Source organism: Trichosurus vulpecula, chromosome 1 (genome assembly GCF_011100635.1).
Source record: "Trichosurus vulpecula isolate mTriVul1 chromosome 1, mTriVul1.pri, whole genome shotgun sequence".
NCBI classification, from domain to species: domain Eukaryota; kingdom Metazoa; phylum Chordata; class Mammalia; order Diprotodontia; family Phalangeridae; genus Trichosurus; species Trichosurus vulpecula.
The window spans coordinates 500,709,320-500,781,408 of record NC_050573.1 but is presented as its reverse complement, the minus strand read 5'-3'; the positions used below and the strand labels follow the sequence as shown (position 1 = coordinate 500,781,408).

The 72,089-nt window shown below is 39.4% G+C and overlaps 2 protein-coding genes across 2 annotated transcripts; both read left to right on the top strand.

The window, feature by feature from the left end:
- The first annotated feature begins 20,731 nt into the window (after positions 1-20,731).
- On the top strand, positions 20,732-42,579 carry TMED7 (transmembrane p24 trafficking protein 7). Its single transcript, XM_036740175.1, has 3 exons — positions 20,732-21,385; positions 36,358-36,603; positions 39,718-42,579. Exons 1-3 carry the CDS (start codon positions 21,221-21,223, stop codon positions 39,952-39,954), a joined length of 648 nt encoding a protein of 215 aa, XP_036596070.1. The 5' UTR covers positions 20,732-21,220; the 3' UTR covers positions 39,955-42,579.
- A 13,663-nt stretch (positions 42,580-56,242) lies between these two features.
- TICAM2 (toll like receptor adaptor molecule 2) lies at positions 56,243-67,754 on the top strand. The gene is made up of 2 exons (XM_036740164.1): positions 56,243-56,286; positions 66,448-67,754. Exon 2 carries the CDS (start codon positions 66,502-66,504, stop codon positions 67,168-67,170), a length of 669 nt encoding a protein of 222 aa, XP_036596059.1. The 5' UTR covers positions 56,243-56,286; positions 66,448-66,501; the 3' UTR covers positions 67,171-67,754.
- Positions 67,755-72,089: the final 4,335 nt, after the last annotated feature.

The window sequence follows — 72,089 nt, the reverse complement described above, 5'->3', positions numbered from 1 at the left end:
AGAGAAAATATGCTTATAGTTCACAGTAATGTATAAATTGTAGAAAGCTAATAAAAGGATCACATTCTCAGGCAAAATGTTCAGAGAACTTAAATCAGGAAAACATGGATAAATTATTAAGCTAATCAATAATGAATAAAAATATTAAATAATTAAGCTAACAATTATTCTACTTCACAATATAAACAGTGAAGAACCCAAATAATGAATAACTAACAGTTCTTTTTTGCCCACATTTGCCTTGCACATTTGGGGAGAACTAATTTCAAAGGGTCCCCAGCAAAAAAGGATAAGTCAGATGCAGTAAGCTTAAAATGCCACAGTGAACATCAACCCAGGAAGAAGACAAGCTCTCAAGTATGATATTCTGAAGATGCAAGTAAATTCCAATGAAAAGGAAAAGAGGGAGTCACTAAAAGAGACTAATGTGGCCATACAGAGAACTAAACTCATTTTTAAAAAAGGAAATGTGTAGGTAATGATGGACTGGCCAATCATAACAGAAAACTGGCCAATGCAGGGCCAGGCCTGGGAGCATGCTGCCTAACAACCCATGGTGCAAATGTTCCCACGGACTTCATTGACCAGTCCCCAGTTACATACAGGAAATGGCAACAGAAGAGGAAACTTGGGATCAATATAAAAGAATACTACAATGGTTCAGTGAGAATTGGATCATGAGACCCATAAACACAAAGGGCAACAAAGGGGCAAGAGAAAGCTCAAAGGAGTTATAGGACTCCTTTTTCTTGAGATGTATAGGATATCAATTTAATATCTCAAGTGAAAAGGTGGAGAAAATTTTATTTATTTTGCTTTGATTCTCTTTTCCAAGATGAATGATTTTCAGAAGGTAAATAAAAATACTTAAAATTGAGTTGAAGCCAAGATAAGTATGGAAGATGTTTCATAGGACTGGAGAAAGGTTAATGTCCTAATTTTCAAAAAAGAAAATAAAATAGGTCCTCGACTATTGGTTTGAGTTCAATTTTCCAGTTTAGTCATATATCAGTCATATATGACTCTTTGATACCCCATTTGGGGTTTTCTTGGCAAAGATATTGGAGTAGTTTACCATTTCCTTCTCCAGCTCACTTTATAGAAGAAGAAACTGAAGCAAACAGGGTTAAGTGACTTGCCCAGAGCCACACAGCCAGTAAGTGTTAGAAGCCAGATTAGAACTCATGAAAATGAGTCTTCTTGACTCCAGGTCTGGCACTCTATCCTACCTGCCCTTTCTTCAATTTTCAGTAAAAGTCTAAAACATATTATTAAAGGGAGGTTTTGTGAGCATCTATAAAGGAAAATGGTAGTCAGTAAAAGTCAGCATTACTTCATCAAAAGCAGATTAACCTCATTTCCTTTTTTGACTGGATAATGAGACTAATACATCAAAGGAATATTGTAGACAAAATTGTTGTTCAGCGTGTCTTACTCTTCCTAATCCATTTGGAGTTTTCTTGGCAAAGATACTGGAGAGGTTTGCCATTTCCTTCTCCAGCTTCACTTTAGAGATGAGGAACTAAGGTGAACAGGTCTAAGTGACTTGGCCAGGGTCACACAGCAAGTAAGTATTTGAGGCTGACTTTGAACTCACAAAGAGGATTCTTCCTGACTGCAAACCCAGTGCCCTGTCCACTGTGCCATCTAATTGTCTACTAACACAAAATACCTAGATTTTAATGACGTATTTGAAAAATCTTTCATGCTATCCCTATGTGTGAGACAAAGGGATATGAGCTATATACAGTTAGGAGGACTCAAAATGGATGGACCCAGTCATTAATGTATTCATGTCAATTTTGAGGCTTCCAGTAGAATATCTCAGAAATCTATGCCTTAGTCATGTTCTATTCAATATTTTTATCACTGTCTTGAAGACACAGAGAGCATTCTTGTCAAAATTGCATATGACACAAAGTTGGGGGAGAGAACTAAGGCATTAAATGATATTGAGGATCCAAAAAGATCTAGAACAATAAACTGAATCTGATACAATTAAATTTATTCTTAAAAAATAAATGTAAAGTTCTACACAGAGATCCCCCCCCAAAAAAAAACCAACTAGGACAACAGTCATTATAAGAAAAGTAAAGGGGTTAGAGTGGACTTGAAGCTTACTTAATATGAGTTAACAATGTCATGTGGCAGCCAGAAAATCTAAAGTAATTCTAGGCTCCACTAAGGCACAGTGTCCAGAATGATCAAGGTATTAATCAATCTGTACTCTCCCCTAACTATATCTGAAGAGCTGTGTTAAGTTCTGAGTGCCATATTTTAAGAACATTGATATGCTAGAAGGTATCCAGGAAAACACAAAAATGATTAGTATATACCTACCATATTGTTTCTTCCCTATCCTAGTGATTCTGAAACTCCAGCTATCACTGACAAACATGTTCCTCATCCCCTCACTAGTCCCTCATTCCCGTCACCCTCAATCCAACCCCAGCCCTCAATATCCCACTCAGCATCTACCTTCCTATTCCTCTGTGTTTCTGGAATACTTGCTCTATAAGTAACAAACTTACTTTCCTCTTAAACTTTTTTCCTTTCTCACTCTTTCCATCTTCTTGTACTCACTGAGACCTGGCCCCCTAATGACACAGCTTCCCAACAACCTTACCAGCACTGACAGACTTTTATTTATATCCCATGACTCACTAGTCAAGGTGGGGGAACTGTAATACTCTTTGCTTCCCACCACCACTTCTAAACTCTCCCTCCACCAGAATCATTCAGTAACTTCTTGGAGATTCAATCAATCCATATTTACCACACAATCAAGTTTTTTGTGGCTATTTTCTGGCAGCTTCCAGGATAGTCTTCTTCCTTCCTCAATAAGCTCAGTGCCTGCCTCGTGATCTTTCTCTCCTCTTCAATTCCTGCCCTCATTCTATGGGACTTCAATATGCGTAATGATCTTTTTCTTCCCTCCTCCTCATCTCATACCACTCAGATGCCGTCTTCCATTATCTCTTCCTTCACCCTTGTCTCACACAAGGAGGTGGCTCTCAAACACCTAGTTTACAGTTCCTTAACTTACTCATCTCCCAAGACCTATTCCTCTACCTCATCTCAGTAACACATAGATAGATAGTCATACTCTTGATCTTGCTATCATCCACAAGTGTTTCACTTCTATGTTCATATACTCTGAAATTCTCTTGTCCGATCATATTTTATCACTCCATCTTTTCCTTTGCCTTATGACCCCTAACTGTGTTCTTTGTCCTCACCATGATATCCAATCCCTTCACTCCTCAGTTCTTTCTCAAGCCATCACCACTGCACTGACTACTTCCCCAACTTGATCATTTCTTATAACACAATAGTACTCCATTACATTCACATACCACAACTTTTTCAGCCATTCCCTAATTGTTGGGTATTCCCTCAATTTCCAATTCTTTGCTGCCAAAAAAGCTGCTATAAATATTTTGGTACATGTGGGTCTTTTCCCTTTTGTATGACCTCCTTGGGATACAGACCTAGTACTGGTATTGCAGGATCAAAGGGTATGCACAATTTGATTGCCCTTTAGACATCGTTACAAATTGCTCTCCAGAATGGTTCTATCACTTGATCAATTCTTCACTATTCTCTTGTCCTATTATCCTAATGCCAGTTTTTCCCTAACAGGCCCCAGCAGTGGATTATTGCCATCATCCACTGCCTTCACTCCTATTCATATACTGTTGAACAAAGCTGGAAAAACTTATGAAACTGCTAACTACAAATTTATGGGACATAATCTCAAATGGACCCTCACTACAGTAAGGCAATCCTTTTGCAATTTGATAATTGATTCACTATCTGACTCACCACAATGGCTCTTCTAACCTTTTCATCCCTCCTCAAACTTCCCATAGTGCCACCTCCCCCAAACCTCTCAGCTGAGAACTTTGCCTTGTATTTTACTGAAGAAAAAAAAATGAGGCATTTCACTGAGAGGTCCTTCTTCTCTCCTCCTTCTCATCATTCAGGCGCCTTCCACCACTATCTCCTTCTTCACTCCTGTCTCACATTAAGAGATGGCCCTTCTTCTTGCCAAAGCAAACTATCTACATGCACAAATGATCTCATTCCATTCCATCTTCTCCCAAAAATTGACCAGTCTATCATTCCTACTCTCTCACTAATTTTCAATTGCTTCCTGTCTACTGGCTACTTCCCTACTGCCTACAAACATTGGCAGCTGTCCATCCCTACTAGCTATCTTCCCATATCTCTCCTCCCTCCCTTTTTTCAGTTAAATAGTATTTTAATTTTTCCAAGTACATGTAAAGATTGTTTTCAACATTCATTTTAATAATATTTTGAGTTTTAAATTTTTTCTCTCTCCCTCTGTCCCATCCCCCCTCCCCAAGATGGCAAACGATCAGATATATTTTATATATGTGCAATAATGTAAAACATGTTTCCACATTAGTCATTTTGTAAAAGAAGAAACAGAAAAAAGGGAAAAGCCACAAAAGTGAAAATAGTATGCTTCAACCTGCATTCAAACTTCATAGTTCTTTCTCTGGATGTGGATAGCATTTTCTATCACGAGTCTTTTGGAACTGTTTTAGATCATTACATTACTTAGAAGAGCTAAGTCACTCATAATTGATCATCCCACAATGTAGCTGTTACTGTGTACAATGTTCTCCTGGTTCTGCTCACTTCACTCAGCATCAGTTCATGTGAGTCTTTCCAGGTTTTTCTGAAATCTGCCTGCTCATCATTTCATATAGCACAATAGTACTCCATTACATTCATATACCACAACTTGTTCAGCCATTCCCTAATTGTTGGGTATTCCCTCAATTTCCAATTCTTTACTGCCAAAAAAAAGCTGCTATACATATTTTGGTACATGTGGGTCCTTTTCCCTTTTGTATGACCTCTTTGGGATATAGACCTAGTAGTGGTATTGCTGGATCAAAAGGTATGCACAATTTGATTGCGCTTTAGGCATAGTTCCAAATTGCTCTCCAGAATGGTTCTATCACTTCTCAACTCCACCAATAACGCATTTAGTGTCCCAATTTCTCCTCCCTTTTGTGGCTAACCTTCTTGAGAAGGCCACCTCTTTCAGTCCCTCTACTTTCTTTCCTCAGGAGCCATTCTTAATTCTCTCCAGTCTGGCTTCCAACCTCATCATTCAACTGAAACTGCTCTTCTCCGAAATCAGCAGTGATCTCTTAGTTGCCAAATCCAATGGACTTTGCTCAGTCCTCAGCTCTGCAACTTTAGACACTGTCAATCACCCTCTTCTCTTTAATATTCTATTCTCTCTAGGTTTTTCTGTCACTACTTTCTCCCAGTTCTTCTCCTACCCATCTGACTACTCCTCAGTCTCCTTTTCTGGATTTTCAACCAGGTCATGCCTATAAGGAATAAAGTAGCCTCCCTAACCAGCTACCCAAAGAAGTCCTAAGGAAGCTCAAAATTACTAAGTCAACCAGACAAAGCCTCCTTTTTCCACTAACAAGGTACTTGAATATTAACTAGCCACCAGTTCCCCACATGGGCTCCTCACTCCTAGCTATCCCAGCATTCATCAGAGGCACCAATCACAAACTTTGACCTATATCCTTGGTCCAAGATCCCCCAGTGCCTAGTCCTGTTTGACTCAGATGAGAATCCTATAAAAATCCACCCTGCTTCAGCCATATTGGGTGCCTAACTCCATCCAGAATCCCAGAGAACTGCCCTGTGTCCATTCTCAATAAAGCTGGCTTGCTTCCCTTTCTCTCTGCCTACTCCTGTCCTATGGTTTATTTTATCTGATGATGCTCCTCCTCCCAGAAATTCTCCTTTTAGAAGTATCAGCCATCATCCATTGCTATGATTAATGAGCTCAGCAATTGTACTTTCATCTCAAGTCTTGACTTATGGAATGGAGAACTCCAGGGCTGTGTCAGGAATAGCACACTCCAATAGCCGGGCCCTTCTTCTTCCCTTTGACACCAGAGCTGTGACTAGGGGCACTGCCCCAAACCACATGCGCCTCAGGCTTTTTCTCTGGTAACACAAGTAGCAGATAAGGGGGACTGCCCCCTTTCCCTATACTGGACCTAGGTATCACAAACCTTCCTAAGTCTACAGCAAGACAGTCCCCCAAGGCTTTGTCCTAGAATCTCTTCTCTCTCCCTTTATACTATTTCACTAAGTGACCTCATCAGCTTCCATAGATTCAATGATCATCTTTAAGAAGATGATCCTAAGCACAATTTATTAAGCCCTAATCTGTCTCCTGACCTCCAGTCTTCCAACTGCCTATTGGTCATCTCACACTGGATGTTCTGTAGACATCTTAAACTCATCTAAAACTGAACTCATTTCTCTCCCTAAACTCTTCCCTCTTTCTAATTTTTCTTATTAGTGTTAAGGGTGCCAACATCTTCCCACTCCTCCAGGCTCACAGCGTAGGTGTTGTTCTGAACTCCTCATTCTCTCTAACCACCCCACTCACTCCCATATCTAATCTGATGCCAAGTCCTATCAATCCTACCTTCATAACGTCTCTCACACATGCCCCACTCTCTTCCCTGATACTGCCACCACCCTGGTACAAACTCTTATCACCTCATGCCTGGTTTGATCTCCCTGCTTCAAGTCTCTTCTTTGGTCTTCTCCACTCTGCTCCAACTTCCACTCATCTTATCAAACCGCTCTTCCTAAAATGCAGATCTGACCATAATAGCCCTTATTCAGTAAGCTCCATGGCTCTCTATTGTCTCCAGGATCAAACAAAACATTTTCTGTTTGGCTTTTAAAGACCTTCATAACCTGCCTTTTCCTATCCAGAGATAGCTATTTCTCCAATGAATAGAACATTGTAGTCAGGAGGACCTGAGTTCAAATCTAGCTTCAGATACTTACTAGCTGTGTGATTCTAGGCAAGACACTTAACTACTATTTGCCTCAGTTTCTTCATCTGTAAAATGAAAATAATAATACCACTTGTCTCAAAGGGTTGCCGTGAGAATCAAATGAGACACTATTTATAAAAAGTGTCTGGCACATAGAGCTATATAAATGCTTCTTCCCTCCCTGCTCTTCCTTTCTACTATTCTTAAAGCTTAGTCCCCTCCACATACTCTTTGATCCAGTGATCCTGGTTTGATCAAGACCCTCCATCTTCCAATTCCAAGCACGGTCACTGGTTGCCTCTCTGCCTGGAACTCTCTCCTTCCTCATCTCCACTTCCTAGCTTCCCTGTCTTCCTCTAAGTCTCAGCTAAAGTCCCTCCTCGTACAAGAAATCTCTCCCAGTCCTCCTTAATCTTCATGCCTTCCCCCTGAGACCACCCCTAATTTATTCTGTATATATATATATATATATATATATATATATATATATATATATATATATATATGTATGTATATCTTGTTTGTACAGGGTTGTTTACGTTTTGTCTGTCTCCCCATTCTCAGCCCTTCAAATTGGATTGTGAGCTCTTGAGAACAGTGGCTGTTTTTGCCTTCCTTTTTATCCCCAGCACTTGGCACGGTGCCAAGCATATCCTAAGCACTTAATTAATGCTTACTGATTTGATTTGACTTGAGAGGACTGAAAACCATGCCATAGGAGGATTCGTTGAGAGCACTGGACATATTCAGTTTATTAAAAAAAAATACTATTTTGTGGAGATACAATAGCTGCCTTTAAGTATTTAATGAGTTGTGATGTTGAAAAGTGACTAGATTTCTACTGCTTAGGTTCAATACTAGTTGCTTTAGGGTTTTTTTTTTATTTCCTAATAATTTGAGCTACACAAAAGTGAAATGTGCTGACTGAGGATGTAGTGGGTTCCTCTTCTTGGAAATTTTCAGGTAGGCAGGATAGCTACTTGTCAGATTGGTTGTGGAGCAAACTTTTCTTCCCAAAAGGGGTGGGCTAGTTGGCCCCCAAAGATCCTTTCAAATTCTAAGATTCTGTGATTCTGGGTTCAGCAAAGTACCTGGAAATTATGCAAATCTGGAGAACGAAGGGGAAAACAAAACGAAAGAAGCTTTTAAAAATTTTTTTTGATCAATTGTGCCCTCTAGTGCTCGAAATTATGATAGCTAAAGAAATAGGTCACTTTCTTTTCTCCTTTTTTCTTTTTTCCTTTATTTTTTTTTAAACTAAAGATGAGTAGGACGTATAAACCTCTAAAAAGTACCTTTATTAATGACAAAAAGAAACAAAATATTTTCGGCAGCACTTTTTTGTGGTAGTAAAGAACCAGAAACAAAATAGATGCCCATTGCCTGGAAATAACTAAACAAATTGTGATATACATAAATGTAATGGAAAACCACAGTGGTAAAATAAATGATAACTATGATGAATACAGTGTAGAATAGGAAAACACATATGAATGGCTGCAAAGCAGAACCAGAAAAACAATATACAGGGACCCATAACAATGTAAATGGAAGGGGAAAAAATTGCAACTGAATGATCAAGCTTGGCCTTAATGAAGACACTTCTACTACTTCATAGAGGCAGGGGATGTCAGACTTTTTAATGTTAATTTTGCTGAAATTTTCTTCCTCTTTTTTTGTTCTTTATCCTAAGAGATGGCTCTCTGCAGGGGGAGGGGACAATGTAAAACAAAAAAAATCAATAAAATTATTTTTTAAAAAAAATTTCCTATCCTCTTCCACTCGTTTGTTACTGTTTAAAAAAATCAGCACCATTAATACAACTAATGGCCCTGATTTTTGTAAAATACTAATAAGATATTTTTTATAAGATGCTGATAAGGCAACTAGATGGTTCAGCAGATAGAACTGAACCTGGAGTCAAGAAAACCTGAGTTCAAATGCTGCCTTAAACACTATCTGTGTGACCCTGGGTAAGTCATTTAGCTTATATCTGCCTCAGTTTCCTCATCTGTAAATGGGGATAATAATATCACCTCCCTCTCAGGGTTGTCATGAGAATAAAATGAAACGATTCTTATAAAGTACTATGCAAATCTTTTTTTAAGCTTTATTTTTGTTGAGAGGTTTTTCGATCTGTTTTCTTTCATAACATGACTAATATGGAAAAATGTTTTGTATGATTCCACATGTATAACCTATATCAAATTGCTTGCCTTCTCAATGGGGGGGGCGGTAAGGAGGAGAGGGAGGGAGAGAATTTGGAACTCTAAATTTTTAAAAATGAATGTTAAAAACTGTTCTTACAAGTAAAAGGGGAGAAAATGAAATATTAAATAAATAAAGAGCAAAAAGTTAAGGATAGATTTTTTTTTTAGAAAAAGATATTTTTCCTTGCTGGTCTCATCCAAAGCATGATGAAAGAAAACCTGATAACTCCTCTTACACAGAGACATGTTTTACTAACAGTTAATAAACGCAGATAACTAGATTCCCTGCTAAGGACAGTATCATTTATTTCTTGTGTACCCTTGTCAGACATATATGCATTATTATTTGTCTGGTTAAGTTTAGCTAGAAAACCCTTGCATTGGAATAGGGAATGATGTGTGTGTGTCTTTATGGTCTAGTATCAGCTGTTGTTTTAAAAGATGCTACAACGATTACTTATTTTTCTAAGACTGATCAGTCTCTGATTCATCTAAAAAATGCCTTCCTCCAATTCTGGACTTGAAAGGCAGTAAGAGTATTTTTTCACTGATTTGGGCCTAAAAGATTGCTATAAAGTTAAATGTTAAGATTATACTCTGACTCCATAAGTGTCAGGGATAGAGTTCTTCGAAGTGGGAAAAAGAATTAGAAAGTCATAGGCCACATGAAGAAGCAAAACTTAGTTTTGTGTATTAGGAAGGAACAAAATCCAGGGCTCTTCACTTAATGTGGTCAGAGAAGGGCCTCATGGTAAGCACACTTTAAGGAGTAGAACGTATTGTACTCTTCTCAGACATTACAGATAAATAAATGTGAAGTTTCTTCTGGCCAGGCTCCAAATAGCCTTAGACTTTTGGTCTTCTCTTCTCCTATTGGTTGATTTCATCCTGAGCTTACTTGTCTCTCTGTTCTGGTTTAATCAAATGAGAGCAGGAGATGCTATGAAGGGAGGAACCTTCCAACATGTTCCACCTATCAGAATGGGAACGCCTTGAGAGCAGAGACTGTCTCACTTTTCATTGGTATCCCTGCACTCAGCACATTCATTTGCACGCAGTAAATGATTAACAACTGTTTTTCATTCATGTGTGCTATGAATCAGGATAGGGGACGCAGGCAGCCCTGGCCTGTAGTATAAGTTACAGTGTGACTGGATTGGTGGCACTATGATAATAAAGTATATTTCTCTTTCCTGAGGCAGCCCCACCTCTTTCATCTTTCCATCTTAAAGAACTAAAGGGGCATTTACAGGGTGATACCCCTAGGATGTTTCTTTCCCTTGGCCTACTCTTTAACCCTAGCACCTTGCTCTTCACCCTGGTCATCCTAAATGCTCAGGATGACCTTATCTTGCTGGTTTAGATTCTCACTTTCTCATTTTGGCCTCAATTATGATAGGTATTACTTTTTTCATTTGCCAGTTGCTTTGTCTTGTTTTTTTAATCGGAAATTAAAGCCCTCTTTTACCCCACGTTGAGCATGTTCTCTAAGGATCTCCAAAGCAAGAAAACACTGCAGAAGACCAAATACTAGTAGTCATTGTCTGTTATGATCATCCTAGAAGCAAATCATGGGTGCGGGATGATTTCCCTTGAGAAACTGGGCATTTGTAATTCTTCTGCTTCCTTAGAGCATTCTCTCAGGATGATCTCAGCAGCCAGTCAATGGTGGATACACTTTGGGGAAGACAATCTTCCCCTGTGGACCCCTAGTTCCACATTATAAATATGAGTCCTCTTCTGGATTGACTCCCATTTGGCATCAGTCTACCAAGGAATGATCACCACCTTCACAGTTTCCCCTAAGTAGCAGATGCTTCTGATTGGTTGGTTTTTAGTCTTGGATTACAAACAGACATAAGAACAGTAAGAAGCAGAGAATGAATCATAAACTGAAGGAGAGGAAGCCTTATTTTCCTATTGTTTCTCAGTAAAAGTCTCCTGATGGGTACCATGATGACCTAGAGATTCTTCTCCTTTGATGGCCCCTAAAACCTTGGCCTTTCTGACCTTCTATCTGTCGGGGGCCGGACGGGATGTGCCCCACTTTGGCACCCCGTACTCCCCGACTACCGCCTATCACTCACCCTGCCCTCGGGTCTTCGGACGTCTCCGGCTCCTCTCGGGGGATGCGAGAGGAGAATCACCAGGCAGAACGCCGGAGTCAACAAGCAGCTTTATTGCATGGCGTACCAGAAATCTCACACAAATCCCACTGACCCTCTCTGGGGAGCGCCTTATATTGGGTGTTTCGGGTTGGCTCCTCCCCAGTTCCTCCCCGAGGGTGGAGCTCCTCCAGTAAGAGCCGCCCCGGTACTGACGTGGTGGAAGCCACACGGGCACTGCCGCGTCAGCAGGTCCAGACTCTCTGGCGTCTCACTACCCTCTCGGGGGGCCCAGGCCCAGAGCGCCCCTAACATCTATCCTTTTGACATGAGGATGAACACATGAAAGTGGCCTTGAAGGTTCCCAGGCTGACATCCGTTTCCCTGCCCCCTCCTCCACCCCACCGTATCCCACCACCCACAGCCCTGTCGGGCCTGGGAGTCCCTGGAGCCTCCACCCAGGAAAGTCCAGCTCTCAAACTAGGGCAAAGGACAAGAAGCTCCTGGTGAAGTCCTGGCAAGAAGTGCCCAGAGGGGTCAGCACTTCCTGGGGGTCCCCTGAGCAGCTGCACCAACACGTGACTCCTGAAGTGACCTATGCAAATCTTAAAGCATTCTATAAATGTTACCTAACTCTTGATGCCTTCTTAGATGAAATATCACAAGCAAATTATGAAAGCAAGTGGCCCTTGAAATAAGAACCCTAGATTTACAAACATACCTTATATTTAAAACAACTTTTTGGTTTGACCTACCACCTTGGCAGGGAAAGGAAGCCTCTTTTTGACCAGATCTACAATAGGTAAGAGATGCTCTAGAAGACAATGCTTTAGAATTCTGGACATTTTCCTACAGAAACAATATCATAAATGAGGCTAAGTTTTCAATCCTTCTTTAAACCCTCATTGCATATTAAATACTGCACATTTACAAAGAAGAATACAGTAGTAAAAGACAATCATTTAGCGGATGTCAAATCCACAATGTGGATGAAATACAGTGCATCAGATAATGCGATTTGGTGGCGAAAGGGACAACATCCATGCCCAAATGTTGTGTAACACGGGCAAATTCCACCATTAGAAAGCTATACTCTTAAGTTAACACAATGACTTTCCTGATATCTTATTCTGAAATATAATTTCCCTCTCTTCTCATTCATATAAGAACGCTGCTCTCTCTCCTGAATGAAAATGTCTTATGATCATAGATTAGACCTAGAAGAAACCATAGGTATCAACTAAGTCCATCCTTTCTATAGGCAAAGAGTCTGTGACAGCCAGAGAAATTCAGTGGAAACGGCTGGGAGTCAGCAGCTCTGAGTCCCTAGCTCAAACATATACCAGCAAATAGCCTGACTTTTCATTATTTTTAGTAACAATTAAAAATATTATCATAATAATGCCTTTTATACAGAGCTTTAAGGTTTGCAAAGTACTTTACAAATATCTCATTTGATCCTCACAACAACCCTGGGAGATATTAGTATCCTCATTTTACAGATGAAGAAACTGAGGCAAATACAGGCTAAATGACTTGCCCAGGGTCACACAGCTAGTAAGTGTCTGAATCGAGATTTGAATCCAGGACTTCCTGACTCCAGGTCTAGCAGTTTATCCACTCCACCACCTTGCTACCTCGACTTCAGTTTCCTCATCTGTTAAACGTATATAATACTTGTACTACCTACGTCAGAGAGTTATTGCAAGAAAAACATTCTGCAGACCTCAAAAGCGGCAGCTGAGGTGGCTGCCTAGACATGAAGAAGTCATTTTTTCCAGCCCAGATTGGCATGGGGGGAAAGACACAGAGGTCTGCAGATATTGGGGGTGGAATCTAGCTAGGATTAGCTTGTGCAGAGCATCCACATACAGGGAGAGACTATGCCCCAGAACAAGAAGAGGTCCCCAATTTAGCAGAGAAGGGTCTGATCTTGTTCAGGGTGCAATAGATGCAAACTGGAAGTTCTGTCTTCATTACTCAGTTCCAGGTTACAGATTAAAAGCAAACTGAAAAGGATATCTGTGACTACAGGTGACCTTCCAAGGTGAGGAGCAGTCCCAGGCCTTAGACTATATACCAGCTGAAACGTGCAAGTTCAAAATCAAGCAGCATTTGTAGCTTGGACCCCAGGGCTGAGCAGGGTCTCAATACCAGCTTCCAGACCAATCTGAAGCCTACAATGGAATAATCAAGGAAAGAAATATTAAAACAAAAAGTCTACATGCTGTGTATACCCTTTTACCCAGTGATATCATTACTAGCTCTATACCCCCAAACAGCTCAAAGAACAACTAAAAGGCCCTTTATATACAAAAACATTTATAGCTAATTTTTTTAGTGACAAAGATCTGGAAACCAAGGGGGTATCCAGAAACTGGGGAATGGATGAACAAATTATGATATATAAATGTAATAAAATACTATTGTGATATAAGAAAAAACAATATTCTCCTAGAAATTTGGAAAGACTTATATGAACTGATGCAGAGTATAATGTGCAGAAGTAGGAGAGCAACTAATACAATAATAACATTTCAAAGACTTAAGAAATCTGGAAATGACCAACCGTAATCCTAGAGGACTGATAATGAAGAATACTACCCACTTCATGACAGAGAGGTGATGGACTTAATTGGCAGAACGAGACACTTTTTTTGTAAGATCAAAATGGGAATTTATTTTGCTTAACCATACTTATTTGGTATCTGGGTTTTGTTTTTCTTTTGGGGGGAATAAGGGGAGGCAGGAGAGAGAGAAAATAAATACCAGACAACAGAAAAAAATAATTTTTAAAAAGATATACAGTATAAATTGGAGGTAAACTCAGAGGAAAAGAACTGGGGGATGAGGGGGATAAGGAAAGGTCCACTAGAGTAGGTGAGATTTGAGGTATTAAAAGAAGGCAGAGAATCCATGAGAGAGAAATGAGGAGGGAGAACATTTTAGGTATGGGGACAGCCAATGAAAAGGCAGTAAGTAGAAAAATAGAGTGTGTGAAGAACAGCAAGATGGCAAGACGACCATTGTTACTAGATCATAGAGGGGAATAAAGTGCGTAAGACTGGAAAGATGAAAAGGGGAAAGGGTGTGAAGGGTTTTAAAAGCCACACTAGTGCACAATTAGTAAGAGTAGGAGACAGAATTCAAATTCATGTTTTGCCCTGTTTTGTTTGTTCTCATCAGGTCTAGGTATTGAGGGTAGAATCCCCACTGGACCCAGAATCAAGCCAGGGAGATTTTGGAGGCAGGATTCTAGAATGGATGTTGCAGCCAGCGGGGAAGCCAAGGTGGGCTTTGGACTTGGAATTTGGGTCTGTGCTATATAGGAAATGAGTTAAACTGTGAACCTAATCCCCTCCCTCTGCCCAGAGTATGAGTCAGAGGTGGTGGTGAATATGTCCCCAGGTGTTAGGGGAACATTTGTATGTTTATTCTTGCTACCGCTTTAAAATAAATATGCCTTTATAAAAACTAATCTGATTACTGACTGGTTAATGAACTGGGTTGAAGGGGACCCCCAATAGAGAGGGAACAACAATTACAGAGACTGGAGTCAATGACATAAACCCTAGACACCCAGACCCCCTTAAGGGTATCAGAGAATGATGGGGAGGGGCAAGAAGGGGGGACAAGATGAAATGTAACCTACTTGGCCTTTAGGCAGTGGAGGCCAAAGTAGTGGTGCACTATTATATACTATATAGCATTTTCTTGGCCATTACCTCTTTCTTTTTTGCCTTTAGATAACTAGGCAAATAAAATCTCAGAACCTATGTGCCACAAATATGTAATTTCTCCATAATCTCAGAATCCCACAAAAAAACCCAGAAAACTAAAGAGGTCTACAACATTGTCTGCATTTCAGTTGGTTCAACTTTTGGGTGCTGTCTAAAGGACTAACTCACAGAAAAACAGATTACTCGTCTAGTTCACCTAATTCTATTATTAAATTTGTTTGGATAGTCAATTTTTGGAGACTAGCTCCCTCTTCTCCTCCTCCTCCACCACATAACATGGATAAAAAGGAAACAGATAGGAATAACAATATATTAAAATATTTCTTTGCACCTGTTAACACATTTTCATTAAATTCATTTTGATTTACATATCCCTGGACTGATTTGTCTTAGGCCCTAGACCTACATCCCAAGACTCATTTCGTAGTTTTGACACAGAGAAGCAGTATGGTCTAGCATTACCACCACTGAGCTTTGAAGTCACAGGATTAAGAGCCGGAAGGGACCTCAGAGGTCACTTTCTTTTAGAGGTTTAACTCCCTCATTTTACAGATAAATTTGAAACCAAGAAAGGTTTCAGAAAGGGTCAGAAGACCTAGCTTCCTGTTCTGGCTCTAAAGTTGATTATAAAACCTGATCCATCCCACCCTCACCCCTACCATCCCTCTCCAGGTAAGACACATAGACTATCTTTGAGTCTGTTTCCTGCTTTATAAAAGGTGAATAATACTTGCACTATTTGCCTCAGAGTTCTGTTGTGAAGATCAAATTAATTATTCTTATATGTAAGAACTTTTGCTAACAAAATTTTAAGGCTAATATTGGTTTTAACAGCTCTAAATTGAGCCCAGCTGGTCATAATCTATAGGTGAAAACTGTGGCTGAAATAACACACTCTACAGAAATGGAGCTCCTTGTTTTAAAAACAGAACAAGGTTTATATAAGATAGACACATAAATACATAAAGAATTACACTCCAGTTTTTGGAAGCATTTTAAACTTGGAATATAAGAAACTAAACGTTTCCAACTCGTCAGTTCAGAATTATGGTCACTTAATCACAAACATCTCATGTTATCAAGTAAAAAAAAAAAAGAAACGTCTCAAAAAAAGGAAATGTTAACATCTAAACATAAAAGAACGAAGAGTATAGCTCCTGATGTCTCAGGGTGGTGAGAGGCTCTCTTGGAATGGCTTCAGGTAGTAAGACCTAACTTTCTGTTCTCATAGTTCAAGAACATTAGTCCTGAGTCTCAGCAGCAGCAGCCTTTACCTTATTTTATGGCTTTCTTCACATTCTGGTCCTACAACACACATTTTGAATGTGTGAAATGAAATTATCTTAAAGAATATATGATAATGCTGTAAATTATGTACAGATTGATTCAGTTACAAAACTTCTGAAATTTAGAAAATATAAATTAAATAACCTTGGTCACTTCTAATGGCAGTTAGCTGGAATAAAGTGTTAGATTTGGAGTCAGTAAGATCTGTATTCAAATCTTTCCTCACACACTTTCTAAAGGGCTCTGTTACGCAGGGAAAGTCACTGAACCTCTCTTTGCCTGTTTCCTTATCCACATTTGAGGGAGGAGGGAGTCATTGAGTCCATCAATCAGATCAGCCAATAAGATACTACACCTTAATACTCTCATCACATGAGAAGATTTCAACTGAGTCATTTAATCAACCACTGATACAAACTAGTGGTGACTGGAAGCCTCGTCATCTATGGTGAATCAACCAATCAAAAGCATTAGACTAGGTACAAGAAGTCCTTGAAAGCCACTAGAAGAAATGGAGTAATGTTGCACGGGAAGTATATATTGGATTGGTTGAGGAGACTTGATCATATTCTGTGGGTTTTACCAAACAAATCAGAGCCTGAGGATCTGAATGTCTGGTGGTAGAGAGACAGAGTCATTCCAGCCAAGGCAAGTGGGAGGGGAGAAGAAGGAGAAGGAAGAGGAGGAGAAGGCGGAGGGCCTCAGCCACCCCTTAGCCCAAGTGTCTTTGTTTGGTCTCTTCATTGGTGTCCCCAAAACAGCAGTAGCTGGGGGGTGGGCCTGGGGAGGAGATCTGAGGACAGACTAGACACCCAGAGGAAAAACTGCTTCAGGACCCTACAAGAAGCACAACAGAAAAGCTGTATCATGCCTGAGGGGATCTTCATTGGTGTCCCCACAAAAGGGAAAAAAGGACTTCTAACAGCCAAGAGCTGTGAATCATCTTTTTGCAGCATGTGCTTTCTAAGTATGAGCTTAACTTCCCCTGGATTCTGTGTGTACAGGTGGAAGGCTGTTACAGATGTTTTGTTTTGGTTTTTTTTATCAATTGTTCTTAACTTGATACATCTTTCTAAAAACTAATTTAGTCTAGCACCTGTGGATAGCCTTCGGGCAGGCTTGAGCAGGGCCTGGTAGGTTGAGACTTATGTGACTTCCAACATGAATGAAATAAATGAAAAGTAGTTATTAAGTACTTACTATGAGTTAAGCACTATGTTAACCCATTGAAAGTACAAATAGGAAAAAAAATAACAATCCCCTTGAAACAGATTTTAAGGAAATCACACTAAGTGGGAACAGATAATGCATATAGGAGGGTTCAGGGTGAATGTAGTGTTTGCCCGACAGAGTAGGGAGCCTGGAGGGAATGGGTCTAGGGCAGAAATTCCCTCCAGGATTCCTCTAGCAGAGATAGGGATGGGTGGTCAGTACTTGGCCAAGAAAGGAAAAGCAGATGGAGGAACTGGCAGGATAGAAGATGAGGTTGTGGCAGAATAGGGCAGCCCCATGTAGCAGCTCCCAGTCCTAGATGGTCCTGTCCCTGGTGTTGTCTGGATTCTACTATCAATGCCTTTCTAGAGTCCTGGATGGGATGGCTGGTTCTTGGTCCTCCTCCCTGGCAGCTTTCAAAGTCTTGACCTGGGACAGGGACTCTGCCCTCTGCTACAATCCCTGGCTTCTGCCTGAATTTCCTGGGTGGAGGGTGGGAGGGGACTGGAGAGCTGGTCTTGACCCTGTCTCCATTTCCTTTTCCCTATATAATCGCCAAGTGGGAGTTGAATTTGTCCCCTACTGAGGCTCCCGAAGGATGCTGAATATTGGCCACTGGTTAGTTTCAGGCATCCTGGAACTGGGTCCATTTCCCTGGGCGGTCCTTTTTACAGGCTTCTGGTGTCCTCTAGGAGTGTCCACCAGACTTCTGGCTTTCTTGTTCAATTCTGGACTGGATGGAGGAACTTACTGATGTTTCCTGCTGGTCTCTTTGATCATTGCTTCATCTGGCACCTTTTTAGATCTTTGATAAGGAGTCTGTTAGCCAAACTTCCCACATCACCATCTAAACTAGAAGCCCCTTCCTGATAACTTGTTGATGGAGTCCCATGTCTATATGACCAGGAGTCAATAAAAGTAGATGACTCTTGACTTCACCTATATAGGGGCTGGTCCGGCTTACATCAAGTTCTTTGTCAAAATGGTATTTATTTTTCTTTAAAGTTTTCAAATGTCTAATTCTACTTGCGTAAGTCAGTGTATATCTTAGATGCAGTAACATAAATTATCTCAAAACATAAAATCAAAGCGAAGAATTTAGTTAAAACAAGGACCAACCACAATTCCAGAGGAGTCATAATGAAACATGCTGCCCAACTCCAGATAGAGAAGTGGTGGACTCAGAAAGCATTCGGAGGCATATTGAGGTTTTTTGGAAATAGCTAATGTGGGGATTTGTTTTGCTTGACTATACATGTTTGTAAAAGATTTTATTTTTCTTGCTTTATTAATAAAGATGAGAAGCAAGAGTGAGAGAGAGAATCTGGAGCTGAAAATAAAGTTGATTTTTAAAAAAAGAATATATTTAGAAATAATAATAACAAATTCTGTTATATGCATGAATACAGGTAGGTCCCTATTTGCACAAATAATGAATCTTCTGAAGTAGTCAGATTATTCAAATTTGCACTGCTTTTTTCCATTAGGTTGAAGCCAATTACCATATTTTGCAAAATTATGACTTCAAATAGTACAGAATCAAATAGACGGGGACTATTTCATAGGATTCATTACCCATATTTATTAGGACATAGCTATATACTCACGGAGGATCAGGAAAACAAGGGTCATACTGTTTGTATGTTAAAAAAAATCATTAGACAAATATTTAGGGGCTCTGTTAAAATAAATAAGGGAACTTACAGACATGTCCTTGGCAATATTTGACATCCGCAATCACTCTCTCTTTGATACTCTCTTCTCTCTAGGTTTTCAATATTACTTTTTCTCTGTTTTCCTCCTACCTGCCTGCCCAGTCTCAGTCTCCTTTGAAGGATCTCTATCCACTAACCATGGCTGTGCCCCCAAGCTATATCCTGGGCCTTCTCTTCTCCCACTTTCAGTGGCTCTCATCAGGTCCCTAGGATTCAATTATCACAGCTCTACATATCCTAACTGACTTGACTTTACACATTTTATGTGCTTGATAAATGGTTTTTTTTCTTCCATCCATCCTCTATTATATTCGTCTCTCGTTTTTTTTTCTTATGCCCTGGAGAGGAAGTTTAACATAACAGGTAGAGACCCCCTGGAATTAATTGCAGTCTCTCCATTAGAATGCGAGATATATGCAGAAGAATGGAAGGTAATCTCAAAGAAAAGGCACTAGCGGGGAGAGGGGCTGAGAAAAGCCCCCAAGTACTTCCCCCTGCTAGAGCCTTCCCTTCGAGGTTACCTTCCCTTTGCATACATAAAGCACATAATTATGCACATGCGGCCTCCCCATAAGAATGCAAGGCGTAGAAAGTAAAAGGAAGGCTAGTAATCTCACCTAGGAGGCTCTACCTGTGGGAAGGGACGGGAAAGCTCTTTATCTTCAGTGGGAGGTTCCCTTTGAGATCCACCTTCCCTTTTCCCTCTCTGTATCTCGCATTCTGAGGGGGAAGACAGCATGCGAATGATGATGAACGTATAAGGAATATACAAAATAAAGGGAAGGTAATCTCAAAGGGAAGGTTCTTCTAGTGGAAGCACTTGGGGGCTTCTCTCCCCTGCCAACCCTCTGAGATTACCTCTACCCTATCTTGTATATAAGGAGCAGCTGGGTGGCTTAGTGGATAACACGCAGGGTCTGGAGTCGGGGACCGAGTTCAAATCCGGTCTTACACTTAACTAGCTGTGTGACGCTGAGCGTGTCACTCAACCCCGTTTGCCTCAGTTTCCTAAGTTGTAAAATGAGCATTAGAAATGTCAAATATTCCAGAATCTTGGCCGAGGAAACCCCAAAGGGGGTACTCACAAAGGGGAGGTCACGACTGACCCACAACAAAAGCCTCGTATACTGCGGCTTTTTGCTTCTAGTCTACGATGTTTGCGGCAGTCCTTCTATCGTCTGGCACAGTGCCTTCTGGTCCAAATGCGCTCAGTATTTTTTTTTTTGCACTTCTTATAAACGTTATTTTTTTGTCTCTTTTAAAAATCCAATCTCATTTTACGTCCAGACTGTGTATGCTTGACCCTACACTAGGCTTGGGGCGAGGTTGCTTTGCTTTCACGCCCCCTGCTGTTTGCCACACACACAAAGGTCCCGCGCCAGCGCGGCAGGTGCCCGCGCCCCGCCCCTCCTGTCAGCCCCGCCTCCCGGGAGGAGCGTGCGCTCAGCAACATCCCTCCGGCTCCCCACTCCCCGCCCCCGGCAGGTGCCCGCGCGCCTCTCCTCCCATCAGCCCCGCCTCCCGGGAGGCGCGTGCACCCAGCACTCCCTCCTCTCCCCCGCCCCAAGCAGCGTCACTTAGCTAGCCGGCCCTCCACGTAGGCATTCGGCCGGCTCGCCCAGAACGGGCTGGGTGAACTACATCCGGGTCGTTGGAGGCGCTCCCCCGCCCCTTTTCCTTCAGTAATCTCGCTCACTTCCTGCGGTTTCCGGTCTCTTTTGCACCCGTCGTCCCCGCCGCCGCGGTAGCCTCTCCCCCTCCCTGCCCCCTCCCTCACTTGTCCCCTCGCCTCCTCTCCGTGCGAGTCTCTCCCCCTCCCCCACCAGGCCCGCGCGCCGTTTCTCCCTCCCCCCACCCGCTCCCGGACTCGCGCCTCGCGGAGCCGTTTCCCGGGGAGACCGGCGCTGCCCTGCCCTCCTCCGCCGCCGCCGGCTCCCCGGCCGCCGGGGCTTGGCGAAGCCTCCGGGCCCCCTCCGCAGTGGTGAGGCGTCGGGGGAGCGGGGAGGCCGGGGCCGGGCTCACTCGGCTTTGTGTGTGTGTGTGCACAGCCCCGTCGCCGTGGTCCTCCGGCCGCCCCCAGCCCGGGACATGCCTCGGCCGGGGTCGGCGTGGGCGGCCGCCCTCCTGCTGCTGCTGGCGCTGGCGCTGGGGCCGGGCCGCTGCTCGGAGATCACCTTCGAGCTGCCAGACAACGCCAAGCAGTGCTTCTACGAGGACATCATCCAGGGCACCAAGTGTACCCTCGAGTTCCAGGTACCGAGCGCGGGCGGGCGGGGCGGGCGGGGAGCAGGCCGGAAGGGCGGACAGCCCCGAACCCCCGGGCCGCGAGCCTGCCCCTCATTCCCCAGGAAGCCCTGCCAAGTGGGGGGAGGGGGGGCTGAGTCGGGGTCAGGTGTAGGCGTCCGGAAATGCGCTTTGGAGGGAACGGAGCAAGGATGAAATGCCAAGCAACCCAACGAGCATTTATTAGGCACCAATTATATGAGAAGATGAAGGTTAGAGCGAGGCACCAGGGGGCAAGGGGTAGTGAATGATTCAGCCCTTGTAGTGCTTATCCTTAAAGCATACATGTAGTCGTGTATCCACATAGCTGATCTCAGTCGGTAACCCATTTATTAAGCGCCTACTATGTACCAGGCCCTGTGCTGAGCGCTGGGGATACAAAGAAAGGCAAAAGACAGTCCATGCCCTCCAGGAGCTCACAGTCTAATGGGGGGAGGGGCACTTACTTGCCCAAATCTATGTACCAACTAGGAAGTTGTTAAGTCGTCTCAATTGTGTCTGACAGTTCGTGACCCCATTTGGGGTTTTCTTGGCCTGATTTGCCATTTCTTTCTCGGGCTCGTTTTACAGATGAGGAAACTGAGGCAAACAGGGTTAAGTGACTCGCCCGGGTCACGAAGCTAGTTAAGTGTCTGAGGCTGGATTTGAACTTGGGAAGGGCTGGCGCACCATCTTCCGTTCCACCTTTGTTGTTATTCAGTCGTTTCACACCCCATTTGGGTCATCTAGCTGCCCCTCCCCCCACCACCACCACAAGGAAAAGCCGAGTTCAAATGTGGCCTCAGCTGTGTGACCCTGGGAAAGTGATCTAATTAGTGTGCCTCAGTTTCCTCGTTTGTAAAATGGGGCTAATAAGAGCACTTCCCCACCCCCCCCCTTGCTTTGAGGATAAAATAAAATAATAATTATGAAGCACTTAGTGCTTGGCACACATTTAATTATTATAAAAGTGGGGTAGGCCCGAGTTCAGATCTGCCCCCAGACAGGTCATTTCATCTCTGTTTCTCTCATTTTCCTCACATGTAAAATGAGGGTGATAGTAGCAGCCACCTCCCAGGGTTGTTGTGAGGATCAAATGAAATAGTTGTCAAGTGCTTCCTTAGCGCTGTGCCTAGCACATAGTAAACATTATATAAAGGCTTGTTATTACACAATAAATTGAAATAATCAACAGAGGGGAGGCACTAGAATTACAGGGGATCCAGGAAGTCAACAAGCATTATTAGGCACCTACTACATGCCACTGGGAAAAGCTCTTGGAATGCAAAGAAAACTAAAAAAGGGTCCCTGCCCTCAAGGAGTTTTCAGTCTCAAAGGGGGGCAACTTAAAAATAACTACTTAGAGATAGATAGGATACCTCAGAGATAATCTCAGTGGCAAGGCTCCAACATTAAGAGGGACTGGGAAAGTCTTCTTGCAGGAGGTAGGATTTTAGCTAATGCTTTAAACCCCTCTCCAATTTTGATAAAGCCTATGGTCCCCTTCTCAGAAACATATTTTTAAATGCATAAAAATACACAGGATGACAAAACAAACTAATTATACTGAAATACAATTATAAAAAATTTTGTTAAGACTCCACTGTAGCTTCTAGTTCTGGGTAGCTGATTGGCTGGGTGGCTTCCTTCCCATGGTTTTGTTACAACCTCAACTCTGATTTCCCAAGGCAGATTCATTCTTTAACTTCCCGATTTCCCAAATTTCCAATTTATTTCATTATTAATAGCAACTTCAGTGGTTTTCTGGAGGGAAAAAGGCAAGAAGTATTTTCATTTTGTAAACCTTGAGTGATGAAGACATTTGAATCCAGTGGAGTCAACTTTGGATGGTTTGGATTCTGGCTCTGCCTGTAACTAGAGATAGTTGAGTTAATTGAACAACCCTTCTAAAATTTTTCTACTTGAGAATTAGACATCAACGTTTTCCCTTCGTGTTGTTAATACCCATCTTTTCCTTCAAATAACTTAAAACGGTAATCAGCATCTTGGTTTTATAATTTTTCATTTCATTTTATTGCAGTGAGATGTAACCAAAATGAAATCTGTACGAACATTGTACGAAAGAGCTCTTCTTTATGTAATAAGTGCCTTTCTGAAAACGTGTTTATAAATGAATGATTTTAGGTTGATAGCCTTACTTTTAAAGACTTTCCATTTTAGATTTTTGTAAAACACATCAAAAATTGTGGCTTCATAACCTTATTAATAAAGAAGATTAAGCAGCAATGTGTAGAGTCATTTGATTTAAAAGGGGAAAGGTTGGAATGCTTTTGACATAGTGTATCTTGATTTCAAAGTATGTTATAGTGCTCCTGTAGAGACTAGAGAAATTCAGACTAGGTGGATTCATAAGAATGTTTTGATGGATTGTTGTTAACCTGTGGTAGCAAAGGGGGGTTTCTCTAGTGGTATGCCTTGGGCGTCTACTCTTGCGACTTAAACTATTGAACAGTTTTCAAACTTTTTTTTGTTGTTTTTTTGGAAGGGGAAAGGCCAGGGCAGTTGGGGTAAAGTGACTTGCCCAAGGTCACACAGCTGGTAAGTGTGCCGCGTCTGAGCCCGCATTGGAACTCAGGTCCTTCTGACTCCAGGGCTGGTGCTCTACTCACTGCGCCACCTAGCCGCCCTGTATTGAACATTTTTATTTTCAAGTTAAGATATAGAAGAATATGCTACTCAATCCTCAAATGACAAAAACAAACTCAGACGGTTATTTCATAATGATTAATAACAATCCATTTTTGGACTTCCTCCAGCCTCCTCACTTTAATCAAAATCTGCTAAATAATGATAACCATAAAGTATTATGTAACAGATGGAGGTTTGCAAAGTGCTTTACATGTTACCTCATTTGGTCTTACAACAACCCTGTAAGGTGAGCGCTTTTATCCCCATTATACAGATGAGGAAATTGAAACTGAGAGAAGGAAGTGACTTGCCCAAGGTCACACAGCTAGTAAGTTTCTGAGGCAAGATTTCATCTCAGGTCTTCTGGCTCCCAGTCCAGTGCTCTATCCCCCGCACCACTTAGCTGCCTGCTTTCCTCAGCTGCTCATAGCATTATTAAATGCCTCTTGGATATCTCAAAGTATGCTCCATAGGCATCTCAAACTCAGTGTGTCCAAAACAGAACTCATTAACTTTCCCCCAAACCCTTCCCTCTTTCCAGTTACTATTAAAGACATACCATTCTTCCAGTCATGTAGGATTGAAATATGAGGTCATCCTTGACTCCTCGCTTGAATTCATCCTGCATGGCCAATTTGTTGTCAAGTCTTGTCATTTCTACCTTCCCTTCTCTCATACCGTCCGGTCCATCCTCCGTTCAGCTACCAAAGTGATTTTCCTAAAGTATAAGTCTGACCATTCCACTCACCCATCCACTTAACTTCAGTGGCTCCCTACTGCCCCCAGAATCAAGTTTAGCATTTAAAGTTCTTCAGAATCTGGTACCTTCCTACTTTGACAGGCTCCCTGTACTTTATTCCCCTCCAAACACTTTATAATTCATTCACTCTGGCCTACTTGCTGTTCCTCATACATGAGACTCCATCTCCATGCCTGGAATGCTCCCCTTCTCACGTCTGTCTCTTAACATCCCTGGTTTCCTTCAAGACTAAGCTCCAATTGCCTTGCCAAAAACAAAACAAAATACAACTGAGGTCCAACCCCACCTTTGCAGGTAGGCCTTTCCTGGTCTTAGAGATTTGTAGTGCCTTCCCTCTTAGAAAACTATCCATCTGGTCTGTTACATCTTGTTTTTACCTAGTTATTTACATACTTTCTTCCTCATTAGAATATGAGCTCCTTGTGGGCAGGGAAAGGTGTTTTTGTTTTTGCCATCTTTGTATCCCCAGTGCTTAATAAGGATGCCACATTAATATTAAACCTTTAATAAGTGCTTGTTCATTGTAATTTGCTTGAAGAGAACACATCCCTGCTAATAACATTTGAAATGGCTCTATAATAGTTTGTTTCTAAAGCATTTTGCATACGTTATCTCATTTAGTCTCTGAACAATCCATGAAGTACTGTGGTTGGTATTGCCCATATTTTACTAGTGAGGAAACGGACTCATAGTTTTAATTGACTTGCCCATGGTCACACGACTAAGTGTCACTGGTGAGATTAGAACCCAAGTTTCTCCTGATTCCAAATTCAGCATTCTTTCTACTGTACAACTCCATATCTCTAAATCTTGGGCAGCATTGCTGAACTCTGCATTAGTGTCGCTACTTTTCTCCCACAACCTCCACCTTACCAGACAAGGAGAAATTAGTATAGGCTAGAGGTGTGGCATATTTTTTTCATTAGATGCCATTGATCAGAAACTTACCTATTTGTAAGCTGCTTGCATTTTTTGAGTTACTTAAAGAGAAACGGAAGCCAGAATGCTCCTCTCAAATCCTGGTTGGGAGAGAGCAAGGAAGGCCTCCAGTACTTAAGTGGACCCACTGTGGGAAACTTTTTGGGATAATGTAAACAAGAGTCTGATAGGAAGGACAGGCGTGAGTGGACTTCAAGTCTGCATCATTGTAGGGGACTCTCAAAATGATGAGGTCACTTCCGTTTGAGTACTGTGTATAAAATACATGGCAAACCTTAAAGGGTTACAGATGTCAGCCCCTGTTATTATTGCCTCCAGTGAAGTCTTGATGCTTTGCTTTCATTCTTATGTATTTCTGATATGAATTAATAATCGATTGACTAACTATTATGCTAGATTTTCTGACCTCCTTGATCCTTTCATTAGTCCTGAGGATTTACTAATCCTCAAGCTTGGGTAATCCTGCTAGCCAGTTTTTCTGCTCCTGTTACTGAGCTGCTGAGAACAGGCGTGGAATCAAGTTGATTTTATGCACAATAAATTTATAGCGCATGCCTTCAAATGGATCCTCACTGCTGCCCAGCAGCATTTCACTCTTATTTCGCAAGCCTTATTTCCTTGATCTGCTTTTCACTTAACATGGCTTCACACAGTGCCTTACTGAAGTCCCTCACAAGTTGGCATTTGACCTAACCTCTTTTTCTACTGAAGACATCAGGATGAGCCTTGGGATTACACTATATAAAAATTGGTTAACAGACATAAGAATATTTAGCCTGGAGGAGAGAAGATTTTAAAAAGACATGATAACTGTCTTCAAAAATTTCAGAGGCTATCATGTGAAAGAGAGATTATATTTTTTCTTAAAAATAAGAACAATGAAAAGGAGGTTACTGGGAAACAGATTGAATATTGATGTAAGAAAAAAGTGCCTGCTCCAGGAGGTAATGACCTTCCAGGTGAATAAACAACTAACCTTTGGATACACTACAGAGAATTTTTGTTCTGCTGTATGTTGTACAGGATAGCCTCAGTGATCCCTTTTTAATGAGTCTGTGGATTCCAGTCTTTAATCTTGACAAGTTTCTTATTATAACTTTTTTAAAATCACTCCTAATTCTTTTCTTCTCCCCTGTCTCAGAAGGGAGATCCTGATACTGACTAAAGCTAAACTCTCTACCTGTGCCCTTAATGTCATCTCTTTCTACCTCTTCTAGGACTTTGTAATTTAGCTTTTAGGTTCCTACCACTGTATGGAAAGTATTTCAAAGGTCAATAAAGACCTCCTTATCCTTGTCTTTAACTCCAAAGGCCTTTTTTGGTCTTCTTCCTTGAGTTCTCTGCAGCAATTGATAATGCTAGCAGCCTCTAACTGTACTTTCTCTTTCCTTACCTTCAGAGGTACCACCCTACTAGTTCCTTTGTAAACATGTACCTGTCTTCTTCACTAGTCTTTCTCTTGATCCTGTAAGGTGAGTGTTCCTCAGATTTTGCCTGGCATTAATCTTTTCTCTTAGCAATCTGACTGGTCCTGATCTCATTCCCTAGCTCTAGTCCTACATTTCTATCTTGATGTTTTCACTCAGGCATGCCTAAAACCAAACTTGTCTTCCCTCAAAATCTACATTACCTGATTTTAACTATTTCTGTCAGTGTTGCCATTACTTATTCAATCTCTCCATTTGATACCTTTGTGGGGAACGGGGGTTGACTCTTTCCTCTTCCCCACTTCTCATTCCATCCTTTACCAAATCCAAAACATTTCTTATGTTTGTTACCTTTTTCTTCTTCCCCTGCCTGCACCTGAATATGGGACTTCATCAACATCATTCACACCTTGGACTCTTGCAGATCCATTTGCAGATCTCTCTAGCTGAATGTCCTTTCCCCACTCCAATGGACCCTTAACCGTGCTCCCAATCAACCGATAAACACTTATCAACTGCTTACTACGCCCCAGGCACTGTGCTAAACTGGGGATGCAAAAGAAGCAAAGACAGTTCCTACCCTCAAGGAGTTTACGATCTGAGGGGAGAGAAATCAGGAAAACAAATACAAATAAAGCAAATAAAGGGTAAATAGGAAACCACAGGGAGGGCACTGGAATTAAGAGAGGTTTGGGAAGGCTTCCTATAGAAGGTGGGATTTTAGTTGGAACCTAAAAGAAGCCAAGGAGGTCAGTAGTCTGAAGTAGAAGAGGAAGAACATTTCAGGCATGGGGTGGGGGCAAGGGAGGGGGACAGCAGAAAAAAACGCTGCCTGAAGTAGAGAGATGATTAGTCTTATTAATGGAAACAGTTGGACACCGGTGTTACTGAATTGAAGAGTATGTGTTGGGAAGTAAGATGTAAGAAGATTGGAAATATGGGAGGAAACTAGGTTATAAAAGACTTGGAATGCCAACCAGAGCATTTTTTTTGTTACTTAGAAACAATAGGAAGCCACTAGGGTTTATTGAGTAGGGGGATGACATGGTCCAAGCTGTACATTTGGGAAATCACCTATGTGGCTGAATGGAGGATGAATTGGAATGGGGAGATACATGGGACAGGCAGACCCACCAGCAGACTATTGCAGTAAGCCAGGCTTGAGGTAATGAGGGTCCACACCAGGGTGGTGACAATGTAAGAGAAGCGTTTGTATTTGAACAGTGTTGCAGAGGTAACATTGACAGGCCTTGGAAACAGATTGGTTGCAAGCCTAAAAGTCCTGGAGAGGATGATATTGTCCTCGACAGTAATGGGGAAGATAGAAGGTTGGTAAGGTTTGGGAGAAAGATAACAAAATTCCATTTTCAGTATATTAAGTTTAAGATGTCTGCTACACACCCAGGCAAGATTTCTTAAAGGCAGGAGATGGAGCCAAGATCACGGAGAGAAGCCAGGAATTTGCCTGAGTTCTCCCCAAATTCCTTTAGAAACAACATTAAATCAAGCCTCTAAGAGGATTCAGGAGCAACAGAATCCACAAAAAGATGGAGTGAAACAATTTTCCAGCTTAAGATAACTTAGGAAAGGTCTGTCTCATTTAGATAAATGGGGAGTGTGAATGGTGGCTAGGCAAACCAATTGGAGGCTCTTAGCCACATCACAGATTAACAACCAAGGCCATACAGTCCTAGCACAGCAGGCCAGCTGTGAGACCTCCAGCCCCAGCGCAGAAGGTAAACTGCCAGCCCTGGAACCCCAGCACAACTAGGTCAGGCCATCCCAGTGCAAAAAGCCAGTGACCAGGCCCGTGGCCTCCAGTGCAAGGAGCTTGGGACAGTGCCTTCAATGTTCCAGGAGCAGTGCTCAACTTTAAAAGTCATGAAAGACTAAAAAAACAAAGGGGAGCAGGAAAGGGTTGTGATCATAGAAGTCTACTATGGTGACAGGGAAGACCAAAACATAAACTCGGAAGAGGACAACAGTGTCAAAATGCCTGCATGCGAAGCTTCAGAGAGGAATGTGAACTGATCTTAAGCCCAAAAAGCCGCCTTAGAAGAGCTCAAAAAGGATTTTAAAAATCAGATGACGGGTAGAAGAAAAATTGAGAAAGAAAAGAAATGAGAGTTATGCAAGAGTCAGCAGCTTGGAAAAGGAAGGACAAAAATTAAGGAAAACAGCTCTCCAAAAAGTAGCATTGGCCAAATGGAAAAGGAGGTACAAAAGCTAACTGAAGAAAACAATTCCTTAAAAATTAGAATTGGGAAAGTGGAAGCTAATGACTCTATAAGACATCAAGAGTCAAAACAAAATCAAAAGAATGAAAAAGTAGAAGAAAATGTAAAATGCCTCCTTGGAAAAACAACTGACCATGAAAACAGATCCAAGAGAGACAATTTAAGAATTATTGAACTAGCTGAAAGCCATGATCAAAAAAAGAGCCTGGACAGCATCTTTCAAGAAATTACGAGGAAAACTGCCCTGATATCCCAGAACCAGAGGATAAAATAGTAATTGAAAGAATCCACCAATCATATTGGGAAAGAGATCACAAAATGAAGACTCCAAGGAATATTATAGCCAAATTCCAGAATTATCAGGTCAAGGAGAAAATGTTACAAGCAGCCAGAAAGAAGCAATTCAGATATCAGAAGCCACAGTCGGCATTACACAGAATTTAGCAGCTTCATTAAAGGATTGGAGGGCTTGGAATATAATATTCCAGAAGTCAGAGGAGCTTGGATTATCACCAAGAATCAACTACCCAGCAAAATTGAGCTTAATCTTTCAGGGGAAAAGATGTATATTTAATGAAATAGGGGACTTTCAATCTTTCCTGATGAAAAGACCAGAACTGAACAGAAAATTTGATCTTCAAATAAAGATTCAAAAGCATAAAAAGGTAAACAGAAAAGAAAAAATTATTTATATACCTACACAGGAAGATGATACTTGTAACTCTTGAGAACTGTATCTCTGTTAGGGCAGGTAGAGAGAATGTACACAGACAGACGTGTGGATATAAGTTGATTTTGATATGATGATATAAAAAAAATTAAGGGGTGAAAAAAAGGATTGTACCAGGAGAAGAGGAAATTACATCACAATGAAGAGGCACAAAAAATCTATTACAGTAGAGGGGGAAGAAAGGGAGGAGTGAACATCGTTTGAACCTTCCTCTCATTGGATTTGGCTCAAAGAAGACATAAAATACACTCAGTTGGGTATAGAAATATATCTTACCCTATAGAGAAATAGGAGGAGAAAAGGGAAAGAAAGGGTGGGGCACTGATTGAAGGGAGGGCAGATTGAGGGAGTGGATGGTCAGAAGGGACAGGGTAAAAAAAGAGAAAAATATAAACGGGGAAAAATAGGATAGAGAGAAATACACAGTAATCATAACTGAATATAAATGGGATAAACTTTCCCATAAAATGCAAGCAGATTTGAAGCACAGTAGGTGTGGTAAAGTTAAAGAAGAATAAAGGTAGAAAGCCAGAGCAGAAATATATTATTCTTCAGCTGGAGTAAAACAAAAGCAGGAGCATCAGTCTTGATCTCAGATAAAGGAAAAGCAAAAATAGATCTAATTAAAAGAGATAAGGAAACTACATCTTGCTAGAAGGTACCACAGACCATGAAGTAATATCTCGATACTAAACGTATATGCACTAAGTGGTATAGCATCCAAATTCTTAGAGAAGAAGTTAAGTGAGTTACAGGAAGAAATAGACAGCAAAACTATACTAGTGGAAGTCCTCAACCTCCCCCTTTCAGAACTAGATAAATCTAACCACAAGAAGTTAAGGAGGTGAATAGAATTTTAGAAAAGTTAAGTATGATAGACATCTGGAGAAAATTGAATGGACATAGAAAAGAATACACCTTTTTCTCAGCAGTACATGACACATACACCAAAATTGACCATGTATTGGGGCATAAAAACCTCACAATCAAATGCAGCAAGGTAGAAATATTAAATGCCTCCTTTTTAGATCATCATGCAATAAAAATTATGTGTAATAAAGGTTCATAGAAAGGTGGCCTAAAAACTAATTGGAAAGTAAATAATCCCAAAGAATGAGTGAATCAAACAACAAATCATAGAAACAATTGATAATTTTATCAAGGAGAACAACAATAATGAGACAACATACCAAAACTTTATGGGATGCAGCAAAAAGTAGTTTTTAGGAGAAATTTTATATTTCTAAATGCTTATATGAATAAAATAGAGAAAGAAGAGATAAATAAATTGGGCACACAACTAAAAAAAGCTTTAAAAAAGAACAAATTAAAAATCCCCAAGTAAATACCAAATTAGAAATTCTGAAAATCAAAGGAGATTAATAAAATTGAAAGTATATTGAACTAATAAATAAAAGTAAGTTGGTTTTATGGGGAAAAAAAGCATAAAATTGGTAAACCTTGGGTTAATTTGATTAAAGAAAAAAAAAAAAGAAGAAAACCAAATTACCAGTATCAAAAATGAAAGGGATGAATTCACTAGCAATTAATAGGAAATTAAAGCAATAATTAGGAGCTGTTTTGCCCAACTGTGCGCCAGTAAATCTGACAATCTAAGTGAAATAGACGAATATTTACAAAAATATAAATTACCCAGATTAACCAAACTGGAAATAAAATATTTAACCCCATTTTAGAAAAAGAAATTGAACAAGCCATCAATGAACTCCTTAAGAAAAAGTTTCCAGGGCCAGACGAATTTATAGATGAATTCTACCAAACATTTAAAGAACAATTCCAGTACTACGTAAACTATTTGGAAAAAATAGGCAAAGAAAGAGTCCTACCAAATTCCTTTTATGACACAAATAAGGTGCTGATACCTAAACCAGGAAGAGCCAAAAGAAAGAGGATTATAGACCAATTTCTCCAATGAATATTGATGAAATTTTTTAAAATAAAATAATAGCAAAGAGTTTATAGCAGTTTATCACCAGGATAATACATTATGACCAGGTGGGATTTATACCAGGAATGCAGAGCTGGTTCAGTATTAGGAAAACTATCAACATAGTTGAGCATATCAATAACAAAACCAACAGAAACCATATGATTATTTCAGTAGGTGCAGAAAAGGCTTTTGACAAAATACAGTGCCCATTTCTGTTAAAAACACTGGAGAGCATGGGAATAAATGGAGTGTTCCTTAAAGGAAATGATAAACAGTATCTATCTAAAACCATCAGCAAGCATTATCTATGGTGGGATATGCTAGAAACATTCCCAGTAAGATCAGGGGTGAAACAAGGATGCCCATTATCACTGCCGTTATTCAATATTGTACTAGAAATGTTGGCTTTAGCAATAAGAGAAGAAAAAGAAATTGGAAGAATTAGAATAGGTGATGAGGAAACAAAACTATCACTCTTTGCAGAAGATATTGTGGTATGTATACAGAATCCTAGAGAATCAACCAAAAAACTACTTGAAACAATTAACAACTTTGCCAAAGTTGTAGGATATAACATAAAGCCACCTAAATCATCAATATTTCTATGTATTACCAACAAAACCCAGCAGCAAGAAATAGAAAGAGAAATTCCATTTAAAATGACTAGATACTATAAAATATTTGGGAGTCTACAAACCCAGGAACTATATGGACACAATTACAAAACACTTTTGACACAAATAGAGTCAGATCTATACAATTGGGAAAATATCAATTGCTCATGCGTAGGCCAAGCTAATATAATAAAAATGACAATCCTACCTAAATTAGTTTACTCATTCAGTGGTATGCCAATCAAACTACCAAAAAAGTATTTTATTGAGTTAGAAAAAATAATAAAATTCATCTGGAAGAACAAAAGGTCAAGAATATCAAGGGAATGAATGAAAAAAAAATGCAAAGGAAGGTAGTCTCGCCATACCAGATATAAAACCATATCCTAAAGCAAAAATCATGAAAACTATTCGGTACTGGCTAAGAAATAGAGTGATAGATCAATAGAATAGGTTGGGTACACAAGACATAGTAGTAAATGACTGTAGAACTCTATTGTTTGATAAACCCAAAGACTCCAGCTTCTGGGTTAAAAACTCACCATTTGACAAAAACTGCTGGGAAAACTGGAAAATAGTATGGCAGAAACTAGGCGTACACCAACATCTCACACTTTATACCAAGATACAGTCAAAATGGGTATATGATTTAAACATAAAGGGTGATACCATAAGCAAATTAGGAGAGCACGGAATGGTTTACCTGTCAGACCTGTGGAGAAGGAAAGACTTTATAACCAGACAAGAGATAGAGAACATTATGAAGTGCGAAGTAGATGATTTTGATTACTTTTAAAAAGGTTTTGCACAAACAGAACCAAATGCAACCAAGATTAGAAAGAAAACTGGGAAATAATTTTTACAGCCAGTGTTTCTGATAAAGTCCATATTCCTTATATATAGAGAACTGAGTCAAATTTGTAAGAATACAAGTCATTCCCCAGTTGATAAATGGTCAAAGGATATAAACAGGCAGTTTTCAAAAGAAGAAATTAAAGCTTCTATAGTCTCATGAAAAAATGCTCTAAATCAGTGTTGATTAGAGAAATGTAAAATAACTCTGAGGTACCACTTCACACCTATGAGATTGGCTAATATGACAGAAAAGGAAAATGATAAGTGTTGGAGAAGATGTGGGAAAAATTGGAACACTAATGCATTGCTGGTGGAGTTGTGAACTGATCCAGCCATTCTGGAGAGCAATTGGAAACTATGCCCAAACTGCTATAAAACGGTACATACCTTTTGACCCAGCAATATACTACTAGGTCTGTATCCCAAAGGTATCATAAAAAAGGGAAAAGGAACCACGTGCACTAAAATATTTATAGCAGCTCTTTTTGTGGTGGCCAAGAATTGGAAATTGAGGGGATGCCCATCAGTTGGGGAATGGCTGAACAAGTTATGGTATATGAATGTAATGGAATACTATTGTGCTGTAAGAAATGATGAGCAGGCAGATTTCAGAAAAACCTGGAAAGACATATATAAACTGATGCTGAGTGACATGAATAGAATCGGAAAACATTGTACACAGTAACAGCAACTCTGTGCCATGATCAACTGATTGACTTAGCTCTTCTTAGCAGTACAGTAATCCAAGACAATTCCAAAAAACTCATGATGGAAAATGCTATCCACATCCAGAGAAAGAACTATAGAGTCTGAATGCAGGTGGAAGCATACTGTTTTCACTTTGGTTTTTGTTTTTTCTTTCTTGCAATTTTCTCTTTTGTTCTGATTCTTCTTTCACAACCTGACTAATATGGAAATATGTTTAATGTGATTGTACATGTATAACCTCTGTCAGACTGCTTGCTGTGTTAGGGAGGAAAAAAAATGAAGAAGAAAAATTTAGAACTCAAAATATTACAAAAATGGATTTTGAAAACTATCTTTACATGTAAATGAAAGAAAAATAAAAATACTGCTAAATACAAAAAAAGATTTATGAAAGGCGGTTGGTGGAGATGTGACATTGGAGGTCGGCAGAGAAATTAGGGCAGGAAAGGTAGATTTGGAAATCATCAGCATAGAGATGGTAATTACATCCATGAAAGCTGAGGAGATCACCAAGTAAAGTAGTATGGATAGAGGGAGAAAAGGAGAGGGGCAAGGATACCAGCAGTTAAAGGACATAATCTAGAAGAGGATCCAGCAGAGGAGACAGAGCAGGAGTGGTCCCATAGATAAAAAGAGAACCAGGAGAGAATGGTGTCTTGAAAACCTAGAGAGAAAAGAGTATCAAGGTAGAGTGATCACCAGTGTCAGAGGTTGAGGAAAATGAGGATTGAAAACAAGCCAATGCATTTGGTAACCAAGCGATCATCAGTAACTTTGGAAAAGTGGAAAACAGATTGTAAGGGGTTAAGAAGAGAGTGAGGGGAGAAAAATGAAGACCACTATTGTGGATGGTCTTTTCTAGTTTAGCTACAAAGAACAGAAGAGATAGATATATAAGATGATAGCAGGGATGGAGGATCAAGTGAAGGTTTTTTCAGGATAGGGGAGGCATGGGCACATTTGTAGGCAGTAGGAAATGAACAAGGGGAGAATGAGAAAGGGAGAGATTGAAAATAAGTGAAAAATTGGGGTTGACAGGGGCAGTCTTTTGAAGGAGATGGGATTGGAATGAGATCTCTGGAACAAATAGAGGGATTAGCCTTAGTAAGGAGTGAGGCCACTTCATCATGCGAGACAGTAGTGAAGGGGGAGTAGCACAAGGTATCGGAATGATAGGAGATGAAGAAGAGGAGAGAAGAGGGAGTTCTTGGCTTCAGTTATTTCTATGAAATGTGAGGTACTTTTCAACCAGGATTGAGGGAAGAAGGGAACCATTGGAGGTTTAAGGGGGGGTAAAAAGGTTTGGAGCAGTTGCGATGGAGAGTGGCGTCATGAGTTGATAACAGAGGTGTGGAAGGACTGCCTAGCAGCAGTGAGGGCCCATTCAAGGTTGTATAACATAAATTTGTAGTGGACCCAGTTTGGATTTGGGGATTTTTTTCCCCCTTCATTTAGCAGTACATGTGTAAAGTTAGAGACGATGAATGGTGGGAGTGATCCAAGGCTGAGGCTTGGCTGAGTATAATCAGTGATATGAGATTAATAATCTTTCATATCTGTAGAGCTAGTGATGTCATTCTTGAGATGAAAACTCATCTGGTTCTCTATTGCCAATGAGGTAAATTTCAGACTCCTTTGACTAGCATTCAAGGCCCTCTACGATATGGTACCATTTTACTCTTGTGGGCTTTTCTCATGTTATTCCTATGCATTTATTCCTTTTAGCTAAAATTGTAGCCTTCAAGTTAATTGGAAGGTAACATTAGAGGTCATCTGGTCTAGCTTCCCACCAGTGCAGGAGTCCTTACAGTCATCTAGCTTCCTTTTGAATACCTCTGGTTGTAGAAAACTTACCTCATGAAAGAATTCTTTTCATTATTGAACAACTCTACTTGTTTTGTTTTGTTTTTAATTTTATTTTTGAATCAAAATTTGCCTCTTGGTAAAGGCCCATCAATAGAAATATTAGAATATGGTATTGTCTGCCATATTAAACAATAACTGGCACTTTATTTTAGTATTATAACAGGAAAATTGGTTAATGTCTTTAATTTTTGTTCTACTCCAAACTTTTCGTGTTTTTCTTTCTACAGGTGATTACTGGTGGTCATTATGATGTAGATTGTCGGTTGGAAGATCCTGATGGTGTAGTGTTATACAAAGAAATGAAGAAACAGTATGATAGTTTTACCTTCACTGCATCCAGAAATGGAACATACAAATTTTGTTTCAGTAATGAGTTCTCTACTTTCACACACAAAACTGTGTACTTTGACTTTCAAGTTGGAGAAGATCCACCATTGTTTCCCAGTGAGAACAGAGTCAGTGCACTTACACAGGTAAAAGCAAATATAGATCATCTGTATAATAATAATAGTATGCATAAATGCTTTTGTTTTTAAAAAGATATTAAGAAGAAACAATAGCAGTGCACAATAAAAACCCACCCCAGCTCCCCCAGAATTCTAGCGGTGGGGTGTATTTGATGAAAAAAAGGCTGAACCTACCACGTTGGTGGCCTGAGTTGAGGCAGAAATGTACAAATATAGCCCAGAGATAAAAGATGATCTTCACATTCTATTTAATATTAATCAGACTGCTGTAGTAATATTATGCTGTGCAATTTTTTAGTTAAATTTTTTTGAATTAACAAACATGTCTTTTCTCTTCCATCTCCCTTTCTCCTTTCCCATTAGAAAAAAGAAAAAGAAAACCCTTGTAATAGATACACAGTCAAGTAAACAAATTCGCACCTTGACCCTATCCTAAAAAGGGCATAAATTGTTCTCCTGATTCTGCTCCTTTCATTCTGCATCAGTTCATAAAGATCTTCTTGTTTCTCTGAAACCATCTTTACTTATTGTACTCTGCTATGTAATCAAAATATTGAGGAGTTAAAATCGTTAAAGGTTCTGAAACAGAACCTCATGAAGAATGGCTAGAAAGACTAGGAAAGAAAGTATATGGTGAAATATCATGAAGATAGTAGGTTTATTTCCACCCCAGTTTCACTGTTCTCTTTCAGGATAGGAAATAAATTTCAAAGGAAAGAAGCTTATAGTTGAAAGGTTTTCAATTTCACATCACTTCCAGAACTTTGTAAATTCCTAGTGAAGAGAAGAGGTATTTGTAATACAGTTTGTGAGCCAATCTTTAGAATTACAAAAAAAAATATTCTTAAGATCTTATGATGAAAAAACTATCCACCTCCAGAGAAAGAACTGATAGAGTCTGAGTGCAGGTCAAAGAATACCTTTTTTTCTTTCTTTACTTTTTTTGGGAGGGGTGAATTGCACAAAACAACTAATGGAACTGTTTTGCCTGACTACACATGTATAACCGATATCAAATTATTGAAAGAATATTTGAAATTTTAAAAAACATATAAAATGCCCAATTCTTAATTCATTCTGCAAGGCTTAGCATATAAGTAGGTGCTTTAGCAAGTTGATAAGTACAGAAATTTTAAAAAATTAAATGAACCTACTATTTGTAAAAGTTCATTTTATTTCATATCCAAAACTATTGACTGAGCTTATTCACATTCAGCTTATATTTATATTAGTACATCAGTGTATCACAAATAAAAGATCTGTGATTTCGTCAGCTTCAGGAATTTCCTCCACCAACACGGATCAAAACCCACATGAGTTAATAGATAGGAACTTGCCAGTGACACACAGCTAGTGTCAGAGGTAAGGTTTGAAACCAGGTCTTCCTAACTCTAAGCCTAGCTATTCCGTTATTCCGTGTTACTTCTATAGCAGTGGATGTGTAATCAGGAAATATGTATCCAGTGCCTAACAGGTATTAGGTGCTTGGGACACATTAAAAAAAAAAAATGGAAACCCTCCCTGCCCTCAAGGAACCTGTATTCCATCGGAGGAGATAGCTTGTACACCGATAAGAATATACAGAATAAAAGGTAATTTGAGAGCAGTAGTAGGTAGGGGATCAGGAAAAAACCCATGTAGATTATAGCATTTGATTTGAATTTTCAGGGAAACTACAAGTGCTTTTCACTAGAAGTGGAGAGGGAGTACATTCTGGGCATGAAAATGATGGGTGTCTATTTAAAATCTATGGCTTGCATAACCTTCTCTAACCTTACACAATTCTCTTGCACTGCTTTGCTATGTGATTTTCATACCCAAATTATTTCTTACCCAGTATCTATTGATGAAATTAAGCAAAAACCAAGCACGGTTCTGTAATACTTAGTTTCCACACATGCACACTTATTAAAGTTCCCTAATGCAAGAAATATAATAGAAAAATAGTATTGTAACACAGATTTTTGTACTCAGCCACTACTAAACTTTTAAACAGTGGAAATTGTTAATCGTAATATGCCAGGCATTATAAAGTCATATTCCACTCTTCAAAATATGAAGTAATCTAAAGCTTAAGGATTCTGTTTTCTCTCTGAGTGAAGTAGAACAACCATCTCAAACTAGGGGTAAATACAGTGAAGTTAGTTATACCCTATCAAGAAAAAAAGGCATTGGTTTAATCAACAATCATGAGAAGAGAAAAATTAGCAGATTTACAAAGAATTCAGTAAGGCGTGAGCTTGTTCTCTGAGTGCATTGCTGAAGTTGAGCCAGAGTATGTTACTCCAAGTTTTCTCCATAAAAGTAGGCTTTGAGTTTTACTCTCTGTAGCTTAAAGTTCTCCCAGGCTGATATTCACATGTTTGCTCTCCCATTTTGAAGCCCCGATAGTAGCATGCTACAGCCTCCTACTTCATAAGGGGTGCAGCACTGAAGTCAGAGTCAGTAATTAACAGTTCCACACCTTACCTACACAGCCCATATGGTCTGTCCAATGCTGCCAGAGCTCATTATCACCCTGGAGTCTAGCAGCAGTCATAGCAGGAACAAAGCGGGAACCTGGGAGGTTCTCAATGTTGCCTCACTTAAATCCAATTCACATGAAAATTAAGACATCACCCCTGTGATATCATTGGTCCTCTTCAAAAACGAAGGATGAACAAGTGGCTGCAGTGAAATAAAGTGGTTGTCTATAATTTGGGGAAATTTTTGTGTTTAACTTAAAAAATCAAATGTCTCACTGTACAACAATAACTTGGGGTTTTTATATAGAACTTTAAACTTTGTGGAGTGATTAACATTTTGTTTAATCCCATAAAAACCTTGAGAGGTAGTTACTATGCATCCATTTTACAGATAAAGAAACTAAAAGAGAGGACAAATAATCTCCTTTTGGTCACATGCTAGTGTCAAAGATGATATTTAATACTTCCTAACTTCAAACTACACAACAGTGCCTCTCCTAGGATGTTCAGTAAGATATCCTTTCTTTGGCAAGAAGAGAATTTCCTAAGAATGATACAAAGATTATAAATGGAAAAAGAAAAATTTTTCCTCCTAAAAAGAAATATGTTAGAAAGTAAACTATTGGCAAGACTAACTGAAAATATTTCTGTCTAGATGGAATCTGCTTGTGTTTCAATTCACGAAGCTTTGAAGTCTGTCATCGACTACCAGACTCATTTCCGACTAAGAGAAGCTCAAGGACGCAGCCGGGCAGAGGATCTAAATACAAGAGTGGCCTATTGGTCAATTGGAGAAGCCATCATTCTTCTTGTTGTTAGCATAGGGCAGGTATTTCTTCTGAAAAGCTTTTTCTCAGATAAACGAACCACTACAACCCGTGTTGGATCATAACTAGTGTTTTGAGAATTGATCCACTATACATCTGTAATGTTGCTGTTTTCCCATTAATAGTAGGTACCGAAGAACTTAATATTGGCAATATTTTAAAAACCTCTTTACCCCCTTACATTGATTGTGGGGAAATGCAACATATATCCCTAAACAATGGGAAAGGACACCTTTTTATTTGAAAAAGTTGAAAAACTTCAGAGCTTGTTTGAAGCTTTTCATGTTAAACATCCAACACAAACATTCTACCCTTTCCACAGTTGTTTGTATTCACTCTTATCACTCTAAACTTTGTCATGTTGATTCTTTTTAATCAGTAAGACTACTTCTGTCAAAGGGAACTGATATTTTAATTCCTTAGGTTGCTTTAGAGATAAGTTATATTATGGAGGAAGAAAATAGCCCTTTCAGTAGGTTAGGCATGAATTTTTGTTTTTTAAACCAGTGTGATGAACTGTAGGCTAAGCCCTGTACTGCACTTTTGATTTGTTAATAAAAAAAAAAGTCTGCCATAGTTACATAATTTTGATTCAGTTTTGAGTTGATATATCATGGTCCAAATTGTTAGTCTTTAATTGCCTGTAGAGTAGCAGGTTTTATACTCATTCTATAGTTTATAAAACTATAAAAGCAGTGAGTTTTTCAGTAATTGTAGAATTGAAACCTTAGAGATTTTGGTTGAAGACACTGAGAGATATTAGAGCTCCAGTTAGAGAGAATTTTTGATAACTTTGCCACAAACATCACAGTTTCTATATTGACATATTCTTCCGTCTTTATAATGACTGGCTTTCTCCATCTGTGGCTACGTTGATTTTAGATATATCAAGTTATTGTAATTCTTTGAGCTATTTAAAATCTCATTTGACATTTTCATTGTTAGCATTACACAATGCTGTACGTTCAGTCACTGTTAGGTAATGATACTTTTTTTCCCCTTGAACTTAGAATGGGAATCACAATTGTTAATATTTGATTGTTGGTCATGAAACAGTAACAGAAAAGGTTTAAAGTGTTTTATGTGTTATTTTTTCATCCCAGTAAATGGTTTGCATTGGTTTCAACCTTTAGTAGATCTATTACCTACTTTTATTGAGCTGCCATGGGCATTTTTCTTTGAAACAGGAAAATATTCTTATCTTGTGTAAATTGAAACTCTCATTAAGATTAGTTTCCTCTGTCCTAGAATGGGATCATTTTACTATTCTATAATGCTAAGCCAAAAATTCTACAAATAGTTAAAACATTTTTCTGATGTTAGACAAAAAAAAGTTATTTATTCCCCTGTGGTTTTGTATGAGAATGAGTGCTGTACCAAAAAATGTGATTGTTCAATCCCTGTGACAACATCTAATACTAAAGAGTATTAATTGGACAGCATTTCTAGTCTTTCAGTTTACCATCACTGACCAGAAATTGTCAGTTCTTAATTCCGAGACCTTTTTTAATACAAACATATTTCCAGCAAGTTTTTCTTTTTTTTTCTGAGAGGGGGAAAAAGTTGCTGTTGTGGTTTACTTTGAGTTCCACAACATAGCAGAAGCATTTGCTAAATGACTCTTGCATGATTTAAATCCTTAAGATTTTTCAGAGCAAAACAGAATTGCATGTAACAAGATTTGGACAAAGATCTAAAGTTATAGATTTGTTCATGAGAAGTGTGGTACAGATATTTAGACTTGATTTGGATTTGATTTCAATCTAGTTAATGTCCTATGCATAATATTATAGATGTATTTTAATAGGTCCTTTTCATATTGCTACTCTGCTCTGTCCTTCAGATCTTTTATTAGGCAGTACACACACACACACACACACACACATTTCATGAAACCAGCGTTTTTCTCCTGTTATATTTGGAGAACAACAAAATTTAAAGTACTTATAAGCCAAGATTTGGTCCACAAAATATTTAAGCTAAGAAGTTAATTTCTGATGTTTGTTTTCTTTCCTGACTTGTGCGTGTATATGTATATTAGAAAATACACATCTCTCTATATAGAAACACATGCTAATTAGTTTTTTTCTTCCTCCCATTAAAAATGCTTGGTCTGTTGAGTCATAAAGAAAAATTTGAAGCCAGTTCTTTCATCCTTTCAACTTACTCTAATAGTTTGAAAATTCCCAGATGTTTGCTTGGACACATGGCACAGGATGCATATTTAAACATTCATAGTTGTATATATTTTTTTAAGTAGTTAATGGAAAGGGATTTAATATACAAGTTTATATGATAAAACATCAACTTGTGAAGTAAACATCTTAAAATATTGTTTTGCTGATAAAATCTAAACATTTTTGTGTTAAAAGAAGATGTGGTAGTGGTGTGTGATTCAAAAAGGTTACCCAAAGCTTGACAATATTAAACTTTGAATACAATGAACTGAAAAACAATTTTTAAAAACTATTCTTTGAAAGATATGTTTAAATTCTTGTGTATTGTCAGTTCCTGTTTTAGTTTGTAAATGTTTAACATTTATAGTTTGAATGAAACAAAGCAGATCCTTTGAATATTGTTTTGGAAAAATTAAAACAAATTAATATATGAATATGATGTAGTGGCTTTTTTGGGTTTAGCTTGGGACAGGCAGGAACTTATTCTGAATTAAACAGATATTATTTCTAAAAGATTGTGCCAGTGTCATATAAAATAAATGCTTTTTAAAAACTATCTACATTCCTGACACATAATTTGAAACTTTAAAAAAATCTTAAAATTGAAACCCAATTCATGGAATATAGACTTTTTTAAAGAGCAGGATACTGTTTTGTTTGTGCTTTTACTCTTTTTCCTTGATACTACCCCACAAGATAAAATATAAATTTATTAGCCCATTAAGACCTTCTACAAACTGGATCTTATTTACCTTTTTTAAATTTTATTTTCCTCTTGCAAAAGCCTTGGTGGAGGAACCATTGTCTCCAAATGTGCATTTATTGCCACTGATAGCTGCAGTTATTTTTGCTATTCTGCCATTCAGAAAACAAAGCATTTCTAGCCAAATTGAGTCTCTTACTGTTCCCAAGCAAGCTTTACATTTTTCCACCTCTCTTCCTTTGCTCAGTATTTTCCCTACCTTCAGTACCCTTCTCTTTTCACCTATTCAAATTAGGATCCAGTTAAAATCTTATTTCAATTGAAGCCTTCCCTACCACACTCCCTAGGGTGCAGTGATCGTTGCACCACTCATTTGACAGTTACTATTAGTAAGCCATGTATTTTTAGGTTTGAGTTGGTTTTGGTTTGGGGCTTTTTGGGGGGGAGTTGGCACAAGGAAGGGAATGCATACGTAGTTTGAAGTATGTTTTATCTCATTAACTAGATAACCTCTTAGTTACTTAAGTGAATTCCATAGTGCCTAACTCAATACTTTATACCTAGTGGACCCCGATATTTGTTAATTTATTTTAAAAGGGATCTGGATCTTGGATCTTGCTTAATTTAACTCCTACTTTGTGATAGCTATTTTGGAGGAAAAAAATGGAACCAAAAACTCTTGGCTACTTTTAAGTCAAGAACCCTTGCTTTTTTATGCAATGTTTATGCTGCTGCAGTCCTAATTTTCTGTTGATCACTAAAAGTCCTTTTGCATTTATTCTGTAACCAAGATTTTCTAATTTTAAGTGGAAATAATTTCTCTGGACCACCTGTTCCACTATTCAATTGAGAAGTCTTATTTATCTGTGTGATTTTTCTTAAGTCAGGCACTGCTTAGTAGCAATGGGGAGAAGTACTTAAAGGGATGCAGCTGATCTTTGATTGTATAGGTATTCCACACACACACGGATCACAAGCCCTTTACAGGCTAATACATGGTCTTTGTGAATCATGGTCAACCTGTGACAGAAAATTCTGCTTTCATTAGGAAGTGGACATTTATCTTACAGTCAGGTGACATATAATACTGGCTCAAAACTGGACCATTGTAACAAGGAATACAATTTTCCAGTCTTGTCATCCACAAATGTTTTTATCCTTGCTCTGCTAGTTGTCCCTGTTTCTCCAGAGGACCCCTGTGAAGCTACCTGCCTACTTTCCCCATTGCTGTTGTTACTTCCAAACAGCATTTGCTCTTGAGCTCTTGGGGAACTATATTACCAGTATATACCTTTTGGAGGTTTTCTGGGGAGTTGTTTATTGCTGATGACAGTGACAATGGGAAATGTTAAAAAAAAAGGGGTCCCTATTTTAGGAATTGCCTTCATTAAAATGTTTTTTTAATTGCAAATCCAATTTTAATGTGAATAATTTTCACTTAAACTTGTAAGAAGAGCAGCTGCCAATGGTGTTTTGGGATATAATTCAGAGATAAAGTACATTCAGACTATCTATAGACTATTTCATCACATCACCAAACTGAGCAGGTGAGAATTTTCAAGGTAGCAGTAAATGAGAGATTATAAATCTGAAGCAATGTACCTGTAATCTCATCTAGACCACCTGTTCCACCATTCAATTCAAAAAAATGTTTACTTTATCGTAAGTCAGTGCCTGTATTCATAAGTTATGATGCATTCTCTCAACAAACATGTTTTCAGCCTGCCATCTTGGCTCCACCCCATCATTCAACAAATATGAGTACATTACTTAGTGCCCAGGCACTCTAGGCAGTTACAGAATTTAAAAGTAACTTGTGAAAAGAATATAGGCCCAGGAGTCCAATAAAGTGCTTAAAACTCCACTGTGTCATAATAAGAGTCACCAAGATGATACTTTTACATGTGCTTTTAACAATACTTTTTGCAAAAACTTCCTGTATAATTAAACCAAAGGTTCTGCCCATTTCATAAGTATATAAAACCTTGAAAGGAGTTGGTAGGACTTTGTGCACACTTACATTGGCATGTTTCAGTTTTGTACAAAATGAGTGCCAGATGGGTTTATGGGTATGTTATTTTGGAGAAGCATATTTCTTACCTGCCTTCAGAACATATAATGTAGAATATAGGAACCTTCCCCAAAGCTGTCTATTTTTTTAAATCCTTAGCATTTTACTTATAAGAGTCTTAGGTGTGACAAGTTCCTTTTTCAGCCATATTATGAAACCAGAAAACATGGGAGACACATCACTTTGATAAGTCCAAATTCAAGAAAGATCCCCATTAAATGGTGTGGTGTTCCAGAAGCTGCCATTTGTGGATGACATACTGATTTCATCAAGCACTGAAACTTTGCAGTGCCCCTCAAATGAGAGCTATGGGTTATAATTCAACAGAAGGAGCTATCACATAGGAAGACAATGAACAGAAAACACTTGAAAAACTTGAAAGTCCAGGGAGAAGAAAGTTATGTAGAGAATAAAAGTGTGCAACAACTATAGCAGATCAAGAAAGATGAGGACTGAAGAAAGACCCATCAGATGGACCTCCCCCTGCTGCTTTGCAGAGATGAGAGGTCCATGGATGTAAAAAATTGCATATAATGCTACATTTTTTTCTATTGCAATTTGCAATTTCTATTGCTATTTTTTTTAAACTATAAGGGATAGTTCACTAGGAGGGGAGGAATAGGGGGGTAACAACGGTATAAAAAGAAAATCTTTTTTTAAAGAGATCATCAGTAACAAAGTTTCAGTTGAGTTTCAAGGTAAACTGGATTAGAGTGGGTTGGAGTGAGTAAGTAAAGGCAATGAGTATAGACAGCTTTGTCTAGTACTGGACTATGCAGGTATTTGAAATTCTTTCATGTGAATGAAGGATTAGAAAGCAGAACTATGATCATTGGATAGAAGTTGCAAATAGCTGAATTGAGGCTTGGTGTAAGGAAAATTCTTGAAAGGACAGAAATATATATATAAAACAAAAAATCTTTAGATTTTAATCTAAATACAGAAATGATATTATATTAATATATGTATATATAAAGAGTAATCTTAATAGAGCTATCCAAAAGTTAAAAGGGGTACTTTGGTAGTAGTTGGTTTCCCTTCTCTTCAAGCAAGGGTTGGTGTGTTGGTTGAGAGAGGCGAGGATTCTTTTTCAAGTAAAGGTTAAACTAGGTATCCAGTGATTTTGTGAAGCATGAAAGAGTATTAGAGAGTCACTTAAAACAAAAATGTCAAGCACTGGGCCACTGGCATCCTGTTCAGCAACACTCTTAAGAAAGGCTAAAACCAGATTAAAATGTAATTGAAAAATATTTAACAAAATACAATAAAATATAGATCATGTTAATATGTGGTTTTCTGAGTCAATCTACATAACAGCCTGCAAGGCTCCTTGTGTACAGTTTAGGGGCCTTTTCTATTTGAGTTTGACACCCCTGGCTTAGGGTACTGAAAAGTTAACCCATTTGCCCAAGGTCGCCTCTTGCAGTAGAATCCAAGCCCAGCTCTCTCTGGCTCCAGACCAGCTCTATCTAGCCTGCCACACTGCTTCTCAGACAACTCTTAACAACTCTGAAGGTGACAACCTGAATAGATAAAGGACAGTTTCTTATTTAGAGTTCTCTATATCAGTGAAACCAAGACTGCTCACACAGAACTTCCATATGATCCCTTTGGGAGATGGCATGTATGCCGTGATCTAAGAGTTTGCAGGATGAGTCTCTTCTGCTGGATAGTGAGGATTTCCATGAAATCTATACCTGGGGAGAAAAAATGTATACATGAAATAATAGTATGAGAGTATGTAACTATCAGAGGCAGCAAGGTAGTACGGTGGATAGCATGCCAGGACTGGAGTCAGGAAGACTCATCTTCCTGAGTTCAAATCTGGTCTCAGACATGTACTAGCTGTATGACCCCAGGCAAGTCACTTAACCCTGTTTGCCTCAGTTTCCTCATCTTTCAAATGAGCTGGAGAAGGAAATGGCAAACCATTCCAGTATCTTTGTCAACAAAATCCCAAATGGAGTCACAAAGGGTCAGACACAACTGAAAACAACTGAACAAAAATATAACTTTCAAAATGAATGGATAAAATGCAAATTGGGATAAAGAAGAGATAAATCACTTAGGATATAATATTTCTGGAATTTTCATGGAAGAGCTAATACCTTAGAAGAGGGGTTAAATTTGGAGAGAATGGAAAGTTTTTCAAAAAAGTGGGACAATAGTGAACAAAGGCTTGGAGGTGGGACTGATCTGGGCATAGGAGAGGACTCATTCATTTTGAGGAATAATAGGGGATCATGTTTTTCAAGTGTAGGATAAGAGACAAATTATAAAAAGCCCCAAAAATCACTCTGAGAGTAAACTACTTGAGGGCTTTTCTTTGTATATTTATTCCCAGTGATTAGCATGGTGCCTGGCATATTGTAAGGGATTAACAAATGCTTGTTGACCTAAGACAAGCAGATATCTGAGACCTATAAACTTGGGAGGTTGTAGACCACTCTACTACCTTCCCACCCTGATCCATGAAAGCTGAGCCTAGAAGGATAAAGGGGAATGGATACTCATCTATTCAATGATTTCACAGGCTGTCAGGAATAATGTTGAGGAGACAGATGTTCAGGTATATTTGAGACAGGATAATCTCTGGGTCCCTTCCACCTTTGCAACTCTGAAGGACAGATATATATATATATATATATACATATATATATATAAATATCCAGAGGAGAGAATGACCAGGAAAGCAATTTTATCAAGAGGAATAACAAGAAATAAAAACACCTAGGGACTTAAGAGCCTGGGAAAGAAAAGACAAGGGGAGGGGAGGGAAGGGAGTGAGAGAGAGAGAACGCAGTGCTAGATATTTTTAATTATTTAGTGGGCTAGCATAGTAAGGTGATTATACTCATTTTTATTATTTATTGAAAGAGTGATAAAATTTTTTAAATTCTAATAATTAGAGCTATCTGAAAATGGAATGGTCTGCTTACTGAATTATGAGTTCCTTGGGAGGGGGTGAGGTTTAAGCAGAGATAGAAGACAACTTATCAGGGATGTTAAACAGAGGAAAGCTTGGACTGGACGATCTCTGAGATCCTTTTAAAATCTGGGATTCTATAATCCTGAATCATGTAGTACTGTGAGTGGGTTATAAATATACCTTAATTTCAAACAGTTGATGATTTAAGACATCTTTTCCTTTCTTTGTCATTTTATAAGTAGATTGGGATGCGAGGCTGGGGACAATTATTGAGCTCCCAACAATGTGCTAAGTGTTGAGAAACAATATTGTACAATTCTTTTTATCCACATATATCCTATGGTATGCTTAATGTTCCCACTCTTAAAGCATATCTCATGTTCCAGTACTCTAGCAAAATTTTGTCACCAGATATTTGGCAGTCCTGTTCTAGGAATTTATTCTCCCTTTGGAGACTACATAAATATAGAGCAGTCCATTGTAATTAAAAGGAATTAAAATTAAAAGAAATGTAATTAAATCAAAATTAAAAATAGGATATCTATGGGGAAACTGCCTAAGGAGAATCACTGTGACATTGGAAAGAGCCCTGAATTTGGAATCAGAGGGTCTAGTTTTGAATCCCAGCATTATAGCTGCAACCCATGTGATCCTAAGCAAGTGAGGTCCCCTTTTTAAACTATTTATATGAATTTACTAGGTGTTTCTTCAATGGCATTTTATCCTGTAGAGTACAGAGAGGTCCACCAGAAGTCCTGACAGAAAGAAATGTAAGACATTGGAGGAATAGAAGTCCCTTTTTCCCCTTCCTCTGCCCTTGGAAGAAGGATTTCAGGTTTGACATTCTATTTGGGCCTTGGGAGCATCTGGAGATACTGAAAGTGGGACTTAGGCTTACAGGTCCAAAACACAATCAAGAGGCAGTAGGGTTTTTTTTTTGTCAGATATGTGTATTTTATTTTATTTTTAAAATATATTTTCATCTCATTAGATATTTCTCAATTACATGAAAAAAATCTTTAACAATCATTTTTTAAAATTTTGAGTTCCAAATTCTCTCCTTCTCATGGCTCTTCCCCCACTCCTTGAGAAGGCCAGCAATTTAATATCAATTACACATGTGAAGTTGTGCAAAACATTTCCATATTAGCCATGCTGCAAAAGAAAACACAGACTGAAACAATTAGTAAAAAAAGTGTTCTTCAATCTGCACTGAGAATTCATCAGTTCTCTCTCTGTAGGTGGAGAGCATTTTTCATCACAGGTCCTTCAGAATTCTCTCGGATTATTGTCTTAATCAGAGTAGCTAAGTCTCCCAGTTGACTATCCTTACAATATTGCTGTTACTGTGTACAGTGTTCTCCTGGTTCTGCTCACTTGACTGCATGAGTTCATATGAGTCTCCCTGGGTGTTTTGCAGAAGGCTTTTGAATTGAACTCCTTGGTTTGGCAATGGGTCAGCCTGAGCCTCTACCCGCGGTAATCAGAAACAGTCCTTGGGAGGGCTGAGAACTGACATCTAAGAGAGTATGGAAGAGTACTTAGCCACAGCAGTGGGATGGATATTTCTTCCTGCATTGCTATGAAATCCATTCCATCAAACAAGTATTTATTGAGCATTTACTATGTGCAGAGCACTATACTAGGCTCGGGGAATACAAGTACAAAAAACAAGCTTACATTCTAATGGGGAAGATAAGTACATAAAAATATGTGTTGCATAAATATGTGAGGTTGATAAATACAATGTATACAAACTATTTAAATACAAGGGAGGGAGGACACTAGGAAGTGGGAAATAATGGAAGAGGCTCCATGAAGAAGATGGTATTGAGCTATATCTTAGAGGGAGAGGGAGTCAGGTAAGTCAGGGAGTCAGGAAGAGAGGCAGAGATAAAGAAGGAGTGCATTTCAGACAGGGAGATTAGCCAATATAAAGGTATGGAGTGTGTGTGTCAGGAAGAGAGGCAGAGATAAGGAAGGAGTGCATTCCAGACAGGGAGGATAGCCAATGTAAAGGTGTGGAGAGTGTGTGTGTGTGTGTGTGTGTGCGCGCGCGCGCACAGCAGAGAAAAATCCAGGTCAGCTAAACTACAGAGCTTGGTATGGGGTGTAATATCTACTGAAGCTGGAGAAATAGGTGGAGGTCCAATTTGAGTGCGCACACACACAGGCACACACATACACATGCAAGATAGCAAAAAAGTTGAAAACTTGGTGCTTCCTTTTCTTAAATATAAAATGTATAAACCTGTAGCGTGTAATATGTAATCATGTTACACTGATATATTTCAGGCATGTTACACTGGACACATGTTAACATATGGGACAATATGTAATATGGCAGAACTGAATGAGGGAAACCTAGAGTGAAAATGATGACCAACAGACCAGTAGAGGGAGCCAGTGAGCCAAGCCTGAGGAGTCGTCCGCAGAAAACCATCAAATGAGATACTATTTGTAAAGCCTAGCCTATAAATATTTATATGCCTATCATGTATATGTTAGCTACTACTACTACTGTCTTGCAACAGGGTAAGGGACCACATGCTAAAACACAGAATCATAGCATTTCAGTGCTGGAAAGAATCTCAAAGGTCCCCTGGCCCAAACTCCCCATTTTATATGCGAGGAAATTGAAGCCCAGAGACTTTGATCTGCACAAGGTCATACAAATTAATAACAAAACCAAGACTATAGACCAAGTCTACTGATTCCTAGTTCCATTCTTCTCCCACTGTATGTAAAATGTATTCCCCATCTTATCAACCTTGGAAATTATTGAGTTTAGTAAAAAACAAAAAACAAGAGATGAATTTTTAATTCTTGATGAGAATTTAAGGTTTTGGTCCTAAGTTTAGTCGTAAGGGAGGCAGTGCAGAGTAATGAAAAGACCTAAATTTGAATCTTGGCTCTGATATTTACTAGCTGTGTGATTTTGGACAAGTCATTTTCCCCCTCCTTGACCCTGTTACTTTATCTGTAAAAGAGTGATTGGACTCAATCAGAGGTGTAAAAACACACTGGCTGCCAGTCTTGTGGCCACACTCCCAGATTAAATGGAATTGGAAAATATGTAATAAAATAAAAAAAAATACAACAGAACATAGATAATATTAATGTGTGGTTTTATAAGTCAATATGCAACCCTCAGAGTTCCTTATGTATGGTTTGGTGGCCCCTTTTTCTATTTGAGTGTGATACCACTAGGCTAGAAGATCTTTAAGGTCCATCTAGCACTGAAATTCTCTGATCTAAAAATACAAAACATAGATGATGTTAATCTCTGGTTTTCTAAGTCAATATGAAGCCTAGAGGGATCTCTTTCAAAATGAATTTGACACCATTGTTCTAAAGTATCTGATGCAAAGTTTCTCACTTCAAGATTCCAAAGTTCAAACATAGGTCATTAGTTGTTTTATTACCATTTCCTCATATCTTAATGCATAAATTTAAAAATTCATTTAACAACATTCTGAAAAGTCAGTGCCCCCTTCAGAAAAATCACTTTTTCTTTCACTTGATCAGCAATGGAAACTTCTCACCCTTTGAGCCACAAAAACAGTCCCCAACATAAGAGAAAGGGGACAACTCACTTATCACAACAAAAAGAAAGCTCCTCTGTTAATAAGAAGATACAAGAGAAAACTAAAAGATTTTGAGGGTCTCTCATCAAAAGTATATATTATTCCTGGGGGAGGGGTGGGGACGGAGCCAAGATGGTGGCAAGAAAGCAGGGACTCACTTAGGCTCTCCCCCAATCCCTCCAAACACCTGTAAAAATGGCTCTGAACAAATTCTAGGGGTACAGAACCCATGAAATAACAGAGGGAAACAAGTCTTCAGCCCAAGATGGCCTGGATGGTCACTAGGAAGAGGCTATCGCACCATGGTCGGAGCAGAGCACAGCCCAGCATGGGCCGCACCAGGACAGACCAGGCACTGAGTTCAGGTGCAGCAGGCCTTAGGGCCATGAATCACTGAGCTGTAGCAGTTACCAGACTTCTCAACCCACAAACACCGAAGACAACTTAGTAGGTCAGTGGGAAAACTGCTGGATCAAGGGGAGAGAAGTGCGTGGTTGGCCCCAGATCCTGGGGGTGGCAGAGGTGGGGCAGCTGCGGCAGCAGGAATCTCCTATAGCTGCTTCCAGAGCTGCAGCTGTGGTTGCTTCTGGCCCCAGGCCCAGTAGGAGGAATCAAGTGGCAGATCAGAGCGGGAGTGGAAGAATTGCTTTGCTGATGCAGAGGCAGGGTTCTCTTGCTTTGCCCTGCTTGGATCTGGGTCACAGTCCTGGTTAGCAGTTCTTGGGTCGGGGGGAGCACTGGTGTGGCAGAGCTTGCCATGTAGAAGTAGCACTGAAAACAGCAGTACAATGCTACGAAGCTTGGAACAAAGCACGCACCATTCTGAAGCTAGTCATACCCTGACAGAAACCTCAAGGGTCAAGTAGTTGGCTGGGAACATGAGCAGGCAGCACAAAAGGACTCAGACTAGAGAATCTTTTTTTGGTGACAAAGAAGATCAAAGCATACAGCCAGAAGAAGTCAACAAAGTCAAAGAGCCTACATCAAAAGCCTCCAAGAAAAATATGAATTGGTCTCAAGCCATGGAAGAGCTCAAAAAGGATTTGGAAAGGCAAGTAAAAGAAGTAAAGGAAAAATTGAGAAGAGAAATGAGAGTGATGTGAGAAAACCATGAAAAACAAGTCAATGACTTGCTAAAGGAGACCCCAGAAATACTGAAGAAAATAACACCTTAAAAAATAGACTAACCCAAATGGCAAAAGAGCTTCAAAAAGCCAATAAGGAGAAGAATGCCTTAAAAGGCAGAATTAGCCAAATGAAAAAGGAGGTCCAAAAGACCACTGAAGAAAATACTACCTTAAAAATGAGATTGGAGCAAGTGGAAGCTAGTGACTTTATGAGAAATCAGGATATTATAAAACAGAACCAGAGGAATGAAAAAATGGACGACAATGTGATGTATCTCATTGCAAAAACCACTGACCTAGAGAATAGATGCAGGAGAGATAATTTAAAAATTATTGGACTACCTGAAAGCCATGATCAAAAAAGGAGCCTAGACATCATCTTTCAAGAAACTATCAAGGAGAACTTCCCTGATATTCTAGAACCAGAGGGTAAAATAAAAATTGAAAGAATCCACCAATTGCCTCTTGAAAAAGATCCCAAGAAGAAAATTCCTAGGAATATTATAGCCAAATTCCAGAGCTCCCAGATCAAGGAGAAAATACTGCAAGCAGCCAGAAAGAAACCATTGGAGTATTGTGGAAACACAATCAGGATAACACAAGATCTAGCAGCTTCTACATCAAGGGATTAAAGGACTTGGAATATGATATTCCAGAGGTCAAAGGAGCTAGGATTAAAACCAAGAATCACCTACCCAATAAAACTGAGTATAATACTCCAGGACAAAATATGAGTTTTCAATAAAATAGAGGACTTTCAAGCATTCTTGAAAAAGAAAAGACCAGAGATGAAGAGAAAATTTGACTTTCAAACACAAGAATCAAGAGAAGCATGAAAAAGTAAACAGGAAAGAGAAATCATAAGGGACTTACTAAAGTTGAACTGTTTTGATTACATTCCTTCATGGAAAGATGATATTTGTAACTCATGAAACCTTTCTAAGTATAAGGATAGCTGAAGGGAATATATATACACACACACACAAAGGGCACGGGGTGAGTTGAATATAAAGGGATGATATCTAAAAATAAATAAATAAATACAATTAAGGGGTGAGAGAGAAATATATTAGGAGAAGGAGAAAGGGCGAGATAGAATGGGATAAATTGTCTCACATAAAAGTGGCAAGAAAAAGCAGTTCTATTGGAAGGGAAGAGGGGGCAGGTAAAAGGGAATGAGTGAATCTTGCTCTCATCAGACCTGACTTAAGGAAGGAATAACATACACACTTAATTGGGTATCTTACCCTACAGGAAAGTAGGGAGGAAAGGGATAAGAGAGAGGGGATATTTGAACAGAGGGCAGAGGTAGAAAGGAGGTAATTAAAAGCAAACACTTTTGAAAAGGACCAGGGTCAAGGGGATAAAATTGAATAAAGGGGGACAGGATAGGATGGAGGGAAGTATAGTCAGTCTTTCACAACATGACTGTTATGGAAGTGTTTTGCATAATGATACGTGTGTGGCCTATGTTGAATTGCTTGCCTTCTTAGGGAGGGTGGGTGGGGAGGGACCAAGAGAGAAAATTTGGAACTCAAAGTTCTAAAACCAAATGCTCAAAAAAAGTTATTTTTTTACATGCAACTGGGAAATAAGATATATAAGCAATGGGGTTTAGAAATCTATCTTGCCCTACAAGAAAGTAAGGGGAAAGGGGATAGGAGGGAGTGGGATGACAGAAGGGAGGGCAGACTGGGGAAAAGGGCAATCAATATGCCATCTTGGAGTGGGGGGAGGGAAGAAGTGGGGAGAAAATTTGTAATGCAAAATATCATGGAAATCAATATTGAAAACTAAAAAATATTAAATAAAGAAATGGAAAGAAAAAGGTATATATTATTCCCACCTGTCAGTTGCAGTGTGTGGGTCTGAGAATATTACTCACATTAGAAATAAACACAGACTGTTCTTAAGAAAAAGGCAAAAAGGAGTTTATTGCTTTCTCATGGGAAAGGACACACCCAGTGTGGCCAAAGATGATGCCAGCACATGTGTGTGTGTGGTATACAGGTCAAAGGAAGTTATATAGACCATAATGCAGAGTTCCCCCACCCCCTACTGGCTCCTCTTCCCAAAGACTGGGTTTGGAGCTAGCATTTTAAACAGGGAATTTTCTCCCCAGCAATAGAGAACAAAGAACAAAAAGGCAGGCGTGAGACCAAGGACTGGTATTCAGCAAAAAGGGAGTAAAGGCTAGATAACCAGGACCTTGCAAGTGTCTGTCCCCTGATGTAATTTTTTATCTCTACTTTCTCCGCAGAGCGGTTTCTAAAAATATAGAAGGGGTGCAGGGTAGGGGTGGATGGTAGGAGAGGTAAGGTCTCATCCCATGCTATGGGGTGAGGGTGCTTCACTATTTCAACATTCTACTCAGCAGTATAATCAGTGTTGGCCCTAAGCAAAGCTATGAAATATATGAAAGTTCTAAAATCCTCCCACATAGTCCTTTTATTTATTTTATTTTTAATTTATGAAACAAAACAAGCATTTTCATAACGTTGTACAATAAAAAGATGACTGTAATGAAACTGTTAATCTACTATGCACAATTTGCTATTCCTTTCAAATATACAACAAAATTATCATGTAAAATTTTTTCTCCTTCCCTCTTCCCCTCACCCCACTCCCACCGTGGCTACAGCTTAAAATAATTCTAGATAGTATAAAACTCCTGGGAGTACAAATGCCAAAACAAACCCAGGAGTCATATAAACAAAATTATAAAAAACTTTTTATACAAACAAAATCGGATTTAAATAATTGGAGAGATATTGATTGTTCATGGGTAATAAAAATGACAATTTTACCCAAACTACTTTATATATTCAATGCTATCCCAAATAAATTACCAAAAAAATTATTTTACCGAATTAGAAACATAATCACAAAATTCATTTGGAAAAACAAAAATAGCAAAGGAAATAAAAAAAGAGGTTCAGCGGTACCAGATCTTAAACTGTATTATAAGGCAGTAATTATCAAAACTATCCGGTACTGGCTAAGAAATAGGAAGGTAGATTAGTGGAATTGAGTAGACATACAGTTTACAGCAAATAAGCATCATAACCTTGAATTTGACAAGTGTAAAGACTTAAGATTTGGGGATAAAATTCACATAGTCTTTTTTTAAAATTTCCTCTCTTCCTTCTTTTCTCTCTTTCTCTCTCCATTGCTGTTGTTGTTCAGGTGTGTCCAACTCTTCCGGACCCCATTCGGGATTTTCTTGGCAAAGATACTCGAGTGGTTTGACAGTTCCTTCTCTTGCCCATTTGACAGGTAAGAAACCGAGGCAAACAGGGTTAAATGATTTGACCAGGGCCACACACATCTAGTAAGTGTATGATGCTGGATTTGAACCCAAGAAGATGAGTCTTCCTGGTTCCCATACCAGTGTACCACCTAACTGCCCTTCTCTCTCTATGCTTGCCCCGTATTCGACTAGATGATCTCCAACGTCCCTTCCAGCTCTAAACCTGTGATCTTGTGCGCCTGCTGCAGGGAGGATCACTCCGAATGGGGTGAAAACTCTCAGTTGCTGCCAAGGACACAAATCACCTTCTTCAACAGCCCCTAGTCCATCCCTGTAGCTGTAGCATAAATTCTTGCTCTTAACTGCAGGTATTAGCGGATGGGCAAAGGGGAGCAGTCCATTTCAAGGGTTAAACAATCAGTCCCTCTTTCTGGGGTGTGGTCATCTGTAGCCCCAACTTCCGCAGACGAGGAGAGCTGGCCCGGAGTGACTGCTGCAGCTGCCGTCTGGCGGTCACTCGCTCCGGACCTGTGCTGGAGGGAGGGGGAGACAGGTGGGTCTGCGACCCCAGGGCTCCTCCATCTTCACCCCGCCCACTCATGTCCGTTCCCTAAGGAAAGAGAAGGAGGCAGAAGGACGGAGAACCGGGGCTCCTGCCTGACAGGCCAGTTCGCAGAGTTTGGGGTAAAGCGGTTTCTGAGAGCTCTTCTTTGGGGGCGGCTCCGTCTCAGACCTGCCCGGCATTTGGAGACAGGCTCAGTGTGCAGGGGCCGATGGGGATGGGTGGGGATCAGTGGGGATGGAGGGCTTGGGACCGGGGTGGGAGGGAAAGGAGGCTGCCGAGACTTGAGCTCACGGAGCGTCATTTTCTTCTCTGGAAGGAATGAGAGAGTGAAAAGAACTTTCTGGTAACTTTGAAGACCCACATGTGAAACTGAAAGGAAGGGTTTGTGGGTAAAATTAAGGTTTTTTTATATTCCTTTCTCTGCTATGGCAGGCAACAAATAATAATAATGTGTCATTATCATTATAAATCAAGGGTATGGAACGTGTCAGTGTGAAAACATCCATAGTTTATGATCTTGAGATTTGCTGGTGACTCAAGGTCTATTAATAACAAAAGCGCTTCCTAACGTCAAGCCCAGCCCTCAATCCACTAAGTCTAACTGAGTAATGATAATAGAATAAGCTCCTAGTGGTGAGAGCTCCAAAAAAATGTATCTCTGATAATTGAAAAAAGAAAATTATATGTTTTATATATATATGTATATATATACATACATATATGTGTGTGTGTTTATAAATATATATATATATATATATATATATCTGTGTGTGTGTTATACACACATTTTTCAGTCAGTCATGTCTGACTCTGTGACTCGTTGGGGGGTTTTCTTGGCAAAGATACTAGAGTGAGTTGCCATTTCCTTCTCCAGCTCATTTTACATATGAGGAGACTGAGGTAAGTAAACAGAGTTAAGTGACTTACTCAGGGTCACAGAGCTAATAAGTGTCTGAGGCTGAGATTTGAACCCAGGTCTTCCTGACTCCGGACCCGGAGCTGCTTCCACTGAGCCATCTAGCTGCCTCTAGATGCAAGGTGGCTTGGTGAAGAGGAACTTGGCTTCAACCTTGAGGTCAGAAAAATTGGGGTTCAAGTCCTGGTCATGTGACCTTGTAACGTTTCAGTGCCTCAGGTGCTCTGAGACCAGAAGGTGCAAAGTACAATTTGCACCTTCCCCAAGTTTCCTATACTGTATCAATGAAATCAAAGATGCAATTTAAAAAAAAGAGCCAGTCACTGTGCTGATGACACAAATACAAAAGTAAGACTGTGTTCCTCCACCTCTAAATGATGATAACGATGATGATGATGATGGTGGTAACAGCAAGGACTAGCATTTAGAAATAGTGCTCTAAAAGTTACCTAATTTGATCCTCACAACAGCCCTGTGCATTGGGTGCTGTTGTTATCCCCATTTTACAGGTGAGGAAACCGAGGCTGAGTAAGTTAGGTGACTTAGCCAGGGTCATACAACTAGTCAGTGTCTGAGGCAAGGCTCTAAGTCAAGTAACACAAGCTCTTTAGTTGATTGATTGGAAGTAATTCTTCTATTTAGATTCTAGAAGGCTATGCCAGGAAAACGAGATCTCTGATAGGAATTTCTAAGTTCTATGAGTTTTTTGGTATAGGCTTTGAAGTGAACTATGGGTCTTTTAGCTGGGTACCAGTCTAGTTAAGTGCAGACAGATTCATTACCAGAATGAACTAACCAGAGTGTTGGCCACAAGATGGGGAACCTTTGAGAACACAGCCGCTCACAAAGACCATAGGGGATTGTTTGGAGGGATTGTTATCTTCATCTGGAGGTGAACAGGAGGAAAAGGTAGCCAACCCAGTGAAATCACTGAGATTTTCCTTATAACAAAATCCTCTGATATTCAGTCACTTTAGATGAGATCCTTAACTTTTATTAAATTCCTTTCCTCAACAAATAAATGCCTAGCAAAATTCTGTTTTGCCTCTCAAAGCCATATAGTTCCTAGACAGGAGTGTTAGTGAAGGCTTATAATCCCAGCTATGGGAAAGGCTGCGGATCTTTTGATTTTGATGGTTCTGAGCTGCTGTGTGATAAGCTGATCCTTAATATGGTGAGCCTCCAGATCAGGGGTGACTAGGTTGCCTAATGAGGGGCAAATTGACCCAGGTTCAAAACAGAGCATGTCAAAGATCCAAGCCAGAGCGGGATAAAGCTGAGGAGTGGTCCTTGCACTTCCAGCTTGGGCAAGATAAAGAGATGCAGCATTAAAAAAGAAGACAGATAATCTGTGGGCCTCTTTCTTAATACTTAAGGTGCCAAAGCATCATTCTCTTACAAGGTTTTATTGCTATACATACTATCAGTCTAGTATTAAGCCAGGGCCCACAGAATACTGTCACTGAACTCTCAGTTCCAGTGATAGTTATCTGAATATACTCCAGTCTCCCTGATGGGTAGGTAATTTTAAGATGAAAGATATTTGAATTCCATATTTTTCCAAATTTAATATATTGACTAAAATAGGATTTTGTTGTTCAGTTGTGTCCAACTCTTTGTGACCCCATTTGGGGTTTTCTTGGCAAAGATACTGGAGGAGTTTGCCATTTCCTTTTCCAGCTCATTTGACAGATGAGGAAACTGAGGCAAACAAGGAGAAGTGATTTGCCCAGGATCACACAGCTAGTAAGTGCTTGAAGCTGGGTTTTAACCTAGGCCCAGCATTCTAGCCCTGCATCACCTGACTGCCCCAATCGAATTTTACTTTTGTTAAAAAAAAATCAGTATCTTCTATCTAGAAAATGAAGGAAAAATATCTTGTGACTTTGCTAAAAAAAACCTTTTACTACCTACTTCACAGGGTTGCATACAGAAAGCCCTTTATAAACCATATAAAGTGTTGTATAAGTATAAATAATCACTTAAGTGCAAATACGTAACAGTCAAGATTTCTTGGAGCAGCTAGGTGGCAAAGTGGATAGAGCACTGTCCCTGGAGTTTAGAGGACCTGAGTTCAAATTTGCCCTCAGACACTTACTAGCTGTGTGACCCTGGACAAGTCACTTAACCCTGTTTGCCTCAGTTTCCTCATCTGTAAAATGAGCTGGAGAAGGAAATGACACATCCACTTCAGAAATCTCTGCCAAGAAAACCCCAAATGGTGTCACAGAAAGTGCTGGTGACATGGTCCCCTTCAAGGAGGAAGGACAAACAACAAGAAGCTTATGTATAAATTTCAAATTTTTTGAGTTTCAGAATTAGCTTCACTTTTACTTTCTATTTTCGTTAGTATTGGTACTGGTAAAAAAGCAAAAGTTTTGTCACCAAAAAAAGAGAAAAGCAGTGTAATTCACTAAGAAATCTTGCTGAGGTGTTTCAGTCCCTGTCCAACTTTTTGTGACAGAACTGGTTTTTGCCTCTTTTTGTAATACCAGCTCTTAGCAAAGTCCCTGGCACATACTCGGCACTAAATACATGCTTATTGACTGACTGACTGTGGGTATAGGAATAAGGAATCAATATCAAGCTGGGATGGTAAATGGAAAAGAGAGCACTGGCAAGAACCTTGGGGAAGAATTTCCCTACAAAGCCTGTTCTGCTGAGTATAGAATTTTAAGAAGGCAGAGAAAAATGTGACTGGAAACTTTATTCAAGAGGGCTTTAAATAGCATTTCCTCTAAAACTACTCCTCCTAACTTCCCTGTTTCTGTAAAGGGCACTGCTGGTCTGGTCTCCAAGGTTTGAAAACTAGGCATCTCCCACACTCTCACTGGACACCACCTTCCCATATCCATTCTGTTGCAAATTTTACCAATTCCACTTCAACAATATTCACTCCATCCCCTCCTTTCCATTCAAAACACAACCTCATTAATTCAGGCCTCTCTCAGGATTATTACAATAGTCTCTTAAGTACTTTCTCTATATCTAGCCTCTCCCTTCTTCAAATCATTTTCCACACAGCTGAAATATTTATATTCCTGAAAAACAGATTCAAATATGGCATTGCCTCCCTCAAGAAGTTTCAGGGACTCCCTATTGCCCCCATGTTAAAATACATACTCCTCTGATTTTGTCATTTAGAACCCTTCAAAATCTAGCTCTAGCCTGTCTTTACATGGTGATTATATATTATTCATTCCTCCCCAACACCCTCCCACCCCCTCCTTAAGGTCCTGCCAAAATAGCCTACCTGTTCTTTCTTGTTAAAGGTGCTTTTCTATATAAATATATAGATAAATATAGATACAGACATACGCATCTCTCTGTATACACACATATATATGTATTATGTGTATATATCTCTATGTATTTCTATGTTTATATAGATAGAGTATATCAAATTCTCCTAATTCTTTTCACTCCATTTTGCACCACATCATAAAGGTTTTCCCAATTTCCTCTTAAACTGTCCATTTTGTCACTTGTGGTACAATAATATGCCACTACATTCATATACTATAATTGTTAGACATTCTGTAATAGGACATTCCCTTAGTTTTCAGTTTGGGGCCAACATTGTGACATATAAAAACTTCAAGAGACAAAGTTTCTGGGTAATTAGTCATTTTATTAATCATGCTAGCAGATAATTAATAAAAGGAGTCAGTGGTATTCTGGAATTCCAAAGACCTCTCATGGAACTCAGTCAGTGTTTATATGCCCTTGGAAGAGTGGATGATCCAGAGGGTGGCAATCAACTCTGATTGGTTAACACTTAATGAGAAAAATAAATATTATAATGAGAGGTGGACCTGTTCTATTGAGGACATAACACTGCTCAATCTTACTCCCAGATCACCTCCAGACTTCTGCAGTCTAGACAAAGGATCTACCTCCCTACCCAAAACTGCCTGAGTGGAACACAATGGGCCAGAATTTACCTTAAATTAAACCCTTTGTAAGGTTTTCTAGTTGGATGAGGCAACAACTCCCACCCAGGATGGAAAGACATGTATCCCCGGGGGATTCAGGCAGTTTCAACCATCAACAACATCCTTCAGATGCTAGTGTGGCCTACTAGAGAAAGAGGATCAGGAAGGGAAGAAAAAAACCTCGATTTCTCCAATAATTGGTTATTTAATTACCATTTCTCTCAACATGAAAAGAGCTGATATACACGTTTTTGTTCATATGGGACCTTTTCCCCCTCTTCTTAATCTCCTTGGTGTGGGTACAGGCATAGCAAGGGTATTTGCTGAATCAAAGGGTATGCAGAGTTTAGATTGGGGGCATAGTTCCAGGTTGCTTTCTAGAATGGCTGGATCAAGGCGCACCTCTACCAATCCTGCACCAAGTGTGCCTGTTTTTCCCACAGCCCCTGCAACATTTGCCATTTTCCTTCTGTGTCATCTTTGCAGATCTGATGAATGTAAGGTGCTTTAATTTGCATATCTCTAATTATTAATGATTTGATTCTCTAATTATCTAATTATTAATGATTTTTACATGGTTGTTCATAGCTTGGATTTCTTCCCTAAATTGTTCATTTCTTTTGATCATTTATCAAATCTTAAAAGGTTGAAAAAGTACTTTATATATCTTGAATATGAGACTTTTATCAGAGGAATTTGCTGCAAAGATTTTTTCCCAGTGACCTTTTCATTTTCTATAATCAGAGTTTGATGTCTATAATATTTGTTTACTCATGAACTCTTCTTTTTTTTCTTCCTCATCTAATTTGCTTATGATGTGACCTTTTACATCTAAGTCATTTATCCATTTGGAGTTTATCTTGTTATGTATTGAAAGAAGTTGGTCTATGACTAATGCCTACCAAACTGCATTCTCATCTCCCCAGCAATTTTTGTTAGACAGTGAATTCTTGCTCTTGTAGCAGGGCCTTGGGAGTTTAATGAACACTTTGTGGCCTTGTCTGTTCGCATCTGTATTTTGTGTTGTCTGTTTCTTTGGTTGACCTCTTTATTTTTTGACCAGTCCCTATTCATCTTAATGATTACTTCTTTGTAGTACAGTATGAGATTTGGCATTGAAAGATAATTCCTACCCCTTCCAACTTTTTTTCATCATTACGTTTGAGATTCTTGACCACGTGATTTTCATTATTATTTTTTCTGGCTCCTGAGTGTGGTTTTGAGTGAATGTTGCCTCACAGAATATGATGACCCTGGGGAGGTCTTTATGGGAGGGAACCTGGGGGAGTCACTACGTGCAGGTGTTATATGCAAGAGATGTGAGCAAGGGTGTACAACCACAGACCAACATGAGTTGAAAAAAGCTATAAGGATGGTGTTGTCAAGGAAAGCCAAACTTCACACCGGTGAAAAAAATGCAAAAGACAAGAAAATGGGCTTTTAACGCCATGATCAGTACAATGAAATGGGAAAAAAGTACATCATTTGGGGAAAGTGACAGAAAAGGTTATTCATCGGCTGTCATTTCTATCAGAAATTATCTTCAAAAAATTTTTAAATAAAAACTAAAAAAAGTCTTAAGATTGGAAAGTTAAGACTAAATATAGATTAAGATGGGATTGAAACCCAAGAGAGATGAAGAGATAGTAAAGAAGTACCAGCCTTAAAAGAGGTCAGATATCCAGTTGTGGATAAATTACATCCCACATTTAAGAAATCATGGCAAACAGGAAGTGTCAGAAGACAAGAGACAAGCAAATAACATCCCCATTTTCAAAATGGGAAAAAAGTAAATTCCCCAAACACTAGACTCAAGAGCATGACATCATCCCTGGCAAAATTCTAGAGTGGATTATTAAATAAGTGGTTTTTCGAGTACTTAGTAGTGACCGGAAAATCAACACAACATCACTAAGAACATGTGGCTTCTTTTTTCATCTGCATTACTAGAATGGTACAACTCTGCAGATACCTCATTTTGAGATTTTAGCAAGGCATTTGATAGTTTTTCATACTATCCTTGTGAGCAATATGGAGAAATATAGACTAGAGACTAGTAAAATTAGTTGGATTGATAGCTAATTCAACAGCTAGACCCAAAGTATGTTCATATCAAGACTGATTCATTAGAGGTCTTCTCTAGGGTTACAAAGGCCTCAGAACTCTGTCAGTAGGTTTATGTTATTCAACATTCTGTGAGTGGGGATATGAAAGACAAATCATTCTTATTAAATTTACATATAACAGATATGGAGGGGGGTGAGATCTAAGAGGTTAAATGACAAAATCAAAATGCAGACAAAGGATTAACATGCCAGAATAATGGGCCAAAATGAATAAGATGACATTTGTTTAGGATAAATATAAAGTTATGTGCTTAATTTTTAAAAATCAAATATTTTACAAATATAGTGCTAGGGAGCCCTGGCTTATGAGCAGTTCATATGACAAAGACATCAGGGAGTCAAGTTGCATATCTTTTGCATTTATAGAAAGGAGAAGAAATCTTTTAAAAACAGTAATGAGCTGCTATTGATATATTTTAGAGGCAGCTAAAATATTTTTACATGGAAGAGAAAAAAATCAGTAAAATCAATCATATAAAGAAAATCTAAAGGTCTATGTGATATTCCACACCTATACACATCTCCCTTCTAGAAACAAGTGGGAGTAAGGTATTTTCTCATAATACTTTTTTTGGGATAATGTGTGTTCTTTGTAGTTTTACATTAATTTTAGATTATTTTGTGGTTATCATTCTTCCCTTTTACATTGTCGTAGGCATTGTGTTTATTGTTTTCGTGGCACTATTTACTTCATTCTGCATTAGTTCATGTTGGGTCCCTATTCTTCTCTGTATTCGTCATATTTGTAGTTTCTTACAGCACAGCTATATTCCATTACATTCATGCACAACAATTTATTTAACCATTAACCCAATTAGTGGGCATCTACTTTATTTCCAGTTCTTTACTACCACAGCAAATACTACTCTTAAGTATTTATTTTACTGAATGTAGGGACTTTGTTCTTATCAAAGACCTCTTGGCGCAGTGGTAGAATCTCTGTGTAAAAGGGTTTGGTATTTTAGTCATTTTTTTGCATAATTCCAAATTATGAGAGAAAAGAGAGAAAAGAAAAAAATCTGATTAACACTAGTATCGTACAATTGAAGTCATCTGTTCCTCTTCTTCTTTCCAAGAAGCCCACCCCATAATCTCTAGTTCTTGCACTGTTTCTCTTTCTGACTTCTGTTCTGCTGCTTTGAAAGTTGACTTTGATTCTGCTTAGGATTATTCCCTCTCCCACGTCTCCTCCCTCATAAACCTTAGTCTTGCCTCTCCTTGCCCAAGCCCACTTGTTTTCTCTTTGAGTTTCATGTATGTGTGTGAGTGTGAACTTCTCTTCTGTGATGCTTCTTCATATCAGTCCTTCTTCCTTGTTTGGATACTCTTCTTCTCTGTGCATCCCAATTATGTGACCTACGAAGTTCCTCCCCAACTTCTTACCTGGTATGTATTCCTTTTCCCCTCTTTTCTTTCTTCTCTTAAAACTATTGAAATAAAACAAAAGTATACTCAGTCGCTGTGATTATGTTTCTTGATTCCCTCTTTTACCCTTGACGACAGCAAGAATTTTGAAGAGACATTAATCTCTTCTCCTCCTTTTGCATATAAACCCTTCTTCGTTGTTTAGTCCCCTCCATTTACTCAAATGTGAGCAAGCTTTTCTAGTTTTTCTTTTGATTTCTGTGTTTGCATTTCAGAGTTTGTACACAAGCTGAATTACTGCTCAGCAGCTAGATGGCACATGTGGCCTTAGGCAGTGTGTGACCTTGGGCAAGTCACTTAACCTCTGTTTGCCTAATCCCCTTGAGAAGGAAATGGCAAACCCCTCCAGTATCTTTGCCAAGAAAACCCCATGAACACTATGGTCCACAGGGTCACAAAGAGTCAGACATGAACAACTAAACAAGTCAGTTAAAAGGTTTTAAATCACCACTGTCAGCCAGACAGAGACACCTGCCTATGCTCCTCCATCAGTCACTTCTAGAAGCAGGCTCACCAAGGCTCCACATGGATATAGCACCTCCTCTATACCCTTGGCCTTCAATGGCCAGCCCCTCCCACTACATCATCATCATCATCATCATCATTAAACTCATATTCTTAGAGAGTTACCTTGGGCAGTGAGAGGACAAGTGACCTGCCCCCTGTCACACAGCCAGTATGGAGGCAGAATCCTGACTCCAAGGATAGCCCTGTCTATCCACAAAGTCTCTCATCGGTCCAGAGCAATGAGGAAAAGTATTTTATTGTTTAGTATTTAAGAGTAGCTGGTAAAGACACATCTTATTCTTCTCTCGTGCCTAATTAAAAACTCATTTAATACCTCACAATAAAATATACAGTGACCTCATGAGATTGGTACTATGATTATTCTCATGTATTATTGTTATTTGCATTATGTTTTCTCTCCTTAAATGAGGTTTGGAGTTCATGAGGCCATCCTCCAATTAGAGAGGCAGATAAGGTGCACTACCAAGCCTGGTGGGGGCAGCTAGGTGACACAGTGGATAGAGCACTTGGCCTAAAGTCAGGAAGACCCGAGTTCAAATCTAGCCTCAGACACTTACTAGCTGTGTGACCCTGGGCTAGTCACTTAATTCTGTTTGCTTCAGTTTCTTCCTCTGTGAAATGATTTGGAGAAGGAGATAGCAAACCACTCTAGTATATTTGCCAAGAAAACCGCACATGGAATCACAAAGAGTTGGATATGACTGAAATGACTGAACAGAAACCAAGGCTGGTAGGATCTTGCAGGATGATAGTTATCTCAAGACTGAGCTTCCTGGGGCATGGTGGTGAAATCATTCAGAGAAGCCCCAAAATAGAAAACTCATATCATATCCTACAATGCAGTTCACTGACAATGACTGCAGAGGTATTATTTTCTTTACAAACAGTTAAAATGGAGTGATGGGGCCTTTTTGGCAAAACTAACTCCAAAATCCATTTAGTTCCTTTTAATAACGGTCATTTTGTTATGTTGGCATCTTATTTGAAAATTCCAGGTGTAAAACAGGTCCTCTATCTACTTTTTACTATGCTAGGCCTTGCAAAATTCTCAAATAAAAATTATCAGCTTCCTGAATTACTCATTTGGCTTTTTTTCTTGAGTTATAATTATCCTAAATGTCTGGAACTTGTCGAGCTGAAGACAGGTTTCAGTCTCTTTTTTTTCTGTCTTAAACACCTTTAACCCATTTACCAATTTTGTTTTTTCTTCTCATTTCAGATCAGAAGAAATGCTGAAATTAAGCAAAGTTCTCTTTTGACTTGGATCTTTATCATGGGCATGCAGAATTCTAAAATAGATTCCTGCCCTCTTTCCACTTTTCCCAGGAAAAAGAGCATGGAGTCTAAGCAAGAGGCCAAACACTCCAAAGATATTAGAGAGAGCAGTAGTGACAAGGACCTGAAAGAACTAAAGGAAGAGGAAAAGGAGGAGGAAGGAGCAGAAGAGCTATCTAAAGAGGAATTGGAAGAAGAGGTATTCTTTAAGTTTGTGATTCTGCATGCTGAAGATGACACCCATGAAGCCCTCAGGGTCCAAGGGATGCTGCAAAATGAATTTGGCATTAAACCTGGAATAATCTATGCTGAAATGCCATGTGGCAAACAACATTTACAGAACTTAGACGATGCCGTAAATGGGTCTGCCTGGACCATTTTTTTATTGACTGAAAACTTTTTGAGGGATGCTTGGTGCAATTTCCAGTTCTATACATCCCTAATGAATTCCATTAATAGGCAGCATAAGTACAATTCTGTCATACCAATGAGGCCACTGAATAATCCTCTCCCCAGGGATAAGACTCCATTTGCCTTACAGACTATCAATGCTCTGGAAGAAAGAAGTTCCGGCTTTCCTAAACAAGTAGAAAAAATTTTCCAGGATTCTGTGTACGAGAAACAAAAAGCCATATGGAAAGATTCAAAAAATATGGTAGATAGCTAGAAAAGTAAGAGGAGTGGGACATTTTAGTGAATGAAACAAAACAAAACTACATAACTGGGGGCAGGCAGGATAAAACGATGTCATTTTGTAACATCTTCCAGGAAAGTTAGAATTTCTAAGAAAGTAGAAATAAGAATGATACTTTTTCTGAGAAAAGCCATTGGCACTGAAAACCTATGGAATTAGCATGCTTCTCTAGACAAGGACTAGCCATTTTGATTATTCTGTTCCCAGGAACGTTTGTCTGATGTGTTCCCCCTTGATTTGAGGATGTGACAAAAGATGTGCTTTTAACTAACTTTTGGCATTCCTTGATTTATCTTCTTCCTTGAAGGGTGTTCTCCTTTGAGTCAGTGTAGAGTAGTAGGTACGCCAGCTTTGGAGTCAGAAGACCTTAGTTCAAATCCCAGGCCTGATATTTAATATGTGTGTGATAACCTCTCTGCCTTAATTTCCCCATCTGTAAAATGAGGGAGTTGAATTAGTTGGCTTCTATCCCTTCGAACTCTCTATCTCTGATCCTGTGACTATGGGTATTATATAATTTCTTTAAATTGTATTCCGTGTTTTTTTAAATTAAAATATGAACTTGGTGTTTTGTCTTTGATATATATATGTATATGTATATGTATATGTATATGTATATGTATATGTATATGTATACATACATATATATATTTGCTTTTTTCCCAAAGGGACTAATACTTGGCCTCTCTACTTTCATAATCCCTTGAAAATTCTTAGGCTTAATTTCCTTTTTTGTATCTTTAGCTCCTCCTAGTGAGGAAACTTTGCTGAAAATTGAAATTTAGTTTCTTCAGTAAATATTCGCTGGGATGCCGCATGCTATAGTGCAAGCGTCAGCAGACTACATTCTGGGGAGCCAAATCCATCCACCTCCCATTTTAAAATGTAAAAATACATATATGTGTGTGTACACACTCACGTATTAAACATTTGAGATGAGGAAGCTGACCCAAACACAGATTTAAGTGACTTGCCCAGGATCACATGGCTAATACGTGTCCAAAGCCGGATTTGAACTCAGGAAGATGAGTCTTCCTGACTCCAGGTCCAGCACTGTATCCACTGCACAACCTAGCTGCCCCAGACATAGATATAGATAAATCTGTATATGTATGTATGTGTATTGTGTACATGTGTGTATTGTCTGTGCATGTATGTGTATATGTGTGTGTGTATAAATCTGTATGTCACATGTGTATCACCTACTGATGGGATGTATCTCACTCCTGAGTGGATAAAGAACTGCAGCATGACTGTAACTCATCCTGGTTTATTTGGAGGGTGTGTGTGTGTGTGTGTGTCTTTTTTTTCAGTTTCTCGCTTTGAGTGAGGCCCATTCAATGAACAGGCCTCTTTAAGAAGCTAATCAAAGGATGGCCCCTTTAATCAAAACTCGGGGAAAAATATCAAACTTGGAGGGGAAGACTCTTGGGGTTCCTGGCCAAAAGAGAAACAGTTACTATTTAATATTTACATTCACCCTTCCTAGCAGGGCAGGGACCTATTGTCAAATCTATGAGCTCCAGAGTGAGTTGGGTTTAAGCCTTGGTTTTTAAGAAAGAAATCTCGCCAGTAAGCCTGAAGTTAAGATGTCAGCCGGCCATTGAAATGTACCTTCCTTTGGGCAGAGCACCCTGAGGAGAGGAGAGAAGAGGGGAGGGGAGGGGAGAGGCTACTGACAGGGCATGGTTGATGGCAATTCTGGCACTTACTTTCTTCAACACACTTGTCAATGCTTCTGAAAAATAAAGTGACTTTTTTTTCCTAATTAGAAATCTGAAATTATAAGTGGATTCTGATGAGACATCACAATGTATATAAAATAGCACCGTACTCTGAGAGTCACTTGGGTGGGAGTAGCCTCCTTTGATTGAGTGTGTGGCTGGAGTGTCGAGGTTCAGTCCTATCTGACTCTTCATGAAAAGGTAGACAATACCAAGAGATTTTCTTTGCAAAGATACTGGAGTGGTTTGTCATTTCCTTCTCCGGAGGACTAAGGTAACCAGAGGTCAAGCGACTTGGCGAGGGTCACATAGCTAGTGAGTGTCTGAGGCCAGATTTGAACTCAGATCTTCCTGACTCCAGTCCCAGCACTCTATCCACTGAGCCATCTAGCTGCCTGTAATTGGACTAGGCTGGTCTATAAAACTGGCCAGAATGGGACAGCCTATCTCTTTCCTGCTGTGGGAACCATGAACTGAACTGGAAGCTAGGATAAATTCCACCCCCCTATTCCCCACTCCAACCACCCAATTCCACACCAACATGGTATCCCTACACTGTCTCTCTTGTTCTGTTTGATTTGTTCTTAGTTTCAGATGCCATATATGATCTGCACTAGACCCAGAGTTTGAGCCAAGGAGACCTTGAAGCCAAGATTCCGGGCAGAATGTGAGTCTGCCTGTCAGGGGAGCTAAGGTACCTGGGACTTGAACCCAAGGAGGGATCTGGATTTGGAACTGAGACTGCACACTATAGAAACAGAGCTAAACTGTAGAATTAATCCCCTTCTCCCCCCAAGAGACTGAGGTGGTAAAAAGTGGGTAGGGTTAAGTCTCCCACATTTTGGGAATAAATTTTTTGTATATTTGTTTCTTGCTCAGTCGTTTTTCAATTATATCTGACTCTTCCTGACCCCATTTGGGGTTTTCTTAGCAAAGATACTGGAGTGGTTTGCCCTTGCTTTCCTTAAATCATTTTGCAGAGGAAGAAACTGAGGTAAACAGGGTGTCTTGCCCAGGTTCACCTAGCTAATAAGTGTCTGAGGTCAGATTTGAACTCACAAAGATGAGTTCAGGACTGTCACTCTATCTACCGCATCACCTAGCTGTCCATATTTGTTTTATATCTTTGAAATATATTTCTTTGTAAAAACTAATCCTATTTTTAGTGTTTTTGGAATTGGGTACAGGGGACCCTCCCCCTAAATGCCCTAAATGCCTTTTCAGCCCCAAATTTGTGACCTTCTAGAATTGGTTGGATTTTTTTCCCTCCTAATAAAATTTCTTGTTTCTTTAACCCTGGAACTTTATATTTCTCATGATTGTGAGAAGAAAATATAAAAATGGGAGTGGGAGATGGAATATAGTGGCTATCAAATTAATTTCACTCTCCTCTCAACCATCAAAGAAGGGTGTGCCCAGGGCACAGTTAACAAGGAAACGAGCAGGGATAAAGAGGGACTGATGAGACTGATAATCATTTAATATCAATTTAATAACCTCAGTAAGGGCCAGAGCCTGAACTAATCAAGCTTCTTTGTTTTCTGAGTAAACTCAAAGAATACCTCTTTCTATGTCAACAAGGCCAGATGGGGCTGACTTAAGAGCATTCTTTCCTCTGTCTGTGGCCATTAAGGATGAGACCCTTAACCCGAGATACTACCTTGAATAATGTGACTTTTTCTTATCTTAATATTTTTATGGACATATACTATGTTATAGCATGTTAATGGTAAATTAAACACAGAGATCCTAAGCTGTAATTTTAACTGACACTTTATCAACTCTATTTTATTGTATTTACAACCTATTCAATTAAGAAAAGTCATTTTCTTGTATCATGGTTGAACACACATGGATGTCATAAATTTGAGTACCACAGACATTCTAAGTTGGGACTATTCTGAAGTGTATTTAAGCCTTCTCATTCTTTTGTTCAGACAGTCAGAACTTATGCTTTGGCTCCTTGTATGTACAAGTTCACTAGCTTCCCTACCTTTAAGGGAATAAATAATATGAATTTACATATCATCTAGTGTGTTTGCCTTCTTTAACCAAACTTTCAGGTCAACAAGACGATAATGTAAATGAAAACAACACTAACAGGAGTCAAACAGCTTAAATGTAGTTATCAATCCTGATTTTTCCTCTTTCTCTAGAGGCAGCTAGGTGGTAAAGTGGATAGAGTGCTGGGCCTGGAGTTGAAAAGAAAATCAGAGCTCATATCTGGAAGTTAGGAAGATGTGAATTTAAATTTAGCCTCAGATATGTACTAGCTATGTGAGCCTGGGCAAGTCATGTAACCTGTGTGCCTCAGTTTCTTCAACTGTAAAATGGGGATAATAACAAGCATTTGCCTCCCAGAATTCTTGTATGGATCAAATATTTGTGAAAAACATTTGTGCTTGGCACATAGTAGGTGCTTAATAAATGCTTATTCTCTTTCCCCTCTCTCTTAGACTTTCAGACCAGGGGGCAGCAAGGGTTGGAAGGAAGTATGTTACTTATGGTAGCTTGCAGGTGAAATACTTGGGGATCCGCCTATGCAAACCCATGGTGGGTGAGCTTGAGGGCAATTTCTGCATCTGCAGTTCGAGATATCTCTTCTGCCTCTGTTTGCTTTTCTGAGCACAGGCCATGGTCAAATACTCCTGAAAATGGATGTTTCTAGGTATTGGGGGTTACCTCATTCTTAATCTAGAGTGTGAACACTCCTAAATTTGAGAACTGGGCACCGGCCCCCAGCCTTCCAGGGAAAGATTTTCTCATTTGCTACAGTTTAGAGAAGGGAAAAGCCTGTCTGGCAGCTGGAGAATAAAGACTTTCTGGACCAACCATGATATTACTGTGATTTCCTTGGATGGGGCAGGTCTGAGATGAATGTGAATATTGCTTGGTAGTCTCCCAAAATGTCTGGGGAGATGCAGAGTCTAATGAGACTAACCAGCAATTGAAATGTTCTATGTTCCCTGTATTTGTTGAAGCATGCTTGTGATGGGGTGCTTGTGCTTGGACCCTAATTCTAACATCACATTTCTCCTTATCCTCTGCTTGGGTGCCTGTGCCTGAACTCCAGTTCCAAAATCACATCTCTCCCTAGATTCAAAGCATTGGCCCAGGCAGCCTCTCTCCAGTTCTAGGGCAGCATGCCTTACCAAAACAACTAGTTCT

What these genes read in the sequence shown, in the direction of transcription:
- TMED7 (XM_036740175.1), top strand. Translation starts at nt 21,221, where the DNA reads ATGCCTCGGCCGGGGTCGGCGTGGGCGGCCGCCCTCCTGCTGCTGCTG. An exon ending in AGTGTACCCTCGAGTTCCAG is followed by an intron (nt 21,386 to 36,357) that starts GTACCGAGCGCG and finishes TTCTTTCTACAG; the next exon opens with GTGATTACTGGTGGTCATTA. An exon ending in GAGTCAGTGCACTTACACAG is followed by an intron (nt 36,604 to 39,717) that starts GTAAAAGCAAAT and finishes ATTTCTGTCTAG; the next exon opens with ATGGAATCTGCTTGTGTTTC.
- TICAM2 (XM_036740164.1), top strand. Translation starts at nt 66,502, where the DNA reads ATGGGCATGCAGAATTCTAAAATAGATTCCTGCCCTCTTTCCACTTTT.